The sequence below is a fragment of the Ixodes scapularis genome, unplaced genomic scaffold (genome assembly GCF_016920785.2).
Source record: "Ixodes scapularis isolate PalLabHiFi unplaced genomic scaffold, ASM1692078v2 PGA_scaffold3__209_contigs__length_174095766, whole genome shotgun sequence".
In the NCBI taxonomy this organism is placed as follows: Eukaryota; Metazoa; Arthropoda; class Arachnida; order Ixodida; family Ixodidae; genus Ixodes; species Ixodes scapularis.
In genome coordinates, this window is record NW_024609868.1 from 172,632,344 (window position 1) to 172,704,432 (window position 72,089).

At 46.1% G+C, this 72,089-nt stretch overlaps 1 protein-coding gene and 3 long non-coding RNA genes across 4 annotated transcripts; 3 read left to right on the forward strand and 1 right to left on the reverse strand.

Moving 5' to 3' along the window:
• The first annotated feature begins 8,420 nt into the window (after nucleotides 1-8,420).
• On the forward strand, nucleotides 8,421-20,424 carry LOC115315691. Its single transcript, XM_042292978.1, has 12 exons — nucleotides 8,421-8,873; nucleotides 16,700-16,956; nucleotides 17,018-17,393; nucleotides 17,958-18,131; nucleotides 18,257-18,332; nucleotides 18,445-18,555; nucleotides 18,642-18,890; nucleotides 18,948-19,119; nucleotides 19,305-19,453; nucleotides 19,521-19,755; nucleotides 20,198-20,226; nucleotides 20,381-20,424. The coding sequence occupies exons 1-12, from the start codon at nucleotides 8,565-8,567 to the stop codon at nucleotides 20,422-20,424; spliced, it is 2,181 nt and encodes a 726-aa protein (XP_042148912.1). The 5' UTR covers nucleotides 8,421-8,564.
• Nucleotides 20,425-22,091: 1,667 nt separating this feature from the next.
• LOC120843442 lies at nucleotides 22,092-22,352 on the forward strand. Its single transcript, XR_005716186.2, has 2 exons — nucleotides 22,092-22,251; nucleotides 22,319-22,352. It is a non-coding gene; the product is annotated as an uncharacterized LOC120843442 (long non-coding RNA).
• Nucleotides 22,353-23,133: 781 nt separating this feature from the next.
• Nucleotides 23,134-24,642, forward strand: LOC115331880. The gene is made up of 3 exons (XR_005716185.2): nucleotides 23,134-23,311; nucleotides 23,379-23,470; nucleotides 23,550-24,642. It is a non-coding gene; the product is annotated as an uncharacterized LOC115331880 (long non-coding RNA).
• A 1,599-nt stretch (nucleotides 24,643-26,241) lies between these two features.
• Nucleotides 26,242-32,972, reverse strand: LOC120843441. The gene is made up of 3 exons (XR_006078142.1): nucleotides 32,917-32,972; nucleotides 27,828-28,037; nucleotides 26,242-26,436 (listed from the first exon to the last, which is right to left on the reverse strand). It is a non-coding gene; the product is annotated as an uncharacterized LOC120843441 (long non-coding RNA).
• Nucleotides 32,973-72,089: the final 39,117 nt, after the last annotated feature.

Consider the following 72,089-nt stretch of genomic DNA (forward strand, 5'->3'; position numbering starts at 1 on the left):
TCAATTTCCAATCTTCATTGCCTTGTCTCTTGAACCATGGAATACTTCAAGAACGTTGCCTTCAATAAGCCTACTTCGCCATCTTGCCTGCCATAGCCATGATCCAGTGGGACCAAGCAACTCTAGTTGCCGTTCACGCCTTCATTTCCAATTTCCTCTATGTGGACCTGGATGCCAGAAGACTGGATTCCTCGGGATCCAAAGGCACTGAGAATGGCGACCCGGCACAGCCTCCTGCCATGCGCGTGTCCCCGCTCTATCTAGTGCAACTCCTGGCCTCGTGCCTACAGCAGAATACCCAGCCGTTGGCTGAGATGCACAGCCGTCCAGTACAGGTTGCAACACTCCCAGATATAAGCTCCCGCATTTCAACAATTGAGGACTCAAAAACGACCTCCACCAAGTGCTGACTGGAAGAACTAGAGAAGACGAAACAACTCACTGACCTCTGGACCGATTCAACCCTCCAAGTGATTGCCATCAGGAAGCTTCGAAGTACAGCAAAGAACTGGCACCTCGCAGCCGGGCACACGCAGGCCTCATTTACTGACTTGAAGGCAGCCCTCCTTCAGCAGTTCAGCGACGAACTCACCCTCGTCGAGTGGCAACGACGTGTCATAGAGCACCTCCAAACACCATCTGAGACGCTTCATTGATACACTTTCGCCAAATTGCGACTTCTTGCGCGATGTCCCGTTCTGCTCACTGACCAACAGCGGATCGAATACATCATCCAGGGCATCGCCGACAGGCAAGCCACCAATGCCCTCCAACTGTCGACGCCTTCATAGCGATTGTCACGCAGCTGGACAAAGCGTCGCTACATGTTCGTCGGACGCATGACCCGCTCGCATGCGATGGGAATCGCGTTCATAATGCCCGGTGCCTCAAAAGGCACTGCATCGTCTCAAAACTTCCAACCATTGTCGTCCGACCGTTTCCCACGCAGAATTTCCCATCTTCCGCGTTATGCGGGAGGGAACGCGGTTATTGTCATAACCGCGTTCATAACCGTGTTCATAACCGCGGTCATAACCGTGTTACAGTAAAACCTCGTTATAACAAAATGGGATATAACAAACAAATGGATATAACAAAGCAATCATAATTCCCCTTGCTTGAATAGTTGGAAGAAATGGACATTGGCTATAACAAACTAATGGTTATAACAAAGTAATTATGACCGCTCCTTCAACTTCTTTATAACGAGGTTTTACTGTATGACAATAACGCGGTTATTCTCATAACCGCGTTATGACAATTGTTGAGGTACAATGCTTCCGTTTATCGATCTGTCCAGGACCTACGGGACGCAGTGTGTTTTCGCTGCCGGAACAAGGGGGGGGGGGGGGGGGGGCACCTTTCTACCAAGTGTCCCGAATCCCAAGAACCCCGACCGCCGTCGCCGCCACCGGCTCTATCACCTCGCTCTGACAGAACATTCACGTGCAAAGCTGGAGACTGAACTAAGTGGTTAAAAAATTTCATGTGCCATGGTGTCACAAATTTCAGCATTTCTTTTGTTGCTTTATTTTGGCTCAGTGTCTGTTCTGCTTGTGCTTTTCTCATTGAGCCCCTCATACGAAACACTTTAAAATCCGTCCCTCTCGATTGCCGCTTCCACTCATGGGATTATCTTTGGCGGTGCTCGAGTCTCTGCAGCCAGGACAAGGCCGCTGGGTAGCTTACTGCCTCTTTCCTGAAGGGGAAAAAATTGTAGATATATGCTTCTGTCAATGCCAGTTGGCGCCGAGTTCTTTTTATGTTTTGCTCGAATAGCGCAGGTCCGCTTTGACGAAGATGCTCCTCGCTGCCGAGGATGCAGTTGTGCGTTTGGGGTTGTCGTCATGTCGATAGATTGTCGGGAAGGGGGGATGGGGACTTGTGCTGACTTTCGAGTGTGATCACTGGACGTGTGAAGGCGACGCCGAGACTGTGTTTTCGGCAATCTACCGTCTTTGCCGTTCCGTTCTCTGCGCGGATAGTTTTTCTTCACCCGCCTACCAACATCTGGGAGGAGTTGTTGTCATTGATGCTCTTTTGTTTGTTTTTAGGTGGGGGCTCAGACCAGCGAATATGCTCACTCGTGTTTTTGGTTGGCAGAAAGTTGGTGTCTGTTGACATCTGGGGGGAATTTTCACCAAGGCTTTCCAGTGGATGTCCGTCCCTGGGAGGCGAGGGCCTTCCAGGAAGGTGTACTTATTAAAGAAATGTGTATGACGGTTTTGTGATTGATCTTTCTAATGAATAACAATGCCTCGAAGTTGGTTTTTGTACTAATTTTTTTTTTCTAATGTTCAAAAAGAAGCTTGGAGCTTCTTTACATTTCAGCTTGAGCGGCATGCGTCAGGGTTATGCACAGCCTCTCTTACCGTTTTTTTTTCTTTTTTTTTTCGGATTTGTGGAGGTTGCTGTAGAAAGACGGTTTGCATTCACCAGAGTAAATGACGTGCTGTTTTCTCAGCTGTGCATGCACACACAGTTGTGTTGCAAAGCGCCGTACACTTGTTTAAGCTACATTGAGTTTACCGATACCACCACTTCTATCCAAGTGTGACTCGACAGTTGCTGACGCTTGGCTCCTCCCGAATCGAATATGTGAAAAAGAAGTTTGTCACATCGCGACTTTTGCTCGAAAGAAAAGCAGAAATTGTTATTAATTCTTAAATTGCCGGATATTGCCCGGAAAATTCAGGCGATTGATTAATTAGTTCTATCCAATTTTTACCAATTGTTTACAAATTTAAAATCGCTCACTGAGAAGCGCATTGCGCATTATGTGCATTTGGGTCCGCAAAATTAAACATACAAACTGTAGTAATTCATAGCAGGCGTAACCTCATTTTTTGGGACGCTGAAGTGCGAACGACTTACTAATTTTACAACTTCGATCACGAGGGGGTCTCACACTTTTCGCGCCAAGAGGGTGAATAAAAAGTTATTTATTTGAAATGATTCAGGAAGCCAGCCAACGCTTCTTCCTGGCAGTTTTTTGAAGAAGTGTTTGTTTACTGGTTTACAAAATTCAAAAAAGGAATCAGCTGAAAACTAATAAGAGATCAGCACTTACAGAACACTTTGGAACCAACAGAACACTCAGAGTCGCTTTCACTTAAGTGTTTACTAGACACGTGAGAGGATCTCGAATTTGGATTTCCTATCTTAAATTTAATGAGACGTTCCTTTCTGAGTCTTATTTCGTCCATATCAAAAAGAAGTATGCCCTATTCATCGTGGTAGATGTTGTAGTGGGGTAAAGCGCTGGATATTCTATCTGCAATATACAGAATATTTTACTGGGGTAGAGGACAGCACACCAACATCCCAGTGCTTCGACACCTCAGTGCACAAAGTGTTTGTTAGTACAACTAAGAGGGCCACGGTTTCAAGCTTTGGTAAAATGTCCCACTACAAACGTCACTTCAGCAAATAAACAAAACGCGGGAAAAGGCTTTGCCGCGCGTTACAGAAACAGCGCTTGAGGCGAGCTGACGAGCCGAGGGATCCAAGATCTGCGCGGCCAGTCACAGACTGTCTTACCCGTGACATCACAAACGATGATGATGATATCTAGAGAAACGCTCCCTGTAGCTCGTACACGTCACCGATAAAGGGAGAAAGACACTTCGCGGGATAAAAATATTCGGTGGCCGGCGGATTTCCACAGCAAAAGTGAACAAAATCGAGCAGTGGTCCTGATTGCATGATTGTGATGCCAACTCAGTGACAGTCAAGATTTGACCCTGCACAACCTATGCAAACCGAGATCCCACACACAAAGAAATTAAAATCCATTTACAAGTAAGTGTCTATTGGTTGCCATGGTCACCATCTGTAGATAAGGAAACTCAAGCGTGACCCAAATCAATGCGTCTCTGTGCACGCGTAGGCTGTGTGACTCCCGGAAATTGTGCCTTTTGTGACGTCGCACTGATTCCAAGGGCTTTCCAGGAGTGCATAAGAAAGTTGGATATTTTCAACACTTTCTGAAGGCACAAGAAAATGCGCTGTGACGTAGCAGGGTGCTCCTGTCTCCCGGCGAATCAGTGGAGGGCACTAGAGGCTCCGCGTTTTTTTCCCATCTGGCACAGACGCTCTCTCCATGCTTGCAAGTATGACTCCGTCCATGAACTTTCCCCGTTTCCGACGAAAGGAAGGTGATCCCTGCAGCCGAAAAGAAGGCTGCTGCAGACGCGCGGAGGAAAGATGGAGCTGCACAGAGGGCCACAGACGCTGCCGTATTTAATGACCAGAGCAAGTGCTTTCAATTGATAGAGCTCGTCCAAAACTACCCTTGGCCGTACAGAAAGCTTCGGCGCGACCACAAAGACAATCCGAAACGGAAGAACACGTGAGAGGAGATCACCCGTCTGTTGGTCATTGTGCACTGTAGGTACGGTTTTGCATCCCCTGGCATCGCGTTTTCGCATTTTGTGCTGTGCGCATGTTTTTCTTGATATGCGAATCTTGTTGTTGGAGCGTATGACCACGTGGCCAAAATGTATGTCAATCATGTATACGTAGCATGGTATTGTAATTTATCCTGAGGGTGCAGCCAGGTGTTAGATTGTTTTTGCAACAATATAGAGAAAAAATAATTCATTCAAAAATTTACAGACTACAGTAATATTTGTAGGGACCCAGATGTTTTTTTTTTCACGTCTTTGCATCGTTTTGACGGTTGTTTCAAACAAAAATGAGATGTAAGGAAGGGAAGATAATCACTGCATTGCCTTTATTCCTCTTTTTGTTCAGTCAGTTTTGTTCAGCCCACGAGAAAGTTCTGTCTCGGTTCTATGGAAAAGGCTAAACTCCATTTGTGTTTGCAAAGAATCAATTATCATTTTTAATTCTAACTTTTGATTGAGCCAAGCATTTTGTCAAATATTTCACGAAACAAAGTGATATATTACAGTACCATACCGCCCAAAGCAAATTTTTACAATTCTTATTCTATACATATTTGTTCCGATTGGACCACGAAGCATACATAGTATTGTACACATAGCAGATATTAGTGATACTGGTATTAAATCTCTGTACTTGACTCACTGCTAAGGTGACGGGCAGTGAAAGCTATGTACAGTCGGGAGCAAAAGTTTGCGGCGCACGGGGGCGCGTGCCGAAATAGATTGTCACACCGTCCGACGGCACGCTGCTGCATTAAAAAGCCGCGCTTTGCACACGCGTGCCCTTCGTGCTGGCAGTCATCTCTCTTTCACTCGTTTCTGTCCAACATACTCGTGATAACCGAAGTCGGCCCCAGGGGCGCAAGTTGCCGCTTCGCTGGCTGTCGTGCCTCGTGTCCGCTTCAGCTACCTCAGCCACCCACTGGGTGACGGAGCGCCTGGCTGCCATTCCCCATCCCCTTTCTCTCCCTCCCCACGCAGCGCGGGTCACTCATCAGACAACTTTTCGCGTCAAGCTCGGCTGCGAGCTGAGCAACAATTTTTTTTTAATTTCTTGCTACCGACGCTCTTTGGGGCGTGTCATGACATTTGCACTGAATAGTACACCCCTCTTTCCGATGTTCGATAGCAATGATCCGAGCTGGTCTAATGGCTGTTGATTTATTCAACTCATCTCGGTTTACTGCGAAAATGCCGCCTAGAGTTCCGCTGAGCGAAAGAAGCTTCATCGCTATGCTCTGCACAGAAGGGGTGCCGCAGCGTGAGATCTGTCGCCGTGCAGGTTGATCTAAACGGCAGTCGACTGCATTATTAAGGCTTTTCGGGACAAAGGGGGCAGGATTTGTGATGCCAATCGTTCTGGCCGGCCAAGAAAAACCGACGAAGAAGAAGAAAAGCTAATTGTAGCCACGGCAGTAGCCGACCCTTTCTTGAGCGCACGAGTAATTCGAGACAAACTGCAGCTGACTATCTCCTGCCACACAATACAGCGTCGCGTCGCATCAATGAAGCGGGATCGCACAACCGCGTGGCGGCACAAAAGCCGCATCTAACCGATAGGCAGCGTCGGCAGAGGCTTGAATTTGCCAAAGCCTAAAAAGAGTACTCTGTGGACGATTTTTCTCAAGTCATCTTTAAGGATGAGTCAACGTTCTGCACCCGGTGGGACCAGCAACGGCGTGTTTGGCAGCCCTTTAATTGCAGGTATGGATGAGTAGTCAGCTTGTTAACTGAAAGAAATTCTTAAAGGGGTAATTCGTCTGCAATATGAGCAACCCAAACAAACTTTACTCCTCTCGACATGCAATGATGCAAGTCTCAATTCAACACAGTTATTGTGATACCCCTTAACACCAAGGCCTCAATTTTCCACGAGTTCGGCAGGTTTACATTCTCCACCATAAGATATTGCAAATTGTAAAAGTTTGAACTAAAATTTTTACACAATCAAAAGCTAAATGTTACAGTTTAAAATAAACATAATTTTCGTAGTAATAGGAATCCCTAACTTGCTACCAGTTATGGGGCTTACATTTTTACGCCGCTTTTGCAAGACCTTTTTGCATAGATACCTGCCGGAGTACACACAAAGTGTGCTGTCGAGTGGCCGCTGTGCTGCGTTTGTCTGGGGCGCCATCAGCAAGGATGGACTTGGACCCCTTGCACGGATCGATGGGCGTTTCAACGCCTCTGCCTGCTGCGACATGATCGAAAAGGCTCTGCTGTCCGTCCTGGACAGGCCATTTCCGGATGGCGTCTACCTCTTGCAGCACGACCGCAGCCCCATACACACGGCGCGCAAGGTGGACGAACTCCTGGAAGCTTGCAGTGTGCATCAGCTGCAGTGGCCACCAAACAGGGCAGATATGAACCCCATAGAAAATGAATGGGGGCTTATGAAAAAAACGACTTTCATCGCGAAATCTTGGCAGCAACATGGCAGACGCATTATGGCAAGGGATCAGCCAAGAGTGCGAAACGCTCCGGGGACATCCCGAGACAGTGGCTGCACTGTACGAATCTATGCCATGACTTTTAGCGCAAGCAACTGCCGTCGACGGAAATTTCAGTGGACACTGATCATTTCGCACTAATGCCGACACGTTTAGTAGACCCAAACAATTTTTCTTGTTAATTTTTCTTTATTTTATGTGGAGAGAGGACTCGCAATACATTTTTCTTTGTCGCCTTCTTGTCTTGTGTTCCTGTTTATCAATTACCTAAACAAGCTTCGGTACTACATCGTTCACAAACAGCTAAGCTGTTTGTGAACGATGTAGAGTTAGCACGGGGGCACCGGTAACATGCAAACGACTCATGAAACCCTCTTCTTGTTTGTACAGGTCATGGCCAGCTTTACAGTTTCTGCTTTCGGGCCGCCAGCAGCCACGGTTGGAGCGGCGCCAACTTTTCTTCATGTACGAGCACTGGGGTTCTACAATCAGCTTGATGCTGACTTTCTACTTCGTGAAAGTGTGCCGTATCTACCGATAAGTCACCGAGAGAACTTTGGCCTGTCACCCGACCTCCCATCATCGGCAACAACCGCAACGACATCGAGACCATCACCCATGGGTATATACGCCTGGCATCACCTCGCTACTCCGAGTGAGCACGGGGGCACCGGTAACATGCAGACGACTTACAGAACCTTCTTCTTGTTTGTACAGGTTGGTTCAACCCCTTCATTGCATGCAAAACGATCTAGCGTCATTTTTGTGCTGGCGTTCCCGTGCTCAAAAGTGCTACTTGTAACCATGTACGATTGTGTTGATGTCATAAGTCTACTTCTACTAACCTCCGGTGATCTGGAAACTAACCCTGGCTCAATGAGTGAGAGTCAGCTAATGCAATGGCGGCAGTTGGTGTCGCGACCGCTTGCGCAATCTCTTGTCTCCCATGCGAAACAGCGCCGTGTTGTTTGCAGACCGGTGGCGTCGTTGCGTTTCCATAAGAGCTAAGCCTTTTTCTTTCTTTACTTTTTTCCTCAGGAAAGTTCGCTCTTCGCAAATTTTACAAAAAAAATGCACCATCTGTGGGAATTGCTGCACAAAGTCGTAGCGCAATAGGTTAAAGGTGCCCTCCGGAGCTTTCTGCGATCGTCTGTTTATGTTGTTATATTGCGTAGTAGGTGCAAGTTAATATGTATACAAAGTTTTAGAGTACAAAACCGTTTATTAAGTAAATGGCAGTAGAAATATATCGTTACTATTTTCTCTTGAAAGACAATCGCCCATTCCCTGGCCATCGCTAAAACTTGACCAATGGAAATGCTGCATCTCGCGGTGAATGCGAACGTTATTATTGCAATACTTTTTAAGCTTGTTGTAAATTAGAGTTTGAGAAAAACGTAAACTGATTGTGGTGCGGGAAACATAGTTTGCAATTATCGTTCCAAAGCCAGCGAACTATGTTTTCTCCCCGCAAGCTTGTTGCTAGGGGGTGATGCGTCGGCGCGTCGGGTCGTCTGCTTCCCGGGGCGTGTGCAAGCGTGCGTTTGCGACACACGTGTTCCTTCTTCCCGTGGATCCCGACTCCGAAGCCAGCTTTGCGATCCTTCCACGTGAATGAGTCAAACTTTTCCTTGTCATCTGTGGAATGCGACTGCGTATTGCAGTAGTTTCTTTTATCCTTTGAGTGAGCGATTTCCCTGAAATGCCGAACGTTTGTTTCGTCAAGACGTGCCGCCATCAAACTGGGAAGAACGTTCGCAAGGGCTTGCGATTCTTCTCTTTGCCGGAGAAAGAACCACGAAGGACTGCGTGGTTACGCTGCGCCGGGCGAGGGCACGACATCGAGAACCTGCCTCTCATTCCCCGTTTTTGTGCCGAACATTTCGAGCCGACTGCTTTCCGAAAGGACGACCTGCGTCGTTCCCGTCTTCGATCAGATGCTGTGCCGACGCTTCTGCTTCCCGTCGCCGATGAGACCGACGATCCTCCCCCAAAGCGCCAAAAAGTCGTGGTGAGTTTTTCGATGGCTCAAATATTTTTGGGAGTGTCACGAACATGGCATTCTGCGTTGCGCAGTGCGGCTGCTTCTGGTATCTATATTCTGAACTAAGAACTGAGGAGGCATTTGTGTAACATGGGAATCCACATGGCATTCGTCAAGTCGATCAGTGGTGCCTAATGTTCCGGACTAGCGGTTCGAGAGCTTATCGCGCGAATGGTGCGGTGCATGGGGTTTTCATTTTCGGGTTTTATATTTTTCAAAAATCGGGGGGGGGGGGGGGGGGGTAAAAATCGGGCGCTATTTTTCCGGGCGATAATCGGGAAGAAATCGGGTTTTTCCAGAAACCATTCCGAAATTCGGATTTTTTTTCGGGATTTCTTTATCAATTACAAATACGTGCAATGTGTTATTTACATGAACAAAAGTAAACAAAATATATTATATAGGCATAGGATATGTTTCTACCTTCTGATCGGCTCTGAAGTGAATCTTTGCGGAGGTCACGCAAATCGAAGAAAATTGTAACCATCAACTGATGACCAAGGAATTAAACAGATCCAGAATGGTTCATATTTTCTATCAAGTCAGGTGATTTCAACACTGCTTTTCGGGGAGAAATCGGGTTTAACCCAATTTTCATCAGAACTACCCTAGTAGCACCGAATGTTGCCACAATGTTACTGGAATGTGGTCCGCCAACGTTGTGTATACGTGGCTAATGTCCGCAAAATGTCATGTCGCTGGAACGTTATCTGAAAACATTCCCGTAACATCACAGTAAACATTTGTGCTATGTTATGCCCTCAACATTTGTGCTATGTTATGCCCTCAACATTTGTGCGATGTTATGCCCTCAACATTTGTGGTATGTTATGCCCTCAACATTAGTGGAACATAATTTATTAACATTGTTTATATATTTCCAATGACCACACAGCAAACATTTGTGGTATGTTTTGTCCTCAACATTCGTGTAACATTAACTTGGTGTCTCAAGTAGCAGCCAGGCTCTTTAAATCAACCGCGAAATTTGGTTTCTTAACCTGTTGCGCTAGGAGTTTTTGCAGCGTTGCCCACAGGCGGTGCATTTTTTTATTATAAAAATTGCAAAGAGCGAACTTACCTGAGGAAAAAGTAAAGAAAGAAAAAGGGTTAACTCCTTTGGAAATTCAGCGAAGGCACCAGTCTTCAAACAATAGGGCGCCCTATTTTTGAAGACCGTTGGCTTCGCTGCATTTCCATAGCAGTTAAGCCTTTTTCTTTCTTTATTTTTTCCTCAGTTAGTTCGCTCTTTGCAATTTTCAAAAGAAAAAAATACACCACCTGTGGGCAACGGTGCACAAAATCCTAGCGCGACAGGTTAACAAACCGAATTTTGTGGTCGATTTAAAGAGACTGGCCACTATTTGAGACACCCAATATATTGCCAATTGACCACTACTTTTCTACATGAGCTACATTATAAAAAAATCAATTTACCCACAACAAGGACAGCTAAAAACGGACAAGCACATATACATAGCCGCAGTGAGCTAGCTTCGTTTCTATCTTTCCTCGTCTCGGGCAAATTAGTCGCAGACTAGCTCTTTTTTTTTTTCAAGGAAAATGCATTTTATGACGTGGGTGTCCTATCCATGTCATTCTAACTTGTTCTAACTTTTTTAGTGGCCCTCTAAGAGGCACCTGTCACTGACCATAAAGTAGGACGCTTAGAGGAATCCAAAAGATTTGTTGAGATAGGGTTTATTTTCATAAATCTTCCAAGTTTTACATTGCTCTCAGTAGAAGCTGTAAGCTCAGCCAACTTGATTAAAATAAACTGAGAAAACATCACGAAAAAGGTTGCAGCAACAGGACCAGACATATACTGCGGAAACATTTGCAGATTCACTAAGAAACATACTCAACTTCTCAAAAAGTATAATGAGTGGTAACAACCAAGCTTAAGTTAGCAGAAGAAACATGTAGTTTGAAAGTAACTTTGAGTTAAATAAAATTGACTAGATATATAAGCAAAGGTGTGTTACAAACGGATCATTCTTGCATCCGTAGGGCAACTGCAAGAGAAAAAAAAAGTAATTACACAGACGAAAATTATAACAAAAATGTTTACATCCTATTCGTCGGCAGTATCGACGTTTACCAGGAATAGGTGTGACAGCTACTCGCTTAGTTCTATATACACAGATATTAGATTGTGAAAATAGTGGTAAATAAGTTCAATAAAAAAAACCACTAGAGTAACCTGCCACTGATGTTACCATATCTGTTGCTGCTCAAAGTTATCATAAAACAAACATATGTCATATTAATGAACAGAGAAGGAAGAGGAACAGTTACATAAAACTAGAGGGCACGCAGTCCCTTATCGCCATCTTGAGCGCAGTGTCACCCTTTCTCTACACCAAGTGTCATTATTAGCTGTAGATTACTCCCAGAAGTCAAAAACTTATTTTTGGAAACCTCAATGAGACAGGCAAATGTCCTGCTTGTCCTCTGTCAATAACATAAACGTCATAATTATTGTGATCAATAAATTACATGGGTCCCCAACCCCTAACCTAAAAAAAGCTGTGCACATGGCAGGCTTCATGTTGCTTGGTAATGACATTAACGAGATAAGCACTCACTTTTCTCAGTACTGTTTCTAAAGTGCAGTCAAAGTCAGCAAAACAAACTGACATATTAAGGAACATAATTTCCACATCAAAGGTCACTCAATGCCTGGAAAGTAGTTATAAAAGGGAAAGTCAGGGTGAAAGAAGCTGACTATAAACATAATAAGAGTAAAAAAAATGCTTTCCTCTTTCTACAAAGTCACCTCTAGGCAAAAGCTGTGCCCTCCTGCAAAAAGCATATTAAAGAGTAAAGCTATACAGGGCATTTCTTTAATTCTTTACGGAATTGAAAAAAAAAAAAAAAAGCTGATAGCTACGTGGATTCGCCTTCAGTGTATGTTTGTGGGGTTTGGAGGGCATTCTATGAGGGGATAAATGTCACAGTATGTTGGCTAACAAAATTCTGTTCATTAACTTTTTCATAAACGGTTTAATGGGCCACGTTGCAATTGCAGTTTCAAAGGCTACCCCAATTTATACAGTTTGCAAAAAAAAACAAAAAACATTAAGATATTTATTGTTGAAATTTTGCCTTTCTTCGCTTGATTAAAAACCGCGTGCTGAAAACCGCGCCTGGTTAGGATTCGTAGAATAGTGAAGGATTTGTTTCTGGTTCATCGTCACTATCTCTACAGCGTGCCTTTCATAGACGCGCCGGCGTCACTCTTCTGAGATTGTGACAGATGGACAGAAGTGGCTATGTCACTCTTCTACCAAGCATAATCAGGTGCGTGTTTTGAATCAAGCGAAGAACGGCAAAATTTTAACGACGAGTATCACAAAGCTCATTGTCTTTTCGCAAATTACCTCCATTGGGATGGGCTTTATTGATTGCTTCCTTTAAAACTGCAATTGCAACATGGCCAATTAAGCCATCTACTTTGACATTTATCTCCTCACCTAATGTACGCCGAGCCCCAGAAACATACAGTGAAGCGGCATTCACGTAGCTATCAGCTCTTATTTTTAAAAGATTTTGTAAAAAAATAAGAAAAAACATTCTGTATGCTCAAATCTTAAAAGCTTGCAAAAAAAAAAAAAAATGGGTTGTGGATATTTAGACAGCGTGATGTTGATCAGCCATTCAAATGATGCGCATACGTCTACGCTATAGATGAGATATTTAGCCAGTGCAGTACAACTGGTAGTCTGGGTCATTCAAGGAAATATCAACGTCTCCTTCGGAAGTAAATTCGGAGCCTCGTTGACTTTGGACTTCAATCAAACTTTCTGTTGCCTCGGCTTCTGCCGCCACCGGAAGAGCGCAAACATCTTCATCTGTGCTAGAGTCCACAGGATCGATCAGGGAAACGTCATCGTATTCGTTTGAAGTAACTTCGGAGCCTTGTTGACTTCTGACCTCAATCAAGCTTTCGGTTGCCTCACCTTCTGTCGTCACCGGAGGAGCGCAAACGTCTTCATAGGTGCTGGAGTCCACGGGATCTTCTTTGCGGTACCTTTCTAGTTCCCTCTGAGCGTTTTGCGCGATTCTTCTTTTCTGGCGATCGGACAACTCCGACAGCGAACGCTTAACGCGCTCCATTCTCCACAATAACAAGTAACAAAATACCACGTACCTTGTTTTGGGTTATTTGCAGGGAGAACGGCGATTGAACGATAGGGCGATGGTGACGATGGTGCGGATAGTACTTTCAAAAGCCTCGGCCTTGCGCGGGAACACTAACGGCTGCGCAAACAAAAGAAAAGTGCTACTTCTGGCTATGGCTAGAGACGAAAGGCCTAGAGGGCCTAGAGCCCCCCGCTTTCGATCATTTTATTAATGAACAAAATAAATAATTTTATTGTATATAGTACCAAATAACACGTATAATTTTTTAATTATAAAATTGATTTTAATCACTTTAGCACTTTAGTCGATAATAAAGTTTGGTTGTGTTGGTGAACATTGGTTGACGTCGCTAGATGACGCAAGCTACCACTCTTAATAGTCGTTACAAAGGGTATTTTTCTATCCATCCAGGCAGCGTACTCAAAATGGCAGCCGTGTTTTCCCGTTCTTCCCACGACCAACTCTTTGTGTGGTTCTTCCTAAGCGTTTTTCCAAGCGTTTTTCCGATGACACCGATTGAGAACAGACGAAGTGATCCGCGTACAAGCTTTTCATCATCAGAAGTTTAAAAACTCAGGTTTACGAGTGCTACATCTGTGCATACTCTTTGATAGGCGGTTCCGATGTGTGAGTTCATATCGCGGGTGACGAAACTGTAGAACGGAAGCTCTGCGAGCGCTCTACACGGCCCTCGTACTTCCCATTTCGGACTGGAGTATTGCTCGGCGACCTGGTCCCCGCCCCAGCAGCACCTCTGGGAACGGCTCGAAAGTGTGCAGCGCCGTGCGACACGGATCATCTGTGGCACAGCGGACGGCTCGTACGATGCACGCCTGGTGTGGGTGCCCTTGGTCGGCGACCCCCCACGAGAGGCGACGGGCCTCACGGATGCGCGCACTGTGCCGGATGCTCGATGGACCGCTTTCCGGGATCTCGTTGTCCTCCGCAGTGCGGACAAGCAAAAGAACTGGGCAGCCTGAGCCTCTCCGTGGGAGGACCACCCGCCACTGCTAGCTCTTCTCTCGCCAACTGGCTTTGAGCTCGTGACGACCAGTGACTTGCACCATTATTTTTCTTGTTGCTGTGTGTGCTTGTTTTGTTTTACCCTACTGAGTCCCCTTTCTCCTGTCTCCTGCACTGTAGGGGGCGGCCTGCTAGTAGGCGCATATGCATAAGGGTTATCACCTTCTTGTCTAGCCTTGCACGTCGTCGCATACACGTCAAATCCGTGTGCAAATAAATTACAATCGCAGTTACAATTACATAAACAAAAACAATGGTGACAAATATTCCTGCACAACTATACACTGCATTGACCCTTAAATAAGGTGCAGCGAAGGCTACAGCCACTAGACCGCAGCTTTGCAGCGTGAGACGGCCCTTTGGACACGAGTGAGCGAAAGGGCACGTGGTGCATGCATCCTGCTTCGTGGGCGCTTGCTCACTGGGGCCATTCGAAAGCTTTTGAGCTTGCTCGTGCTGCATGCAGGTGTAGCTCTACCAAAACTGAAGTGGCAATTGGGGAGACTGTGCATTCCGTTTACTATTTCTGATTACTGGGAGGCCATGCTCCGTCCATTTTAATTAAATATTCATTAGTTAATTCAGAAATTACTTCAGTAAAACCAAACTGCTAGATCCATTCAATGGAGCCCTTTACACAAAGGTACAATAGTTCCCAGACCATAATCTGCAGACTATACATGCCTAAAAGTTAATATTTCACTCTGCAGACTATCTGCAGGTGCAGAGGATACAATACATTTTGTGTCTTTCGTTCTAGATATTTTACAATACAATATTTACAATATGTTTTGCTTTGCTCAAGTGAGAAACAGGTCATACTGTCAGTGTGTCGTCCAGGCCTTTGATGTCTTGGGGTTGACAGGCTGTTAGCTTAAGTGCCTCCAGGCAATCTTTGTTTGTCAAGCTTAATCCTCATGAGCTCTGTGATTCACCACGACAAGCGGGCTCAAAAGGACCTCTCCCCATAATGTGGACCGTCTAAGGAAACAGATATTCAGTTTGAATTTGCCCCTGTGGACTATACACCGAGTGGGGACTGTATAAGAAAAACACTTTTTTCGAGCCAAAATTAACCCTTGTGGGCTTCACGCCGGGTGCGGACGAAGAAATATTGTAGCGGTTTATTTCCTTAGGGCATTGAGACATTACAGAGTGGAGTGGACAGAAATATCTAATTGCAAACAAACACATTAAAAACTAAATCAAAATATTGTTAACAAGACCCCGAATTCATTATCACACTGCATCTTTAAATTCGGTGCAATCAGCTATGCCAGCGATAAGTAGGGGGGATGATTCTTGCCTAGTGATGACATAGGCGGGAATGACTGACAATAGGTGGAGGTGTGACAAAGGGGGATGTCATTGTGGTGGTGGATCTTATGAAATAAATACAGGCGAGATATGTTTCTGCAGACAGAAAGGCGTGTCGTCCTCTCAAGTTGCGGGATGTTTTTGTAACATTTTATAAGTTATCACAAATGCATCTCCTTAATGTTACCTTTGAAACATAGGCTCTTTGTTTCTGGATTATATTGCCCTAACATTTCTGCAGCAACATTTCAGTAACATACGTAAAAGTAGTGTAACGTTGCATCTCACTTGTGTAACATTGTGTTGATGTTTCGAAATAATGTTTTTGCGATATGGTTTTAGTAATATTGTCGTTACATTGTTACACGTTGCATAACGTTGCACAACATTAGCCACGTTGCAGTAACGTTCCTGCAACATCTCGTGCTACTAGGGTATTCGGGGGAGAAAAATTAGGTATTATCGGGTTTTGCCCGAAAACGAAGAACCCTATCAGCATGCACCATCTGCAGGATCGAACTCATTTGTAAAAAGAAAACACGAACAAATAAGATAAAAGGACAGAGTCATAAATCGCCTCTAATGGTACCACCATCACCACCCCCCTCTGCTATTGACCCACCCAAAGTCAATACATGTTTTCCCAGCTTGTTTACAGACAGGAACCCTTTCGTATCAGCTTAGCAAAGTTCCAAGTGTCCGTGACTACTAACAAGCAGGTTTTCTTTTATATCTACTCTTGTGAGCAAACTCAGTTTTTTTTTTTCTTCTCACAATCCTGCACCCACGATTGCGTGCAAACCCGCGTTTGCAAATTTGTATGCACATAGCAAATGCACGCCATGATTTTGTTGCTTGGTGGCACTTCTGGACACTGAGAACTCATGGCAGTTGCTGTATGTTTCCCACTTGCGGCTATAAGTGCTCGTTGGTTGCATTTCCTTCAGTGGTTGGTAAATACATGTCAAGCTGCAGCTTTACGTATGTATGTAATGTGACATCAAATCGCGACATGAACATTTATTGTTGCTGAGCTAGAGACTGAAAATATAGATGGTAATGTAAGTTATAAAAACAAATATAAAGAGTGAGGCATCCCTTAGATTTGTATTACAGTGAGAGCTTTGGTTGAGTGCATGAAATTCTAAGCTATGGAAAGGCTACAAAACAATTCATGGATGTTTGCCATCAGCTAAAAAACTAGGCATCAAGGATGTTTGCCGCGGTGACGGCATTGTGTGGAGTGCTCGAGTTGCACCCTTTAATTTTAAAAATATGAAATGTGTAATAAACAGTGCCCTTTGCAGACTCAGGCCTCGGCAACTGGACTGCCTGCACCCTGCGAGGCAGAAATGACCCTCAGGGACTGTACTGCTGAAACAAACATCCCTGCAGTGGTGCCACCTGTCCCTGTCGCAGACGTGCCTGCACAGTCGCATCCACCCGAGTCTGCCTTCTCCACTTGTAGCAGTGGGGTGCCATATGAATGCACATCTCCTGTTCCCAGCAACATGCCAGACTCTGACGCAACCTACTCTCCGTCTCACAGCGAGGATTACGAGAGGTAAGTTGTGCATATAAACACATAGAATCTGTAAAGAATGCTTCACATGATCCCATTTCAGAATCGAGCATGGTGCATCAGCTCCACCACCACCACCAGAAGAAGAGCGCCAGTTTCTGGTGTTCGAGAGCTGCCTAAGGGAGCTTTTCAAGACGTGCCAAGAGTGCTCAAGACTGTGCCAAACAATGATCGAAACTACCGGCACACTGATCACAGTCTACAGCATCTGCCCTGTGGAGCACGTGCGCACATGGAAAAGCCAGCCCATCGTCAACGGCAGACCAGCAGGGAACATACTGCTGACCAGCCACCTGGTCTTCTCTGGAGTGAAGATTGCCCCTACGCTGCGGATGCTACGCCATATGAACGTGCAGGTCATCTCCGACTCGAGCTTCTACGAGCATCGGAAGGCCTTCGCTCTACCTGCAATCCACAAGGTGAGCAATATTCCGGGACACTGCAACTGCATTTTTTTCCCATATACCCAATTTTCCAATGAGGTACAAAACTGGAGCCCCAGTCACACTTCGGTTAAATGAATAAATATCTTCTTGTAGTATGCCACTTCAATGGTATAGTGCTAAGAGATAAAATTTTATACATCATGTTACATATGTGCCATGGGCTACTAAATCCACGATACTTTAATTTATTTCTGCTATGTGTAGTATCCTGGGGCAGTTCCCTGTCTGGCATTGGGTTGAGTGAGTCAGGTTCCCCGTGAGAGTCAAGAGACAGAGGGTGGTTGTCAGAATGGAAAAGGGTAGGGCAGCTTCGAGGTAACGGGCGGCCTGCTGCCTCTTTTATGAAATACACAAACATAAAAACACAAATCACAACCTAGCACAATCTAAGTCACATTCAAACTCGCTGCATTGTGCTTTCCTTTTTCTTTCACTCAGTCATTCATTCTACAACACTACACTATGCATACATAAACAGATGGGACTATTGTAGTATGCTCCATGCCTTTCTAAAGCAATATTTATCTGCATGAACAGGTCTGGCTGCAAGAGCAACAAGAACTTCTCAACGAGTTGCAGAACAAAGAGGTGGACATCTCTGCTGACGGGAGATTTGACTCCCCTGGGTTCTGTGCCAAGTACCTGACGTACACAGTCCACGTCGAGCAAATCAACAAGATTCTACACTCTGTCCAGGTCCAGCTAAAAGAGGCAAGTAGTCGAATTTACGTGAACCAGTTGCAACAATCTCATAATCTTTCTCTTGTGTTATGTCATCAGTTACTTCACTGCTATGCACTATTTTGGTAAAATATTCATTTCACACCTTTTTTTAGTCTGAACAGGCCATGGCCAGTGTCAACATGGAGAAGGAGGGCCTCCTCAAGCAGCTGCAATTCTTCAAGGAGAAAGGTATGTTCATGCTTAGTTCATGTATATCACTACTCGGCGGCCTTTCAGGCACTCTGTTCAAATTGGCATAATCACTTATTCTTTTGCTATCTTCGGAAACCTAATGGTGCAGGTATCAAGATCCGATCGTTGGTGACTGACCGTCACCCTGCCACACGAAAGCACATGAAGACGCACGAACCCGGGATTGACCACTTCTTTGACATATGGCACATCTCCAAAAGTAAGCAATCCTAACAGGCCATTCGTGTAGCCTTTATTTTCCAGCGATCACGCTGCAGGTTTCCCTGACACGACTCTGAATTTTAGGTGTGAAAAAGAAGCTGACAGCAGCAAGCAAACGGGCTGGATGCCAAGACCTGCAAATCTGGATCCAGACAGCTACAAACCATATGTACTGGTCAGCAAGGGCTGCAGGAGGCGACGAGAAGCTGCTCATCGACATCTGGCTCAGCATGCACAACCATGTCATCAACAAACACTCGGGGCACGAAGGAACCTATGGAAGGTGCCTCCATGGTGACATGCCAGAGCCAACACGACCATGGATGGATCCCAGTATGTTTTTGTTCTTCCAAATGAAGGTGGTTTTTCTAAAACTTGTATCATCCTCAGACTCGCAGGCCTACAACCAATTCAAGAGCATCACTGGCAACAAACTGCTCCTGAAGGACCTTGCACAGATGTCTCCACATGGACAGACATATGCTTTGGAGGCGTTCCACAGCGTCCTGATAGACTTCGCCCCGAAGTCCCAGGCTTTCAGCCCAGAAGGCATGCTTGCAAAGTAAGTCAACCAATTTACAATCACATTTCCTTTGTTTGGACACTTTCATCCAGTCCATTGGTTACAATGCGACAAACCTGACAGTCTCTTCCTAATGATCAGATAATGGAATTGGATTGATGCCAGAATAACCACTCTTTGTAAGTGGCACACTTTACCATCACTGAAATGTAACCATCTTGCAGGACTCGACTTGCAATCCTCCATTTCAACGAAAACTCAAACCGCTGCCAAGCCGTCACACGAGAGGGCAAGCCACGTTGGTCGGTCGTAACATCAAAAGCACGAAAGGGCCACCACACAGCACGACCAGAGATTACGGATCCCACTTACAGTGAGTATAACACTAACTGCAGTGTGAATGCCTTGTCCAGAGAGCCTAGGAATGTTATCATGCAAAGGTTTGAATTCTAGAGTATGTTGGAAAGCTCATCAAGGAGGCAATGGAGAGCAGCAAACAGTGGCGGTCCCTGGCTGCTGCATCGAGGGCCAACACCGTCGTCTTCCCGGCACCGATGACTGCAGCCTACACAAGGCCTCCAAAAGAGGAACTCGTGGCAGCACGAATGTCCAGGTTCGGCCACAGTCTCCAGTAACGGCATCAAATCCCTGGTCGGGACTTCCATGCTGCCGCAGGTAAGCACACAGGACCTTGGTCCTAATCAGGGTGCAGGATAAGCAGGTGGGGAAACGGCCCATAGAAGCCTACCGCAGCGCCGTGACCGGATTGTGTACTCGTCTGCTTGCGGGTACCCCCGATTTGCAACAGATGGCGCTGCGGCGAGAGGAAAAAAATCGGAATCGGATTTGCATGGAACTTTATGGGAGAGTGCGCAAAATAAACAGAGAGCACGACAGTCTTTATTGAAAATCCACGAGAAACCATCTCCGTCAGTTTAGCCAGTCGCCCACCTGGAGTGAGAGTTTGCGGTGCTCCACATCGATGGCGCCACAGAAAAAAAGAAAACCGAGGGGTACACAATCCGGTCGCTCATTTGGCTCTCGTTTCCCCACCTGTCTATCTTACACCCTGGTCCTAATACAGCCTTGCATGGTAAGCAACCGCTTTGTTTTGCAGGACGTACGGCGAATGCAAGCAGACAGACCCAAGAGAAAACAGCCGAGCTGCAAAATGGTTCACCATTTTCCATTAGGACACCCTGACCGACAGTAAGGAGGAAGTTAGATCTGTCTGCAATCATTTTTCACAGAAATGCAGATCTCTCCTCATGAGAATGTTCCATTTTAGGGCCTAATCAAGCTGGTCATGGCATGCCTATCTCGAAACAGGGCAAGGAACTTTAGCCGGTGGCAATGTCGGAGTCACAGAAAAGTCATCAAACAGCGAGACTCAAGGCTACAGCTCAACTTGCGGTGAGGACGACACTAACTTCAGTGTGAACGCCCATCTAGCCCAACTTGGAATGTCTAGGAATGTAATTATGCAACCGTCTGAATTGTCACTGTAGGTTGGAAAGTCTGTCAACGAGGCGGACAGCAGCAGGCAGCAAAGACGTGGTTGGATCTTTCATGCTGCCAGTGGTAAGCACACAGGAGCCTCGTCCTAATGAAAACTACCATGGTAGGCAATAACCGCTTTGTTTTGCAGAACATACGGCGAATGCAAGCAGACAGACCCAGGAGAAAACAGCCGAGCTGCAAAATGGATCATCGTTTTCCGTTAGGACACCCTGACCGACAGTAAGGAGGACATTAGATCTGTCCGCAATCATTTTTCACAGAAATACAGATCTCTCCTCATGAGAATGTTCCATTTTAGGGCCTAATCAAGCTGGTCATGGCATGCCTATCTCAAAAGAGGGCAAGTAACTTTAGCCGGTGGCAATGTCGAAGTCACAGAAAAGTCACAAAACAGCGAGATTCAAGGCTACAGCTCAACTTGCGGTGAGGACGACACTAACTTCTGTGTGAACGCCCATCTAGCCCAACTTGGAATGTCTAGGAATGTAATTATGCAACAGTCTGAATTTTCACTGTAGGTTGGAAAGTCTGTCAACGAGGCGGACAGCAGCAGGGAGCAAAGACCTGGTTGGATCTTTCATGCTGCCAGTGGTAAGCACACAGGAGCCTCGTCCTAATGAAAACTACCATGGTAGGCAATAACCGCTTTGTTTTGCAGAACGTACGGCGAATGCAAGCAGACAGACCCAAGAGAAAACAGCCGAGCTGCAAAATGGATCATCGTTTTCCGTTAGGACACCCTGACCGACAGTAAGGAGGACATTAGATCTGTCCGCAATCATTTTTCACAGAAATACAGATCTCTCCTCATGAGAATGTTCCATTTTAGGGCCTAATCAAGCTGGTCATGGCATGCCTATCTCAAAAGAGGGCAAGTAACTTTAGCCGGTGGCAATGTCGAAGTACAGAAAAGTCACAAAACAGCGAGATTCAAGGCTACAGCTCAACTTGCGGTGAGGACGACACTAACTTCAGTGTGAACGCCCATCTAGCCCAACTTGGAATGTCTAGGAATGTAATTATGCAACAGTCTGAATTTTCACTGTAGGTTGGAAAGTCTGTCAACGAGGCGGACAGCAGCAGGGAGCAAAGACCTGGTTGGATCTTTCATGCTGCCAGTGGTAAGCACACAGGAGCCTCGTCCTAATGAAAACTACCATGGTAGGCAATAACCGCTTTGTTTTGCAGAACGTACGGCGAATGCAAGCAGACAGACCCAAGAGAAAACAGCCGAGCTGCAAAATGGATCATCGTTTTCCGTTAGGACACCCTGACCGACAGTAAGGAGGACATTAGATATGTCTGCAATCATTTTTCACAGAAATACAGATCTCTCCTCATGAGAATGTTCCATTTTAGGGCCTAATCAAGCTGGTCATGGCATGCCTATCTCAAAAGAGGGCAAGGAACTTTAGCCGGTGGCAATGTCGGACTCACAGAAAAGTCACCAAACAGCGAGACTCAAGGCTACAGCTCAACTTGCGGTGAGGACGACACTAACTTCAGTGTGAACGCCCATCTAGCCCAACTTGGAATGTCTAGGAATGTAATTATGCAAGTCTGAATTTTCACTGTTGGCTGGAAAGTCTGTCAACGAGGTGGACAGCAGCAGGAAGCAAAGACCTGGTTCTATCTTTCATGCTGCCAGTGGTAAGCACACAGGAGCCTCGTCCTAATGAAAACTACCATGGTAGGCAATAACCGCTTTGTTTTGCAGAACGTACGGCGAATGCAAGCAGACAGACCCAAGAGAAAACAGCCGAGCTGCAAAATGGATCATCGTTTTCCGTTAGGACACCCTGACCGACAGTAAGGAGGACATTAGATCTGTCCGCAATCATTTTTCACAGAAATACAGATCTCTCCTCATGAGAATGTTCCATTTTAGGGCCTAATCAAGCTGGTCATGGCATGCCTATCTCAAAAGAGGGCAAGTAACTTTAGCCGGTGGCAATGTCGAAGTCACAGAAAAGTCACAAAACAGCGAGATTCAAGGCTACAGCTCAACTTGCGGTGAGGACGACACTAACTTCAGTGTGAACGCCCATCTAGCCCAACTTGGAATGTCTAGGAATGTAATTATGCAACAGTCTGAATTTTCACTGTAGGTTGGAAAGTCTGTCAACGAGGCGGACAGCAGCAGGGAGCAAAGACCTGGTTGGATCTTTCATGCTGCCAGTGGTAAGCACACAGGAGCCTCGTCCTAATGAAAACTACCATGGTAGGCAATAACCGCTTTGTTTTGCAGAACGTACGGCGAATGCAAGCAGACAGACCCAAGAGAAAACAGCCGAGCTGCAAAATGGATCATCGTTTTCCGTTAGGACACCCTGACCGACAGTAAGGAGGACATTAGATATGTCTGCAATCATTTTTCACAGAAATACAGATCTCTCCTCATGAGAATGTTCCATTTTAGGGCCTAATCAAGCTGGTCATGGCATGCCTATCTCAAAAGAGGGCAAGGAACTTTAGCCGGTGGCAATGTCGGACTCACAGAAAAGTCACCAAACAGCGAGATTCAAGGCTACAGCTCAACTTGCGGTGAGGACGACACTAACTTCAGTGTGAACGCCCATCTAGCCCAACTTGGAATGTCTAGGAATGTAATTATGCAAGTCTGAATTTTCACTGTTGGCTGGAAAGTCTGTCAACGAGGTGGACAGCAGCAGGAAGCAAAGACCTGGTTCTATCTTTCATGCTGCCAGTGGTAAGCACACAGGAGCCTCGTCCTAATGAAAACTACCATGGTAGGCAATAACCGCTTTGTTTTGCAGAACGTACGGCGAATGCAAGCAGACAGACCCAAGAGAAAACAGCCGAGCTGCAAAATAGATCATTGTTTTCCGTTAGGACACCCTGACCGACAGTAAGGAGGACATTAGATCTGTCTGCAATCATTTTTCACAGAAATGCAGATCTCCTCTATTGATAATGCTTGATTTTAGGGCCACGATCAAGCGTAATGGAGAGATGCAAGCATTGGCACCTGCCCTCTCAAGCCGGATTTTTCAAGCCCAGCATGGTGCACCTCTATTGTTGGCACATCAGTGCCAACAGTAGAGGCATTAGGAGATGAGGACAGGCCAGTGCTATAATTCTTCCCAGTCCATTAGCTGTAATTAGGGTTCTGCGTTCTCAGATAAACCTGATAAACTCCAAAAAACACTAGCCGTTAAAATTTTGCTGATTCAGAGTCATTTGAAAAACTCAATTTTTCGGTCCCCCACCAGTCTTTATATTTCCCGGAATCTTCGAACAATTTTTGCAATTCTCCTCTTATTGCAGTGTCAACTTCCGTTGCCATGTAGCCCCTTATAATAAAAATGAGGTAGGCCCTCTACGACAGTAGATGAATACGGCGCTCTCGTATGAAAATACTGCTTTACTAAATTCACAAAGTGCTGTTTTCTACCTTTCATTTGCCTCATCGAAAATGCCGAAAGACTCCGAACTTTGCGTACATAAATGGAAGCTCCAAATTGATGGTTCAAAAAAACAAAACAAAAAAAAAACACCCTCTAATTTTGCTAAAAAAAAAATTAAATTCAAGAACGCAGGATCCTAGCTATAATTTGTGCAAGCTTTCAAGATCGAGGAAATCGGTGACCGTATTGTCATATTCATTGTGGGCACACCACAATGAAGGCGGATCAAGTGCTATTTTGAATAGCATGTAGTTCTGCACCAGAGATCCCATCCCCAGTTCACAAGCTTAGCCCATCGCAGCAGTTTTAGAAAATTGAAGTATTTTCGGAACCCAACCGACACTTTTCTGAAGACTGTAACACAATGCCTTATCCATCTTTCTTTTCATGTGCTGATGAGCGGACATGCTGTGGAGACTGCACCGAGGCGGGGCAGCCCGCCCGTGTTTCCAATAAATGGGGTTTTCATCCAGGAGGTAGGCTGGTAATGCAGCAATAACATAAGTGGGGTGGTTGCATATAACACTGGAAATATTAACAGAAGTTTTTTATGGCAATTTAAAAACAGTGCTGCATTTTCCAGTCTACACCACGGTTTTCCCCCCGTCTGCAACATTTGTCTTCTGTCATTATTGACCTGCTTGCAAATAAGTGAGGCACATTCGCTAACCTTACGATTGAAATAAACTGCATTAATTTTCCAACAACTTGACTTCTCGGTACCAGAACCTGGAAGGTGTAGAAATTTGCATGACCAAAAGGAAATAATTTCATAATTGAAAACAAGTGATGCCGATGGTAGTACTAATTTTGTGATCCCCTGGATGATTTCTGCATTGTGAGGTCAATACATGGGTCGATGTAACTAGAATACTGCACTATGCCTAACTAAAAACCCGACCGAAATTGTGCCATTTCCTCAAAGTATTTGCATGATGTGAGAGTATACTTGCCAATTATAACGACAATATAAACTAACAATCGTAGTATTCACTGAAATATATAAGCAGATCCTATTTACCACCGGGAGGAAAAATCCAGGGTAACTGGGCTGTGGAGGCATAGAATATTCCATGCAGGGGATCTATTGTGCATGCTCAAAAAGCATTCCACAGCCAAGTAAAAAAAGGATTTCGCAGAAGGCTTGGACTGGAAAAGTCTATACTAGAGCACATGTTGAGAGTACAGTAATGAAATGTAGGTTGGCAATGAATTCTAAATAAAAAAAGTAATACAATTTACAGCATGCCTATAGTCGGTGACAGGTCAAGAACGAAGTGGAAGCTCCTCCCACCTCTTTCCACTTTAGTAGAGCGAATGCTGGAGAGGAGGCGACCTCCTCTCCGTCGTTCGCTGCATTGAAGTGGACTATAGTCACCCAAGCAGAACGTCATTTGTTTGTCATGTTAGCCACGTCGTCATCCAGACCCTCGGAACAATCGACCACGTCCCTCTGAAAACTGCAGCAATCGCAATTCGCCTTTCTTCGCCTCATCGCACCGGCACGCTCAGACGGCAGATGTAGGGAAGCATCTTGTAGCTTCATGCAGTCAGATTTTTCCATGTTATATGCAGTTTTTCCATTTGAAAGAACAGATCCAGAAGAAAGTAGAAGTACACTGCACAACACTGTTAGTGCGAACATGACATCGGTGCTTTTTCTATCTTTACTTTAAAATGGTATTAGTGGGTGCCAAATTTTACTGCTTAGGTTAGTGTTCCAAATGAGCACTTCTCACGCCCTAGTAGTTTTGATGACAGCCTTTGGATTCTAGGAGGAAAATGAAGCAATCCGGTCGTGCGACTCAAATCAAATTTGGGGGTTTTACGTGCCAAACCAACGACGGGCATCTGGCACGCCCCAGCGGAGGACCGAGGATTAATTTCGACCACCTGGGGATCTTTTGACGTGCAATCGAAAGCTCGATTACCAAGCTGCCTTCTCCGCAATATACCTCCATCAGATTGCAGGCACCTCGGCCGGGATTCGAACCCGCCACATGGGGATCCGTAGGCCGGCACTCTCGCCTCGGAGCCACCGAGGCGGCTTCGTCGTGTGACTGAATGTGACGTAGGTGCACTGGCTTTGGTTTGACTACGATCATGTGATCATAGTTATGGTCACGTGATATCGTAGATAATAGGTCACGTGATTTAGAGGATTCCGTTCTTGGCTACGAGCGACTTCACACACATGCAGGGAGGGTGAAGAGACAAGGGAAGGGGGTTGCGTGGTCTCTAGGTCAACGCAATTTATTCTGCATCCCTGTAGCCCGCATACACGTCAGCAGGGTACCTGCCCCTAATTGTCTTGACCACACAGGATGGCAGGGGCCGCCTATTCTTCTTTCCCAAGCGGCTCCACAGCCACAGGGCACACTGCCTGTAGGCTGCAAATCTGTAGTGCCTGGAACAATGACAGAGATTGGATGTAAGAAGCAAAGCCTATCACTCTGTTGGCAAATTCTACACTTGTTTTCATTTCTCTAGGCATGTAATCATACTCTGCTTTTCTGTTACGTCCACTCCAGCTATCACATAGCAGAATCCCTATTTGGCAGTCCATGTCGGATGGGCTAGACATGGAAGCCAAATTGAAGTGAACTGCTGTAGATTCATTGTAAATGCTCCAGAGTTTAAAAAAAAAAAAAGAAACTATAGGCCTTGGTTCTCCTAACGCACCTCCAACTCCAATCGACACAACAACCAGTTATACACCGGAATTAACAAGGAAGGAATATCTGTTGCGTGGTCATGATACATAAAATAAGTTCACAGGGTCCCAGTTCACAATTGTAGATAATATCTGTCATTGGTGTTGGTGACGAATATTGCATCGCTGTGTTTTGGGAAGGACACATGAAAATTATGTGCACTGGCCAGAGGGAATGGGAGCCATTCATCCAGAACAGTGGAAAGCTCCCCATATGATGTTGTTTAATTTGGGACAAAACAGTGCAGTTCGTAAGCCTGTAAAGCAGTGGTGTGCAAATATTGGTTTGAATCAAATAGTGCACTGTCGTTTCTAGCATCAACAGCGCAAAACGAGCCGGTTGCATCGGCTTCACTTTGCAGCGCAAAGGTTATGGCAAACATACTATTCAATTTGAACCAATATTCGCACACACCTACTGCAAAGGTTTCCTGCACACAAGTGCCAGGGAATGTGAACTCATCAGAGAACGTCCCAATTTAACATTGTCTAAAGTGCTGCTGGCACTGCCGAAGCTTGGCATTGGTACTGGTGATTAGGGATTTGAGAATAGCAGCCTGGCCATGAGTGTTCTATGAAGCTCGCACAGAACAGTTTTGGTGTAAACATACGAGCTGAAGTGCTCATGCAATACTGGAGTGGCTCCAGCAGTTGTGATTTCATGTCTCTCCGACACAATCCGTGTCAATATCCGAACATGTCATTCTGACAGCTTCCATTCGCCATGACAGCTGCTACCACCCCCATGTGTTTATTGGTCCTGAATACCTTAGGGCTCAGGGCACCGCAATCATTTGCTATTTGGTCATATACGCATCTGCAAGACACATATATCAACATTTTTTCCCGTTTTAGACTGCGATATGTCTTCCATTATGCTGTGTTGATTTAGAGGTGACACTACTATCATCAGAGTAGTGGGGATACATATGAGCACCCCCAGGCCTCCCCATTCTTGCACGAGAAACTTTGAATTTCAGTGTTTATTTCAATGAATAGTGTTGTTAGAAAAATATTTTAACGAAAAATGATGCGATACTGTTTGGTGACCTATTCCAATCTCGAATCCTTTCTGTCATACTCACCCATGTGGGCACTGCAACATCATCCGTTAAAAAAAAAGCATGGATCTCGACGACGACAGCCTGCTTCTGAATAAGCTGTCCAGACATGGCACTCCTAAAAAACTATCCCAGCATAGCGTGCAAAGAATGCCACACCAGCGGTGCAAGTGTTGCTGGCACCACAAGGAACATGTCGAGATGATCATCCACCGGCTTCAGGGTGTCTGGTATCTGCATCCAAAAATAGTGTAAATCAAGACCCAGACACCCAATAATTATCACCCCACCTTGAGATTTTGGCTTTTCAACTAGATCAGGGGATTAAGGGATCGAAGCTAGGAAGGATTGGAGGGCAGGACGCCTTGACATGTCTCTGACTGGGGTGTTTACTGCCCTATATACCTCCCATGGACCAAAAGCCGTCCCAAAGTGGCAACAAAATATGTTACGGGAGCCAAAGTGTCATGCTGTCAGATGCCGGCAAAGTTACGACAGAGAAAACGAGCAGATGCAAGTGTGGCTGTTGTGGCGTCCCCCCTTGTGACAATCAAGTGAGCACAAACTATTGTGCAGCTCTTGGCACAGCAAATTAGGCAGCTGCCATACGCACATGGACTCTTCTGGCACCGCCAAAATTCTTGACGTGGCAGATTTTTATAAAAAAAGTAAGCAAACGTAAAACAACGCATTGCAAGCGTCCCGGCTGGTGCCTTTGTTGCAATGATGTTCACATGCACGTAAGGGCAACTTCGGCAGGCTTGCAGTTACACGTGCTTCGTCGCGCGGGCGGAGACAACGGCTGTTCGACCGAAACCGAAACCATGCCACTCCGCGCTCCGTCGCCAACTGCAGGGTTCCCAAAATAGTATGCAAAATGTAACTGTCCAGCATACGACAATAAACAGTCCAGCGACTTGTGCTTGCCAGGCCGGCAGGCGAGGTACAGGTTAAACACACAGAAAAAAAGAACCTGAGCGTATCGATGCAAGACACTGCGAACCAAGGTCAAAAAAGTTCTTGGAGCGCTTCGTGCAACGACTGAACTCGAGACAAACAAGCACGCTGTGCGGGTTCAGCGTGCAGACATTGCCTTCTTTGCTTTAGCTCACTTCTCTTCACCAACTTTCTTTTGCGGCAGATTTTTCACGTACCGGGGTCCCTCTCGAAAGAAAGCCCACCAGGAAAAACCTAAGTAATCAAAACTTTGCCAAGCAGTCATTGAGTTAGAGAGGGATTTTTATAGCAGCGTATGATTTAAACAAGAGCAGGAATGTCGATGCGTTTCAGTTTAGTAAGCGCCCTATCTGCAGCGACGTGGGGACGGCAACACACGACGTCGCGCGAGCGCTTCAGCTCAAAAAGTAACTCCCGCCGCGCAAAAACGTGGTTTTGTCTCACAGCATGACGGCATGTTTGGCACCCGATACACTAACGTCTGAGAGTCCGCACACGCCCGTGTCTACCGCTAAAAAAAAAAAAAGACGCGAGACGAGATTCCTGAGACGACGAGTGCACGAAACGCGAGACGTGGGGAAAAATCATGCAAGACCAAATAGACGATTAATACAGGGTACTTTGTGTCGGGTGGCGTCTTGTGCGACCTAGCTTACGCATGCTCAATTACGGTTCTCAGTTTCGTTTCGTTTATGAAAGGCGACCAAAATTGCTTCTTTGGCGCAGGCTTGGCACGGATTAGCCATATTTCGGTGAAATGTAGCAGGATGTAGCAAAGTTAGCCCCTTGGTGCAGTTTGGCGCAATTGGCGCAGCAATCACATTCCTGCACTGTTTATAAGTGTGTCTCAGCCACGCCTGGACAGATGCCTCCGAGTCATCAATGTCCGCAAAGACATCCTCGCGTGGCTTTCTGAATACGGAGGGCATTATGCTCATTGACTGCATGTAACCGGCCACCACCATCAACATCGCCCCGTATGTGGCTACCCTCAGGTGATTTCGCGATTCACGAGAAGCTGCCAGGGAAAGGGGCGGCAGGTACGCTCTTGCAGCATGACAATGCCCATCCCTACATTCACCGTACTCCCTCAACCTAGCCCGCAGTGACCATCAGCCATTCAGCACCATGAAAAAAACCACCTATGAGGACCCTATTTCATGGACACTGGTGAACTCGAAGCGGCTGTCCAGGCGTGGGTGCGAAGCACTCCCAAAGAGTGGTCTCGGAACGGAAAGGCTGCCACACTACTAGAACCAGTGCGTTCGTCTCCAGGGGGACTACGTTGAGGAGGTCGACACACCTACCGACCCCTAAGTGGACAATATCTGCGGAAAAATAAATCGTAAATCAGTATGGTACGCCCCCCATATGGCTGCACTGCCTTGACAATTATAGTATGGGAAGGAGGAAATTTTTTTTTTTTGAGTGCATGGCCTGCAGTGGCATAGCCAGAAATTTGTTTCAGGGGGGTGTTTTACATTGCTGGTGTGTGTGTGTGTGGGGGGGGAGGGGGGATACTTTGCATCGCTGGGCGAATGGAAGGTTTCTAGTTCGCATTGCCATTGCATTGTAAACGGTGCACGAACCAGAGCAATGAGCCTTCAATGACTGCCTTTTTGTGTAGTTTCTTGACCAAAAAGCATGCAAACACCGTCTAAAGCCCCTTCTGACAATTTGGATACTGGAGTAAAGAATATGACTTTTGCCGATAGGGTTGGAATATAAGTCTCCACTTGCCTTCTAGAGGAAAGACGTAGTGGCATCCATGGACTCAACAGCAATCTGTGCCTATGTCATCGTTCTCAAGTTTTTGATTGTTTTGACCAGAGAACATTGCACTCGCTTGGGACACCCAAAAATTGAAAGGATGCATTATCGAAATGCTGAAAGAACAAACCGCCGAAATCTCTATTAGCCGAATCACCCGGTACCAGAGACCAAACAATTCCAAAATATTATGTTCAACACGAACCTACAGGGTTCTAGATTGAGAAAGTGGAAGAAACATTTGTTCTGCCAGAGGAATTCTTTGTTTGTTGAATATGATCTAATAGTTTGTGTGTATTTCCCAAAGAAAGCTAAGGATGTTGAGCTTGTCCCAGTTGCCCAAAGCGGCTGTCAGGCTCTCTTCTCGCATGCTTTGCTTCTTGTGTGGTAGATGGCGAGGTTCTAATCTGATTTCTGCCTCGATATCGTCTTCGAGCGCAGCTTGCACATTTTTCATGCTCCTAATTTTGCAGAAGACACTTCCATGATTCCAACACACTGGTGCAGCTAGCATCTGCCAATACCGTACCAAATATGGCGATCAGATATGTACGCATTCTCACCTTTCGGCGTTTTGCTGTTCGGCATTTTATTTTTCGACGTTTCAATGTTTGGCCTTTACATTCTGATTTTCGTCATTTTGATATCGGCCCCTGTTTTGATGGGCTTGAAGGTCACACGCAGAGACTAGACCAGGTAAAAAAACGAGGATGTCTGAGCTGAAGGTGCCAACTGTACTGTCGACGTTGACAGTGCACTTGAAGCAGTTGGTGTTTGTTTCTTCTCAAAAAGATTGCCCAGCATCAACTTAGCTGGCATAGCTAAGCTCATTTTTAAGATAGCAACAAGGCATTGGTGCATGCAAGATAAAGTAGGTGTATGCAGTTTTCTGAACTCTTAGCTCTGAGAAACAAAGTGACTGGAGCATCCTTCCCCAACACGGTTGCGAATTACTGCGTCAATATGATAACTTCGTGCTTATTTATTTGTTGCTTCAAAAGTGTTGTTCTGTAGCATAGTGCTGGTCCAGTCCATGAAGCTAGCAGGAAAGAATCTGGAAACAGTAATTCTTCGTTTTTCCGAACTTGGGAAAATGCAAAAGCTACGGCATCAGCAAGCCAATCGGGGCGTGTAAGAACAATGCATGTGACAACGTAATGTCTTCAAGTACTCCTCCTGTGGAATTTTGGCACGTGCTTAGCTCCGTCGCTCAGACTGGCCCACAAGGGCAGTAGCTTTCACCCTTTGTTGAGTTATGCTAAGACAGAAAAGCAAGGAAACTGCATGAGACGAATACAATCTCGGGAGTGAGTTAATCTTCGCCTCTCGTTGACAAAGTAGGACTTTCAAGCCTTTGCGGCCACCTGCTCTCTGCGAGCTTGTAGAGGGGCTTCAGGCGCTAATTCGGCTCTGTTCAGAGACACCATTTGAGCAAGCTGCAAGCCAGACTTGGGTTTCTGACACGGACTGCGTTATCTTTGTCGTTTGCGCCAAAGCCAAACGTGTGGGATATCCACTGCTTTCTTGAGAGACAGAGAAAGAGAGAGAGAGGGAACCTTTATTAGTTACACCATAGTCCGGTGCTTGATTGGGGCCACCAGTGCTCACCCGGTACAGCATGGACATGCTGTACCAGTAGGAGCAGTAGTGTATCAACGAGTTGAAGCTGGGGGGGGGGGGGGGGGGTGAGCCAGCCTGCCTAGTCAGAGGGTCGAGAAGGGTGAAAAAGAGGGAGGTAAGGGAGCATTGGGCATGGGGACAACGCCAAAGCATATGTACATCCAAGGTGTCGCCTTCTATTGCTCTCGACGAGACGAGGCCGTCTCGACTAGAGACGAGGCCATGTGACTGTCATATATTTCATAGTGCTATTGTTGCATAACATTGCATCTAAACAGAGCAAGAAAATGACATATCTAAACTGATAACCGTAAATGCAAGGAAAAATAGCTCTCCATGATCTGGCCTAACGGGAAGAAGTGTAACGCTCGAAAAGGGCGGTCTCGTCAGAACAGTTCGTTTAGAACATATAAGAATATGTGTAGTTTATAGTGGGACAGCAGTTGGAAGTGTCCGTGTTTCTGTATTGAACAAATGACTGGGTGGTAACTAGGCAGGCTGCTTCTCATTTAGTCTCTTGAAAGCCTCCCTGGAGCGCTATATTGCGCCTGGACAGTGGGGGTTATGATTAATTTCACTATCGGCAACACAAACAATTCATCGACCGCTTCCCAGGATGGTGCTAAACGTTCATCTAGCCTAACAACAAGTTATTACAAGTACGTATGTACGCTGTGAATCGGACAGTGAACGTAGTTGCCGAGGGCACGGTCCTCACCGAGACATGGTGAGTTTGCTCACGCGCAAAGCATGACATCGTACTCACTCGCTGGCACTTGCGCCCATCCCTTGCTGCCCGTAGTGCCGCATGTTGAGGTAGGCCAACCTCAACACCTCAGGGTTGAGGCACAGGGCCTCGAAGTCCGGGTGGCCCGTTACGCAGCCCTGCCGGCCCTGCTGCTTCCGTGCGACGGCCGGGTATTCGCGGCAGCAGACGCACTCGACGACGGTCTCCATCGGCGCGCAGGAACCACATAGACACCTTCGCAGAAAACACGCATCAATTACCCATTAAAGCGGGGTATAATGGAGCGCACCACGTACCAGTCCGTGTTCCCAAGCCGCCCGGTTCCATCGTCGGGTGCGTCTTCCAGCTCTTGCGGACTCGCTTCACCGCGGCGCGGCCGTTCGTCGTTGCCACAGTCGGTGCCCGCGGCGCTGCGTTCGTCGACGTCGCGCATCGGGGTCGAATCGTAGGATATGGCACCCATGTCAGCTGTCCGTTCCAGGATTTCGAGCTCTAGAGACGTTAGGTCCGAAAGGTCCATAGCGCGACCGTGGGATGCGACGAACGACGAATGCTGAGCACAAAGTCCGGGCAACTTTGGTCCGGGCCCCTTGACGACGGTCCGCGCGTTGGAGAGATTCCTTCGCGGGTCGGCGGTCGGTGACGCGCAGTGACACTGGAATCCTTCGATTGCCATTGGCTGATGCGTAAAGAGATGCCCCTCCCGTTTTTCGGGGTCATCTCAGAAAGGGGGGCGTGCCGGGGACTTTGATAGCAATTTTAATAGGGAAATCCGCCGCGCATGACTGTAATTTTACGATTTTTAGGATCCTTAGGACCCATAGATTGAGTTACCGCCATATATAGACCATCGCAGAACGCTCCGGAGGGCCCCTTTAAGAAACCGAATTTTCCGGCCGATTTAAAGAGCCTGGCATCTCCTTGTTTCACCCTGTAGGGTTCATCCGTCTACCTGCCGGAATCAGATCCAATCCATTCCTTTCTCTTTGTCGTCAGTTGCACTCGTCGCTGCCATTCTTCTGCAGTTAGCGACATGGATAGCTAGCCAGTTGAAACGGCTCAGCGTGCGCTGCCTGCAATTCGCATGTGGCGTGCGTATGTGTACGCCTAGGGTAGGGGGGTCACTGCAGCGTCGTTGCTCAGGCAGGTGCAAAGGTGGTGGCTGAAGCCAATGAAGTTTGCGGTTTTGTACGTTGGAGGCAACGACCTGGCGAACCACTGTCCACCGGACGTGATCGTCAGTGACATCCTGGTACACCGATTATTTTTGTCCTTATATTTGTGTTTGTGGCCAAAGACCCCGAAATTCGGACAGTGCAACTTGCTCACTCATTTATAGGTCCTTGTGGAGCACCTGCGGAGCATTGCGAGCACCATTTTCGTGTTCAAGGTGCTGCAAGGTGCTGGTTCGACTGGGAGGCTGAGTGCCGCAGACTCCTGCTGAACCGCGTGCTGGCGAGAAATGTGAGGTGGATGGCTGATGTCGTCCTCATCAACCCGGATGCAAGTTGTGCATTTTATCCGAAGTCCATAGAATTGGGTAGGGGCCACTGGCCTTTTTGTGGTGTCTGCAGTCTATATATATATTATTCTTGCTATGATGTGTCCTGTTTTGTGGCACATCGATGGGCCCATTCACAAGGATTGAGTTCCACACAAGAAGGTGGACACAAATATGTGCAAGAGAGTGAGCTCCTTGGACAGGAAGCATACAAAACGCCCAAAGTTCTGAATTATCAGAATGCCGAAATTATCCTATGTTAGCCGTACCCCCACTTTCCCACCATGGGCGTACCAATCGGGTGGGGGGAGGGGGGGGGGGCAAGGCATGCATTATGCCCCCCCCCTGAAACTGCTGCCAGTGGGAGGGAAAACATTGGCCAGTGGCGCCCAAGGGATACCAAGGGCACCGCCGTCCGGCGCTGAGGGGGGGGGGGGGCTGGTTTGCCCCCCTCCCTCAAAAACAAGTTGGTACGTCACTGTTTCCCACCCAAGTTTAAAGGGAAATTTTGACACGCCAGATATACACAAACTCAACTCTCCTACATCACGCCGCGGTGGTGGCGCGCCGGACGCACTTCCGGTTTGGGGCAGTGGGCAGAAGTTGCCGTGCCAGGCATGCATTCCTGTGTTCCTTTGGAAGAAACGAGACAAAAAACCTGCCTTCTCGTCAAAATGCTGAGATGGGGGCTGTACCAAGAGAGTCTGGAAAGGTTTGAAGATCAGTTTTCATGTGTTTTTGCCCCCTCCGTTCATCCGAGAACGTGGATAGTAGCCGTAAAAAGGGCAAACCAGACGCTGTCGAACTACAATTGCGCGTGCGGGCAACACTTTGTGGTCGCCAGATGTATTTGCTTCATTCCAACGTGAACGAGAGAAAACCCCCAAGTTGTCCAGACCACCCACGGGTTCAGTGCGTCTTCATATTCACACGGCCGCCTGATCGTTTGAACTTTCGTCTGCTCTTTTAAACTTGTCTGCTTTTTGTCGTCTGCTCGTTCAAATAAAAGCGGCCCGTCCCTATTGGAAAATTTCGATGATGGAAAGATGATGGAAAAGGCTCATACAAGCGTAACCGTAATATGGGACATCCTATACAAGCGAAACCTCGGCTCCAGTATAGTGGATTAAGGCGGAATGATACAGGTAGGCAGAACCATACAAGCGTGTCATATTATGGGACATCCTATACCAGCGTAGTGGATTATGGCGGAACCATGGAGGCGGACGGAACCATACATGCATAACGTAATATGGGACATCCTATACCAGCGAAAAGGCGATACCAGCATGGTGGAGCCGTATGGCTTCACCATGCTGGTTTCGCCTTGTCACTGTTGTACAGGGCGATTTAGTTTTAAGCTTTACGTATATGTTTAGAAAGGTCGTGAAAGCTAAATTAATGCGGTTTGTGCAGCCGAGTTATACGGCCAGGTGTACATAGTATAGGGACCTAATCGTAACAATCAGTCAGATAATTACATACAATTTGTCAATTAACTTTTTAATTAGTGAAAATGAAAATATGGTTTCAATTAGAAACTTGCTGAGTCATTGAAAACCACAAAATCAACTCTTTCTAGAAGGATATAATGCAGGGGTAGCATTTTACGCATTCTGTAAAAACTCTTTATTTGGACGAGTTTCTAGGTTTCAGTTTCTTATCAGAGCTCATATGTCTGCGCCCACAGTCCTGTTCCCCAGGGGCTTAGACGCGCAACACATGTGCGCCTTGCTTCCCTCCATCCTACGAGGGAGGCGAGGGGTCGGCTTCGCACTGCGGCCACCGGGCAGCAGGACCGCAGGTGCAAAGATGCGCTCTGGTAAGAAACCGAAGTCTGGAAACGCGTCCAAATTGACCATTTTTTTAGAACGCCATAAAATGCTTCTCTTGTCTTAAATCTTCACAAAGAAAGTTGATTTAGTGTGTTTTGATGACGCTTAGCAAGTTTCTAATTGGAACCATGAATCTATTTTCACTGATTAAAAATTTCAGGAACATACTATACTTAGAGAGAGGCTGAAGCGGTTTTGTATTTGAGAAAACACTTTTAAATCTTCTTCATATGACCTCCAGAATCTCAAATATCAAAATTATTTGGTAATTTTATGAATCGAGGCTGCATAGTCATTTTTAAAGCGCTGTGAAAGCACTTCCCTGGAGAGCGACGTCACAAAAGCAGCTTTCGAAATCTTTGCTCACGCATCTTCAGCACCTATCAAAGCTATGCACGCACGTGCTATTTTTTAAAAGGGCAAAAAAATGTGTCCCGACTGGTGCCAATGCGAGAGAATATACCTAGAAAACTTGCGATTGGACGCGCGGCCCTTAAGCGACAAACGCTTCGCGGCCGAAAGGTCTTCTTACGATGTCACTATTGGTAGGAGGTTTTTTTTTGTGTTTTCTCACGTTTAGTTATATCTTTGAGGAAAACGAATGGGATATTTAGGTTTGCGGGATAAAACTACGCTAGAATGAACCTCCATCTAGTTTTCTGAAAGAAGTCTGGCACATCCCTGTAATAACCCGACTGAACATTACAAATTAGTCTTTTATACTATGCTGCCCTGGCCATGCAACTCACGTGCACAGACCGCGTAAATGTAGCTTTTATGGCTTTTTAAAGTCTGTAAAAGATACAAAAAAACACTCTCTAGAATGTCCCCCAATACGATACAATTGTATGGTTCCTTTCCCGCTTGCATTGTTCAAGAAAGACTTGTGGACATCCAGCGTTTCATTGGAATGCTGGATGTCAGCGAGTCTACATTAGTGAGTGGTTTCAAACAAACATGATGTTTGCACACCAGTAAGCTCTTATCCAAGGCTCACCAGGAGCACTAAGAGCAGAGGCAAAATGTCGTGACCTGGTAAATTTGGTTGCAGGTATTTATTTTTAAAAGAACTGCAAGCAGCAAAGCTTAACTTTGCTCAAAAGAAGATAATTAAAAATTCAATACTGAACAATGGTGTCCCTTGAGCTGTCAGACCAAACTCCCACTCTTGCCATTCAGGAGTTCCTAACTTGTGCGTAGAGGATCAGCACAACCCAGATTTGTGCTGCAAGCGCACCTGCAATATAAAAGTTGAATAAACATGAGATGAAATATGACACGTTTACAATTCTCTGTAATGTGAAAATACAGTACAGATCTTGAAGAGGAAGATGGGAGGGTATGCCCCTCCTTCCCCTCCCCTCCTCCTCTTCTGCTCCCTCCCATTTAGGGGCAAATTTCCCTGAATTTAGCGGGAAAATTTCTCAACTAAATTTAGCGGGTTAAGTTTCCCACTAAATTTAGCGCGGAAACCCCTCCCAGTTTCAGCATGAATGCAAAAATATATGCAGACTAGACCTTGTCCTCAACACAAATGACCTCAACACAAATGTAGTTTTTCTGCTAAAAGTAGCGGGGAAAATGACGTCGCATGACCGTGTCATGTCATCCATAAAAAATTCAGTTTCTCAGCTAGACTTAGCGGAAATATTAACGTCACATGACCGCAACATTAATTCAATTTCCTGCCAAGTTTAGTTGGGCGGTTACGCCGACAGCGACGCCGCAAAACGCGGAAACGGGCGCTAAGAGCTGCGCTAAAAAAACTAAATGCATCAGGTGAAATAAAGTGAAAATTGGAGAAGAAAAAGAAAAGAGAATCTAAGATCAGGTTCTCAGATCCTTTCTTTTGTCCGTTCTCAAATGTTTTGATTTCAAGAAATGTTTATATCTTTATTCATACCCAGAGAACCCCTCCCAGTTTCAGCATGAATGCAATAAATCAATGCAGACTAGACCTTGTAAACTATAATGCACATGAAAATGAATGTTCGCAACATAGTCATGTATGAGCCGGTGGCTCAGATCTCTAAATACATTTGTATTGAGGAACATTCTTGAATAAAACTTCTAGGCTTCGAATTCGACAGTTTGTATTTCCATAAGGAACACTGTATGGCACTGATTTGTTTTGTGACACATCAGAAACAGCACAGCAGTGTCATCCTTGCCAACCTAACAAGAATTTGTATTTTTTTTTTTTTTGTTTTAGCATGGCATGTGCTATTCTAATGCTTATACAGCCTCCTTTAACAAAATTTCCTTTGTAGAGCTTTCTATTGGTTCTTAACTCGCACGACAGATTCGGTACGTACTCGGCATCAACAGTTTTATATATTAATGTAATAGGGAAAGACAAGATGTATGGTCTTGAGTACGGCTCAACAAGCACAGATGTTGAGAAAAGTACTGAAGAAAACTCAAATGTCAAAATAAAAATAAGCTGGAATGTGGATACAATTAAGGACATGGACATAAATACAGTAGCAGATTCAATATGAAGAATACGTGTTAGACGCACACTCAAAGAAACCTGCTGCATCTATATTCATTCAAATTATTTCGCAGAACCCAGCGCTGCAGTCTCGGGTGCGAGTTCACTGAATGAGTCCACTGAAAATGAGTGCAGACGGAAAAAGCAGTTTGATCTGCGAAAATGAGCACTACATAGGCAAGTGACATGTCATTGTTACTGTTGCAGTGCCGAATGTTTCAAACTGCCAGTCGCATCATTCTGCGAGTTCCATCCATATATTACAGGGTTTGGCTCTCTCGAATGCTTGGCGAGAAAAATGATGAACTGGAAATGTCTAGCGTAGTTCTAGAAAAACTACTTCCAGAATCCTAACTCAGCATCGTAAAGAATATAAAAAGTTTCTAGAGAGAAGGTTAGTGCAGGAGTTAAATAAACTAAATACTTAGTTTTGCGAAACCATCTTGCCGTAGTAAACGTATAAAGTTCCCCTAGGTAGAGCTAGTCATTACGGATGATTGTGCCCATTGCATACCATAAAAATTTAATTTGCGACCTACAATATTTACAGTCTCAACCAACTCTGAATAAGTGGAACACTTGGCACTAAAGATTGGTCTCACCATGACTGTCTGCAAACATCCACATAATAATTTCCATAAACCTATGCATTTCAAGAAAATATTTGGAGCGAGCTGTTCAAACTGCCATAACACTTTTTAACACTAATAGAAAGCCTGTAGTGGGCCACAACTTAAGCAGTTTTTACTTCATTATGAAGGGCAATAACAAATATGTGAACCTTAAAACTAGGCCTGCACTGAATTGCTTTCTTAAGTTGAACATGCTACGCTCGGTTCAATATATTATCTTTGCAGAGCTGACAATGTGCAAGTTCCCATTTTTTTATATTTCACATCTCCCGGCTGCTGGGTGGGCTAGGTACATAAGATTGATGACACCAACGTAACACAATGATTATTTTAAGAATTTGTTTGGGTATAGCACTAGCGAAGCCATCTGCGGGAAGTTATTTCTGTGACTCCGTCGAACCTACACCCGTGGGCTTTAAGTTCACATGTGAATCATGTCTGCAGACGCCTTTTTGTAATTGGAACTCCATCCAACCCGAGATTTGAATGTTTTTTTGTATTTTAGGCTTAGTAGTGCTTTTTCTGTTTCACTTCAAGAATAGGTAAGAATGCTTATTTCGAGTAGCATACCTAACACTTGGTGGCATGAGGACTCCCTTGTCGTGATGCTAATCGAAAGTCACAGGCAGGGAGATACTGTGATGCTCTTGTTGCTGGGATTACCTCCCCCATGGTCCTGGCCGGACCACAGAAGAAGATTGAGTCCAAGCTTGTGGCCACTAGGATCTCCAGATCTTGAGGCAACCAAGTAGCTGGAAATAAAAACAAATCACAATCAAGTACTTGGCAGAGCTACATTAGAATGGCTAGCTTATTCTTTCGTGATTAGCACATAGATCCTTTTGTTTTTATACTTTGTACGTGTACCTATTAAAAAACTGCTCCTTCACAGCCACAGTCATAGGCACACCCCAGGACGAGGGCACACAGGCCTTGAAATGATGGGTACCGAATTAAGGCGAATGATCAAATGCATTCATTTAACCCTTTCACCCCAACCTGGGAGATTTCTGTCAAATATTCACATTTAACTCTAAAGACTATAAAAAAAAACTACTACTGCAATGCAGAGCTGTATAGTGGGAGAGTTTAGCCAGTGGGTGTGGTGACAAAGGTGCCGGAGAGGAGGAAAGGGAGGAGAGCGCCGAAGGAGGGAGAGAAGGCAGCAAAAAGGAGAAGACCGCTATTTTGACGCAACGCTGTTGGCGCGGAGCACTGTTGAGGCTATGTGCCGTCTGCTACTGGCTTATTTCATTTTTGCCTTTATAAAAGTTTGCGTTTAAACATGGAGAAACTTCTTTCTTTAGGTTATTAAGCCACCGAGGAATAACACTATATTATTTTATTGCCAGAGCCTGCCAAATAAAAGCAAAGGGCAGGTGTCTGGATAGAAAGAGTTTAGTTGGCGCACCAAGAGGCTAACCAATAAAAATTGGTACCACCCTGCGCAAAATGCCTAAAAAGCGTGCATCTCTACTTGACACTAACAGCGGCACACACTATCTATTTTACTGACTAAAGGGTACTAGATCACTATTTTCAGCTAACTAGTCAAACTAGATATTCTTGCCAACTTGCTTTTTAGGAAAATTTTTAAATTTAAAAGAACTATTAAGACAACGGCTAAAAAAAAAGCAATGGCAAAACCAACAATCGAATTCACCTGCTCTCCAGTAGCACGACATCTATAGAAGGCAGACCTGCAGAATGAGCAAGCAGTCTAAAAAAGAGTATGTCCCATGTCCAATTTGTTCTCATGCTGCCAAGCAAGTGCTGGAAAGAGGTTTCACGACATTAACAAAATTTCTTGCAATCAGTTGAGAACAAGTTAGAGCAGTGAACTTGTCCTTGCCCATGGCATAACGTTTTAGTGTTTCCCATGGAAACTCAAATAAATTTGTAAATAAAAACAAAAAAGACTAACCTTCATAAAAAAATCTAACTTTCGTAAAGAAAAGTTATCTTGAACAAAATATGCGGGATACAGTTGTACAGCATCCATTTGTATGCTGAATTAATTTTGAGGCAAATCTGCGACAATGAAAAGAAAGCGCCCGAGTACAATTAAGGGAAAGACAGAAAGGATGCATACCTACAACAAAAAAATTTAGAACGACCACGGGCAGGAACCTCTGGTGAGGCTCTCGGAGTGACTCCCTGCAATGGGCCTGCGCAGACCAGAGAACAAGATCGGTCAGAGCTTGCAGCCATAAGGTGCTTCATACCATGAAGTTCCAGAAGTAGCTGCAATTGGAAGCAAAGTGCATTTCATTTCTCTGCAGAATGGAGAGTTTAATAGCTAGTATGCATTCATAAGGTGATACAGTCACGAATGCAGATTTCTCAATGCAGCATGATATCACCAAATTGTTAACCGTGCCGGGCAACACTAAAAACCGACAGCATTATTCCAAACTATCTCAGTTTAAAGTTAACCACGGCAGAAGCTGCAAGCCATGTGACCTTCTAGTTGGATGCCATGGTACGTCGAGCTTACAATCATGTGTCACACTGTTTTCGCTGCAATGGCTTGTAGTGTCAAAAGTGGTCCAGCTTAAAGAGATGCAAAGTATAGACGTTTGTGAGTGGGGCCCTGACCTAGTCTTGAGCTACATTGCGAGGAAGGACGTTTCAACCGGGATGTTTGCTGCCTGTATCCACACGACCAGCTTGTGCACAGCGATTGCTCGAGCCGAGTACATGTCCTCGACAGTGCCATTATTTGACAAGCAGTTTTATGAATGTTAAACATGACTGACTTACAGAGAGACTGCATCTCAACGACTAATGACTTGGGATACCCAACTGAATACTGATATATTAACTAAATGCAAAACAATTACCTGGCAGGCATTAAATTTTTCAACAGGGTGGGTCGACTCCGCATTAAGTTGAAGGAGTCCATGCGTCAGGCACGTAGCCAGGATTTTGTTTCAGAGGGGGCCCACTCATGACAAAATGCTGTATGAGGAGAAGGGGGGAGAGGAGGACACATGCAAAATGGAAGATTTCGGAGGGGGAGGGGGAAGGGGGGCCCCGGGCCCCATGGGCCACCCCCTGGCTACGTGCCTGCGATGCGTAATAGGACAATACAAACAAAAATATGCCTTAGAATTCTTTTTGCACCCCCAAAATGATGTGTTTTTGAAGGTAAGGTACACAATATTCTTGATTCAGAAAGTGCCTCAGCTGTACAAATGCATATGCAGTAAGGGCACTTGCCAAGCCTATTCTCCTCAGCTCTGTGCAGGTTAAGCCAAGTTAGAGTATAGAGGTACACGCTCGCTGATAGCATGAGAAAGGCAGGGAGAAGTCTCCGTTGTTCCACCACCAGCCCGTCTGCTACCTTCGATGACGTTTCAGCGCCTCATGAGCCTGGAGCAAGCACATCTGTCCAAAGTGGGGTGAAAAGCACAAGCACGTGCTGGAGGACGCCCAGCCATTCTCTTTTTGTCATCGGCTATTCTACATATTTTAGTATGACATTTTTAAGTGAGAAAAAGTATTGCAAATATGCAGTCCAACTTTGACCATAATACAGAAGTCTGATAAAGATAACAGTTGCCATTCACCATTTTCCAAATAAGTGCTCCCACCTATCGGAACATCTACACATGTGGTGCGTGAGTGGGTTCAGGACTGAGACGCTAGAAAATGAAGCGCTCACAAGGCTTGTCTGGCCCTTCCAACCATGCGGGTACATTCATCGCAAATCCCAGATTTTTAGACAAAATGATTTAGAATAAGCAAATCTTGTCTACGCCCGAGGTAGAACATTGAATTGTGATTCCCCCATATTGTGCCAACCATCCTTCAACCTGCGGTACCACCTGCAAATGAACTATGTTGTGCTGCGGCACGCGTCCATGCTGCCTGCTTGAGAAGAAAACCACTGCTCGTGTTGAAGACGACATCCCACAATGTACAGGCAACAATGTTTAACGAACTAAAACAAAATTGATATCATTCAATAGACACAGATAGGCTTACAAAGTGTCGACACCATGATTGTTGTTGTTGGTTTTACTCCTGCATACAAACATAAGTGACTTCCTCTTTCCTCCGATGTACAGTAAAACCCCCTTATCTTCGTGGCCCCTATTTCTTCTCGAATCGGTCACAGAGGACATAATCACAGCCACTGAATTCTGCAAAATCAAAGGCCGCGAAAATTAAAGGTTTGCCAACATTAAAGAGTTTACTGTTCTTCCGTGTGTCACATAATGTTAACATTTCAAGGAGGCTGAAGGTATTGGTTTAAGGAAAAATTGACCTATGAAAAAAAAATGCCCTTCTCCAGGTTAGGCACGCGAGGTTCTTTTGCACTACCTATAAGGCGGCAAGTTTGTTTCGGCAGAGCTTTTGGTAAAACGGAGTCACAAAAGTAGCTATAATTGGCATCAACTATTTTGTGCTGCATCATAAAGCTAGAGTAGATTCCACAGTGCTTCGGCACAGTGCTGTTTGTTGCGAGAGCATATGTGGTTTATTGTTGCATCCCATTTGCATGATCTAGAGAAACTAGCGCTGACACAGTTGGAGCACACCAAAAAAAACAGCCGACTGTGGAAACATTGAGAGATGCACACATGCAAACTGTGCATTTCTTAAAAACGGATTCGAGCAAAGGTAAAAACAATATGTATACTTACGGCGGCCATACTTGCCTTTCCCAAGCATGACCACTTTTCCCTCGGTAGCACCATCCAGTAAGCACCAGCAACACGCCCATGAGACGCCGCCGACTCCTGGATTGAATGACGACCCGCCTGATGTCTTGGAAGGAGATCCGGAACACTGCTTTAGGCCAGATGTTTTATCTGGTGGGGCAGGGACTAAAAGTAAAAATAAACAAATTTATCTGAAGTGCTACATTCCTATAGCATAAACTCTAGAATAGCAGTATTTTTTTTTTAGGTCAGTGATGCATTTTAATTAAACACAAATGGTTGGTTTCTAACTTTATATGATGAACCAGCAGCCCCTATTTTCCTTAAGTGTAACGGAGTGTCTAACGTTACGTCCGACGGAACCCGAAATAAAAATTAAAGTTACGCCCAACGTAACTGTCAAGCATTCGAGTTGCGTCCGACGTAACCCAAAATAAAAATTAAAGTTACCGTGTTTACTCGAAAATAGGTCGAACCCTATTTATTGGATCCACCAAAAACAAAAAAAAAACAAAAAAAAAAATTCAAATATAGGTCGATCTTTTTTTTTTTTTTTTTTTAAGAACAGGGGAAATTTTGGGCAAAAGAAAGAAAAAAAACCTTCATTTACATCACTCTCAGCTAAATCACGGGGCGATGCCAAAAACTTCATCACCGTCAGAACTTCTGGACATGTTATCATCGTCCCAAGCTTCGTCAGCTGGGTAGACATCCTCGCAAATTCGCAGCAATACTTCACTGACAACCTTGTAAAATGACGACAGGAAACGAAAGAAGGCGCGAAGCGACGGAAGACAAACTACAAAGACGCAAGCAAAGCCGCCGTGTCGCCATGAGCAACACGCGAGCCGAGCCGCCTCAAGCAACTAACAAAAATAACTTTTTTTTTTTTTTTTTTTTTGTGCGCGTTTGCGAGGATGGAGGGTAAAGTGCATGGCGCATCGCGTTCCTCTCCTTACCCGTTGCCCAGCAAGGGGAACGCTAGAGGCGCGATGTCGAAATCCGACGCCCGACCGGCCACCGCGGGCGGCGAGCCATTTCGGCAACCAAAAGCTTTTTGAAACAAGAAGCGGCGCGGCTCTACGGCAACGCCGGCTCGGTGACTCGATAGCTTCATGCCTCCGGTAGGGTCGCAAAATTTGGTCGCGAATGTAGGTGTCGAAATTCTTTAATCACAATTTCCGAGAAGACGAAAAAAAAGAAGAAAAAAAAGAAAAGGTCGACTTATTTTTGAATAAACACGGCAGTCAGCCGCGCGACGAGACACACATTATGAAAGCGATTGGTGCGAGCGACCGAGGCGATGAGCGACGTTTTCTAGAAGCCCAAGAATTGAGCGGCGCAAGCAGCGAGAGTGAGAAATCTTCGGCGCTCGGCGCCGGCACTCGTAGCTTCTCGCCGTCGCTCGTCTCATTGATCGCTATATTGCTTACATGCCGTTCAGAAAGGCGCTCTAAGTGCTTACCATTGCATTGGGATCAGCCTCGCATCCAACCGTAACCAGTCTTGACTTTTTTTTAAAGCCGCCGAGGTAGAAGTTAACATCGTACATGCATCGTTTTCAAGCATGGCTCCTCGTTCATTGCTCGATTTATATTTTCCGTAAATGACAAACCGCAATGAAGCACAATTATTCTAGTTCAAAATTGTTACGAACACTTGGCACGCATGCTTACACTGTAGCGCACCTAACGTAATTTAAAAGTAGAACGAAAACGGGACGAGATTCGCTTACCGCTTCACGGAGACAGACGTCTTCGGATCCTAGGCCTCACGGCCGAACTGGGAAGTCGCCTGCGGTCCGGCGATCGGACGAGTCGAGCCGGCCTGACACAGGTTGACCATGCCTGGTTGAACTATGAGAGGCGCTGTCGAGTTGAGAGCCAGAGACGCAGTAGAAACGGACCGTAAAACATCTGTCCCCCAAAACGCAGAACGAGCCAGCGATGCCAAAACCGCCAAAACCACTACGTCGCCATCTCCGCGACGACCGGAAGCGTGGAAGCCGGGAAGTCAGAAAAGGCGCGACAGCGGAAGCCACTGGGCGGAAGCTTTACGTTTCGGTTTCGCTTTTCTCCGACGCCGGGTTTGCGGCTGGTAGCGACGACGCGGGGGGCGACGAAAAGACGCCGAGTTGGCCGAGTACGAGTCACGGCCCACGATACGAGCAACGGGCCGTTTGCCGCTGTCGACCGGCGATGCGGTATCCGCGGCTTGGTGTCACGATCGGTTTGTTGCCGTGCACGCTGACTCAAAGCTCGAAGTTACGCAGTTCCGTTCCGGCACCAGCCGCACCACGTTTTCCGGTGCATCGCACGTGGAGGCCTTTCGACGCATTTAGTGACCGTAAAGATGGTGCCCGCTGTCTTCGGTGCTGTAGAAGAAGTTGCGAGACGGAAGAAGCATCGAAACCAAGGCGTTTAGGACTCCAGGCCGGGCCGCCGGTTCACTCTGAACGAGAGGCGACATGTGTGCGCACGCTTTGAGGAAGCCTCCGCGTTTCGCCGCGCCAGAACTCGCCGATCGCGACCGTACCCCGAGTCCGAGAGGCTCTTGCGCAGCCGGGAACGGCACCGAGGTAGGAGCGGCTCGTTCTGCGCTACCATGCAGTGCTCAACAGTGCTCAGGGCTCTCGGTGTCGTTCGTGCTTGCACCGATGTCTTTGTGACCCCTTCGGACACGCAAGTCGTACTTCGCAAAGGTTTGGACGGGGCCGCCCACACCGAGCAGCTCCGCTATATTCTGCTTAGTTATGATCACAATAAAAGCTTGCGTTTGTTCTCGGGAAAAAAATTGCGGGACCGCTCTCCGCGCCGCCGACGAGATTGGCCGCCTCCATGTTCTCAGCTGTTGACTCACTCCCGCAGCGAGCGCCTTCCGATAATCCTCCCCGTTCCAAAATGCGATCCGATCTCCGTTTACATGGGCTGAATGAATGCGCACTCGACATCTCGATCCACCTCTGTCTAGCGACTTTAATGCGATGCGCTTTGCGCATTATGCCGTTTACATGACCGCATATGGAATGCGGCAACTAAATTCAATACGACTAAGGGCCGGTTGCGCCAACGTCGCTTAGCGCAAAGCGGAGCTTAGCCGGGAACTTAAGCTTAGTTTCGGTTTCGTTCGGTTGCACCAAACTCGCTTATCGCTAAACCTAGCACTAAACTACGCTTAACTTGAGCGCCCAACATTGGGCGCTTTGCTTCTGGTTGTTTCTTAATCCTGGATTAAAAACATGGCGGTTGGTTTGTCACGGTCGACGCGGTGGACGAAATTGGTTGTGCAAAGTGTTTCAGGCTACATCAGCGTGAAAGTCTCGACAAAATGACCTTCGATTGTGACAAGGATGCAAAATATTGTCGTGTGAAGTGTTTATCGACCCCTGTTTTCAAGTTGGCTCTCCACTTTCAGGGCGTGTTAGCCCTAACCGAGAAACGTACGGAGCTGTGGGGCTCACGTCTGTATTCCCGTTGATTCTTCTGTCAACGAGCTTATTCGTATGTACTTATTTTTGCATAGCTGTAACGTATTGTTATTTACCACCTTGTTTATTTACACTTGCAGCGCGTATCCTTCGATCTGATCAGCGCGTTGAAATGTGGCAGTACATGATCTCGGCGATCAGCTGATTGTCGACACCTCTGCCGTTTGCATTAGATTGCGGCGCTTTTAAGTAATAAAACAGCGAAAATCCAATTTCTTTCGTTTTCTGAGTTTTGAGACGATCTTCAGTGAATTTTCCTTATCTCGCGAGTAGAATCTTGGCTTCAGAAAACTGTATCGTTCCATAACTGTAACTTTTTTGGTGATCGCATTTTTTTTTTATATACTTTGCTTTATATCTTTCATTCGTTTCCCGAGAACGAGATACTGTTGTTTCCGAGTTGTGCTCTGTGATGGTGTTTTCCCTTTACTTTTGTCGTTTGTTGTCATTGTGACGATGGTTGAGACTATATACCGGAACACGTTTTCAATAAAATTCAGTTGAAAGTTGCGCCTTGTTGTGTCCTCCGTAACTTTTTTGGTGATCGCGATTTTTTAGGAATATTTTGCTTTATGTCTTTCATTCGTGGTGACGACAAATCGTAATGACTACTATGTTAGATTCGTTCATTGCTGTATCGGGGCAGGCTGGGGCAGGTGATGCGAAGAGACGACCGTTCTTATCGGCACGATGTGATGTACTAGTGGGAGTTTTTTTTTTTTTTTTTTTTTCTGAACTTGACAGTGTGAAATTGAAGTCCGTTTGAGGCTGCAGCGGATGTTCAACGACGGTACAGTGCAGTTCTGTCACCTTGCTGATAGCAACGAGTACCGTCGATGCAAGGTCTCGTGACCTGACCTCTCGACGACTTCTATTCGAAGATTTCCGGGCATTTTCGCAGCTGCCGTGGCGAGTTCGTCACTGTTTTGAACTTCATCGGTCTCAGGCTTGACTTGGTTTTAGTAGTCATCTTACCTGCCTACTTATATCCATGATGTTTTGTCTTCAGCGATGTAGCGAGTAGAGTGTCCTTCTCGCGTTCGGTGAGATTTGGGGCCCCCGATGGCTCCTTCTCCTCAAAATGTGAGCACGAAAACTACTACCACTGTCAAAATATCCTGTTATCAACCGATATTAAACACACAATCAAAGATGTAAAGAGCATTCGTGTTTATTTGAAGCTTTGACTTCTGTTATTGAAAGTTAAACGAAAAAATGATTGAATTTGGAGGCCTTTAGTTTGTTACTCACCGAAGAAATACAGCGAAAAGCAGACGCCGACGACGACTACTACGGCAGTTTTTCTTTTTTTTTTTTTTTTGTTTACATCACGTGATTCCTCTCCGCCAATCGTATTCGTCGCTCTGAGCGTTCCCTAGTTTGCTCTGTTTGTCCCTAGATTCCCTACGCAAATCCAGCGTTTAGCTAGGGGCGCGTCTGTAAAGCCGGCTTAACGTTGGTGCAACCGGAATTTAAACCCGTGCTTACCTAAGCTCGGTTTAGGGCGCTAAGCCGGCTTAGAAAAGCGCCGCTTTGGGTTAAGGTAAGCGGCGTTGGTGCAACCGGCCCTAAGTCGCATTCATGTAAACGCGGCTTATGTTCTTTTTCGACATGTATGGTGTATGTAACGATACCGATGGTAAACGATGGACGTTACGTTGGAAGATGGCGGTCGTCTTTCTGCATGTATGATTTGGATATAACGGTTGTGGTGTGGTATAAGCGTTTTTTGTTGGACAGATGGCGGTCGCCTACGTCATCGGCCGCAAAATCATACCAGCACACCGAATCATATCGGCAAGCAAACTGGCTGCCAGTATAGGCAGACCCGGAGCCATAGCGGTGCCGGTATCTCCAGTTATGCAGAAAGCCGAACCAAACTAGCTGCATACATAATAACAAGAAAGTATTGTGGTGTCATACCCGAACTGTACAAGCAGCAGGTTTGTTTCTTGTACGTTTTTTCAATAGGGGTAGACCAAACTTTGACCCAGTGATTGCAATAAGAAGTAATTGCAGGCCTCAAAAGACTTAAGTAGGCTCGGTATAAACAGTAGATACAAGATGTTGATCATTGGTACCGGTGGCCATCACCGACTTGTTACGCTTGGTCTGTTCCCGCTTCCGATTTTCAGTATCGACGTCGATCATCGCCGCTACCTTCTACACTTTTGCAGCACGAGCGACGTTGCTATAGAAAATAGCTAGAAGAATCTCATCACGGTTTTGGCGTCCAATCTGCGGCGTTCATGCGAATGAATCGCCGCACGTCAAATTATTTACCGAAAGTTTAGCGGCATAACGAGCCTTGATAATTTCGCTCAGGCGATTAAAGTGATAAGACATTGCGATGAGGACATAGAATCGACAATTCCAACGCAAAAAAGAGTATGCAGACTCACACAGACGCCGACAACGTGACAATCAAATGATTTGTTGACGCGGGACGCGGTGCTTCTTGCCCGTACTCCATTGCGCATGCGTTCGGACTGTCGTCTGCTCTTTCAAAGTTGGCTGCTTTTTGTCGTCAGCTCGTTCAAATGACAGCGGCCCGTAAACCAAATATTGACCCGGTAATTGCGATAAGAACTACGTGCAGCCCTCAAAACACTTTTGAAGGTTGGTTGGGGTAAGTAGGCTAAGTCTAAACAGATACAAGAAGATGTTGATCATTGTTACCACTGGCCATCACCGACTTGTAATGCCCGATTCTACTTGCGGTTTTCAGTATAACGTCCACCATCTCAGCTACGGTCCACGCTTTTGCGGTCCGAGCGACGTCGCGACTGAAAATAGCTAGCAGAATCTCATCGTGAGAGTCAGGCTTTAGCGCCCATTTTGCGGCGTCCACGTGAAATGAATCACCACACGTCACATTATTCACGCAAAGTTTTGCCTCGTTAGTTTTGCTGAAGCTGCTCAAGTAGTCAGACATTGTTAGGAGGACGTAGAATCAACAATTCCAATGCGAAAAAGAGCACGGGGACTCTCACTGACGCCGACAACAACGCAATTCAATGGTTTGTTTATGGGCGACGGCGGGCTTCCTGCCCACCATCCACCGCGCGTGCACGGCCCCGGTGGCGTCCGCTAGGGGCGCTCCGGTTTGTTTGTAAACATGAGTTGGTGTATAGGACTACCGAGCCGAAAAGTCAAAAAGCCAAAACACGGGGAACCGCACTGTCTTGATTTATAACATAACATCTGCGAAAAATAAAAAGAAAATCTGGAACAGTGTCACAGATTACTCAAAATCAGGGCACGGCCAGCACAGTGGCGCTATTTTTCAAGCTGGTAAATGTTCTCCCACCATCGCAGCAGATCAGAAGCTTGTTGCGGGAAGAGTGGTTCCAAGGACGTATAGGCATCTCATACTTCTTAGGTGGGCAAGAACAAAAGGGCTGCAAGCTGCCTCACTTTGATGGCAAAGCCATCCACATAATTTTTGTAAAGCACTACCAGTTCTAGGCGCTGCACCCCTCCATACTGATTGGCACAAGTGGAACAGGCAACTATGCACATTCGACGATGGGAGCAACGACTGAACAGAGTTTGGTTGCTGCCGATTCGAAGTCTGTACTCATGGTTTTCGGATTCAGTGCAAGCCCAGCGAAAAATTCCCATTAAATCCAACTGGAATTTCAACTGGTTTTAAGTGAAACAAATTGGTTTTAGTGGGTTCCAACCGGAAGCACAATGGCCAATGGGTCTCACCAATTGGAATTATTTTTCCAGTTGAAACCTGCATGGGTTCCAAATGGCTCCCATTGGCTCCCATTGGCAGTGACCAATTGGTTGTCTGAAAACCCAATTGGTACCAATAAAAAAATTCCAATTAGTAAATTAAAGCTAAATCAGCACGTCCGATTCCAATGGCACAAAATCTGTGTTCAGCGTAATAAAATTAATTTAATATCCAGCTCATTTTACCATTCAAAGCGGAAGAATTGGCTTGCACATATTTTTAATGATTCGATTCTCTAATCTCTGCAGATGCCCTTGAATGTTCTTGAGGACCCCTAGGGGTCCATAGTTCGCAGTTTGTGTACCGCTGCCATGAAAAAGTTGTATAGCGTTTTTTCAGAGATTTCATTTCTTAAAAAGTCCTGAAAGTGCTACAGAAGTAAAAAATCATGTTTGTATACATGCATATACAGCAAGCTTGTGATGTAAAAGAAATGTGGCAACAGTCCGTATTGTTCGCTTCTAACTGGTCGCCCCTTTCCAGGCTACCAGAGAGGAGTGATGTCTCCTATTGCTCTGCCGACCTAATGGTATCGCAAAAACGCTACACCATTAGGCCAAGTCCTAATGGGATACGTAGTGGGGACGGTCTGTCGAAGAAGCCGTCTAGTTGTCTCCTTTATGGCACTGACACGCATGTGGTAACACAATGCTACCATAGGATGCATACGGCAGTTTCCTAATGCAGCTTTCGGTGCCATAGTAGTAGAGGTGCCGTGAAGACAGTGTTTGAAAGCGGCAAACTTTGCTTTTCAAACCCAGGCAGAGTTAATAAATTACGAACTTTGCAAATTCGGAACTCTGAGAGCTTTGGGAATTTTTATACCCTTCAACCTCAAACTTTGGGAGGTTCACAGCATCCCAACATGAGAGTGGTCTTTTTGTTCTGCAAGTGGTCAATCGCTGGCCCGTAATTTTTCGGGTACCTCAAGTGTTCACAATACAAATGGGGAATTAGCTGTTGTATGTTTGTTCTGTTTCAGATAGGATTATACATACTTGATTGAAAAGGGTCTTTACACCTTACCAACTTTGCATATTTCTAATGGGATAATTGCTCATGCTTGTTTCGTGCAGCACTTCTTCCTAAACCGAGAAAATACCCCAAAGAGGGAATACTTCGTGGCAGATGGGTATCACGTCCACCGTATTCTGGGGGACCACAAGATGAGCAAGCTCATCAAGCTCCAGGTCAGGGAGAAGCTCGGAGAACAGTGGATTGGTGCCAGACACCGCCTGGAACTGCCACAGATCCACTCGTGCAGCCACTGCAGGACAAGAGGCCACAAGTTGTGGTCGTGCCTTGACTTCACTTGCCACCGATAACCATTGGCTGCGCAGGAAGCAGTAAAGGTGGTGAATGTAGAAAATATTTTTAATTGTAACATGTTGCTAATCCAAAGCCCTATAATGTTTCTCTGCAAATATACACAAAGCTCGGTGAGTAGATGGCAGCATAGGTTGGAAACACACGCCATTGTGGAATACTGCACTCAAAAGTGATGCGTAATTATTAAGGAGGGAGGGGGGGGGGGGGAGTTCAAGTGCCCTTGTTTGCACCCCCACCAATAGACTTGTACGGTTTGTCGATTAAGAAAGTGATATTACAGTGACAACTGGTTTTATTAACTCTACAGTTTAAAAAGGACTTTCCGGGTGCAGAGAGCAGTCTGCCATAAGCTCATAGCAGACTACGACAAATCTGCCCACTACCCAAGAGCCAACACCATGGTGGCTGCAAGCAAAAGACGCCAGAGGAACACACCCAGACGAAAATTTCTAACTGGGACCAGTTGGCACCCCAACTGGTTTCAACTGGCACTAACTGGTACCAACTGGGAATCAACTGGGAATCAACTGGGACCAGCTGAGGGGTCAACTGGTTTGAACCATTCCCAGTTGGGAGTCAACTGGTTTGAACCATTCCCAGTTGGGGGTCAACTGGTTTGACTCCCAGTTGGGAGTGGAGTGAACTGGGACCAGTTAGGAAAGTAACTGGTTGGAGCGATTCCCAGTCGGACTTGAAATTCCTTTCCCGTTCCCAGTTCACACGGGGCAACAATTTTGACAAATTGGGGTTGCATTGACCTATGCTAATGAAGAAAACTAAACACACTTACGTTTTTAGATTTCTACAAATAGGGAAATTTTTAATTACTGGGTACATTTATATATTTATAAAAATAATATAAAAATGTTAATCAACTAAATATCTTTTTTTATTGGAAAATATAATTAGTGACAAAATGTGTTCACCTAAATGAACATTTAGTGCATCATTAACCCTTTACTGCACCTTGTTGCACATTTGCAACGTAGCGATAAACGACGATAAAAAATCTACAAAATGCATTCAGTGCTAGTTCCGCACGTTGTTGCATTTCCGCGACATACATCCGCGAGGCGAGCCGTCCAGTGCTGCCATCTGTACTTAGGCGGCGAAACTGCTCTCTAAAAAGCGTGACTGCCACCACGTGGGCGCTCAACAAGTGACACAGGTAAGCCTTGGCTACTGCATACCACTTTCTATAGTGTGTAATGCAAAACAAAAAATTGCCACTCAACTCCATGTCCTGCTGATTATGTAAATACTAAAAAACTTAAGATTATCGACGAAGTTTGTCTTTGGAAGCAAGAAATAGCTATGTTGCACAGATGCCACAATGTGCACGACGGTGTTTTTTCTTTGTAGAGCAGACACGATGGACCCCAAACAGTTTTACAGCCGTGGGATTCCTTCCGACAGTGAGGACAGCGAGCTCTCCAGCAGTGACCATGACTCTGATTGTAAGTTGATGTTTTTTCTGGAAATCCAACTTTTTTTGACGTAGAGAAAAAAAAATTACAAGCAGTGTAGGCTTTATTGACAGAGATTTTCAGAAGAGACCATCCTTCGTCAGGTGTCACTATACAACAATTGCAAAGGTTTGTTTTCACGCTTTTAAAGAGCACACTTACAACCGCCACGGAAGATAGTCCCCTATACAATGTAGAATTTCTCTCCAAATTATTTATTTTACCGCTCATTGTATGAGTTGTACGAAACGCTGTTATTTTCTGTACCCCAGATGTCCAACCCACTGCAAAATGTAGTGCCAGTTCAAGCGAGGCGAGTACAAGCTCTGACGAAGAGGAAGCCCCCACAAGCCAACTACCTGATCAGTCATCAACTCAATCTAAGAGAGGAATTATCTGGAAGAATGCAAGCCTGATGCGGGATCCTGAAACAGTCCAGTTCGCTGGACAAAATGAGCTTCCCCAGAAAATTTCAGAGTTGGAAACACCTTTCCAATACTTCAAGTCAGAGTGTCGAACCGATATTTTTATTGGTTCGGTTTGGGTTCGGGTTCACGGCTTTCGGTTCAGTTCCGGTTCAGTTCCGGGGCGCTAAAAATAACGGTTCAAACCGGTTCGAACCGGTTCGAACCGGTTTGAACCGCTAAATTGAGAATATATTTTCCGCGTTGTTCTGTCAATAGGCACTATTTAGGCCTTGAAACTAACTGCTGTAAACGATCTGATTTTTGCGAGGATCTATATTTGAGAATTTCGCGAATCGCCTACAATTCGCGAAAAATGGGTCCCGCGAACAATTTCGGTAAAATGTAAACACATTGAAATTTATATTGAGATTCCACCGCGTCGAGAAAATTACAACCCGCGAATTATTCCAAAACTTCAGCTTTGACCTAAATCGCGAAATATTGAGCCCACGAAAAATAAATCGTTTACAGTATATAGTTTTCTTTTTTTATCGTTTGTTCAATCCAGTTTTATCTTCAGGTACCAAAATGATAAAATTCTGTTATTTATTCCTACACAACAAGAAAAGAAAATCTACATCAACATACAAAACGTCGTGTTTATACGACTCAACATCCCTTCGTTGACCAGAGTCACATACATCGTACCTGAATCGAAATGTTTTCGTGAAGTGAAGTAGGTTGCCTAAAATACCCGTGATTGGTACAACTTTGTATCGCAGTATTAGATGTTGAATCGTGGTTTTGCCCTTGAACTAAGGAATGAATTACAGTGAATAAAATCATGAAATGAGCACCTCGTCGACATATATACCATAAAATGTGTTTTACGGATTACGTTTCACAATATATATATATGATGACGAGACGACTGAGCTTAAGGCAATATAATTTTCAAAATGTCACGAAAGTCACGGGACAACTCCTTCCAGTCTATATTTTATAGAAACACTAAGCGACAATCGCAATGCTTGTTTTTCTAACTAGCATTGTTTGCTCTCAGCACCATGATGCGGGCGACGAATCATGCGAAAAGGAGTGGCTGAAGTTGTTTACTCTAACCTATGAGCACCTTCGTACTGAGATCGAATCAGACCTAAAACAGTGTCTACCCATGTGAACATTTTCTTACATTGGATAAACTGGCATAGCCTGGATGTTGAGGTTTGCTCTTGACAAAATGCCGGTCAATTTAATTTGCAAATAAGGATCACCCTCGCTAATTGATGATTTTTGTTAAATAGAACAAAGTGGTATTTCATGCTCTACTCAATTCGGAAGCTACTTAATTGGACACTTTCTGAGAGTTTAAGTGTGCAATCGTCATAGTTCCACCATTCGTTCCAGTAAAAAAAGGCGATAATAAAAACACATAAAAAACTTTTATATATTTGAGAAGTCATATATGCGTGAGGAACACATACAGTTGGTTAAATTAGCTTCAAAATAAAAAAAAAAACATTATTTAAAGCTTTTCCAAATCACCTATAACGTGTCTATAGAGGATAAAAGCGCCGAAAAAGATTTGCAGAACATCTTTCAGATAATCTAAAGGTGCATTTACTTATATATCTTTGAGGTGAGGATCTTCTATTTATGCCGCCAAATCTTCAGACAGGAATTAAGTATATTTTTATTGTCATCGATAAATTTGACTTTATGAAGTTTACATAACCGCCTGAGACCGACACGGAAGGACGATACTCGAAAATACGCCAGCTGTTGAGTCTTCGGCAACGTGATTTTGTTAGCTGTTTTGCAGTGTAAAATACTGGGTTGCAGGGTATGCCAAAAAACACTGTGGTCACATGATATATTGGAAGGCAAATACACAAAATGTACAGAAATAAGGAGATGACACGCAATTTTTGCTAAATAATCCCTTACACAACGCTTTACTGCAAAAAGAAACGCATAGAAATGCATAAAATGATATTCCTAATTAAACATAGATTCCGCGCAGGGCCAAACGAAGATTTTTAGAATCCTAATATAAATCACTTTTGGGCATCAGCTTGCCTCAGCTCGAAACGTCGCGAGATACTACCTCGGGAGGCTAGTGTTATCTTAGGTTTTACGTGCACTTGTTTTGGGACCTTACTTCACGACTCTGTTCTTTATCAGTCATGTGCTCCAACATTTCATTAGGCTGCCGTATCTCATCGCGAGACTGCTATAAATACTACACAACTTTACACCTTGGACGTCTACTGCTGGTGTTGCGAACGTCGCACTTCACCAGAAAGCTGAAGTATTTAACATGGTTTGCACGTGACGTAATTGCACTAGATACTGGTTGTCATTGCGAGTTGTTCTTACTGAGGAAATCAAATCCGTTGGGGCGAAATGCACGCTGCAAAATTTTCGCGCTCAGTGCAAGCTATGTATTTGAGAGGCACACATTTTTCTTGTTGGTGCATCGTCGTTAGGAACGGCGCGAGTATCTGGCACGACGAAAACGTGCTTTCAGGCAAGAGTGTTTTTACAAATAAAAGTAGTATCAACTACCCATCTGTCACTACCGTTTCCAGGCCACGCGTTCTAGTCTGCGCCGAAAATGCGGGGCAGAGGAACCTTTACGACACACTATGCTTTAAAACTAGCCCCCCTCCCCACTCCTTTTTCTTTTTTAGTTGCTCCTCCAAGTTACTTTTTATTCCTCAGGGATTGCCTGCTCCGTATTGAGTGGTGTTCACTCGACAATTATATTTGTGTCACTTGTTAACAGTAATTCTTCCTTGCTTTTACTTTGCACCAAACTGTGAATGTTAAACAAAATACAGGGCGGTGGAAACTTGGAGAACTTGAGAACGATACTCCTGTGAGACTTTGAGCGGCTGCCAACGTTCGGCTATCCCCGTGAGGCCACTAGGATCTTTCTTCTCAGGTATCCCTCCAGTACACACCAATAGTTCCATGTAACGTCGGACTAATACGTCACATTTAGACCCTTTAACACTTCTATTCTCGGGACATCTTTCTGAGGCAGTTCAGCAATAACGAAAACATGTCTGGGAGCCTCAATGCTGTGCATACATGTAAAATGGGTCGTGCAGCATTTTTTCTTTACCTTAAGTTCAATAAATACTGCTAAGATGTAATCCCTGACGTTGATAACTTGCAAAAGCATCCATTAGTTTGCCCCTTCGCAAAATGGCAGACAGTCGAAAGAAAGAAATGAAACAACTTTCCCCTCCTCAACTCGCAATTAGAACTATCAGCCACGTGATCTGATTCTAATATATACACCATCAGTGTTTATCATAGTCATACGCAGGGTTGGCAAAGCAGAGAGCATGGGCTGATCTTCAGATATAGTTTTAGTTGGGCTATAATGCCCGAGCCCCCTAAAGCGACAAACAGAAACAAACGACAGCGGCTAGCCTTAAACCAGAGTATTTCGCGATTTTACAGACTTTGTAGAATAAAGAAGGCTATGCTCAAGCACGAGTATCATGCACACGATGGTAACATTTGCAGGCTTGTAAACGCTCGTACTAACTTCGCGAGCACCGAACAACTCAAAGCCGTATAAAGGTACCATCGCGAACATGCTGCATGTGTCTGAGGCTTGTCGCTGTCGTTTGTTTCTGTTTCTAGCTCTAGTGGGACTCGGGCCCATTATAATCTTTGAGTTGAACACGAGCCGTTACCCGAATTTTTGGCGATGCTGGTTGTCATGGACCAGAGCATTCGACTCGGGATCATGACAATCGGGTACATCATGGTGTCACGTGACTCTCAGTGCGAAGTTCTGATGTCATGTGACGTCACGGTATCAACAACGTTAATAGATCTAGCGACGTCCTCAATTTGAATCGACTTAACGTGGTGAGTCACGTGACGTCACGGAGTCACGTGATGCGACATTACTTGACAGCATGTCTTGACATCATGACGTCACGTGACGATGTGACACATGGCTAATCATAGTGCCAATAAGAAAGCGTCGCAAAAAACCAGGATTTATTATATATTGCAATTCTGTATATGACGACTTGATCAATACGTAGAGGAATACACGTGCCAAATTTTTATTCCCAAATAATAAATTTGTAATACTAACAAAAAAAAATACCGGGAACCATTTTGAACCGGTTACCGTTATATTTTTTTTCCGGTTCAGTTCCGGTTCAGTTCCAAGATGGCGGCGAAGATTTCGGTTCGGTTCAGTTCCGGTTCGGCTAAAAATAACGGTTCTGTTCCGGTTTTCGGTTCGGTTCGGTTCCGGTTCGACACCCTGCTTCAAGTTCATCTTTCCAAGCGCTCTTATTTCGCTTATTGCAAATGAGAGCAATTTGTACTCAGTCCAGAAGGATGCCAGTAAGCCCCTCTGCACCAGTGCCGAGGAGATTGAAGTTTTTCTAGGCACCTGCATGTGGATCCCTATAATTCAGCTGAAGAACCCTAGGTGGTACTGGAGTGAAGCTACCAGAGTAAGCCAAGTAGCTGACAACCTCACGCTGACACGCTTCGGACAGTTGAAGCACAACCTTCACTTTGTGGACAACAGCTCTCTCAGCCCAAAAGATGATCCTGATAGAGACCGGCTTGCGAAGATACGACCGCTGGTCGATGCTGTAAATGAACAGTTGTCGCTGATACCGCTTGAAGAGCACTTGTCTGTGGGTGAACAGATAATACCTTTCAAAGGTGCAAGTACACTGAGACAGTACTGTCCCCAGAAACAAAAAAAATGGGGGTACAAAGTATTTGTTCTCTCAGGAGTAAGCGGCTTCTCGTACAAGCTAGAACTGTACACGGGACAGGAGAACTCTGCCCCAAGACGTGCAGGAGAGCCTGACTGTGGAGCAAGCGGGAACATTCCTGTTCGATTGTGCAGGTTAATCCCAAGAGGAGTCCACCAGAAAGTGTACTTCGATAACTACTTCAACTGTCCAACCCATCAGGTGTACCTGGAAAAAGAAACCATGCACTGCATTGGTACAGTCCGGATCAACCGAGTAACAGGTGTCAGCATGCCATCTGACAAGGAAATGAAACAAAAAGGAAGGGGAAGCTTTGAAGAGAAGGTAGCGACCCTGGATGGCATTCAGCTGTCGTGTACAAGGTGGCAAGACAACAAAGCCGTCACCTTGCTGTCCACCTTTGTTGGAGCAGAGCCCGTCCTAACTGTGCCAAGGTGGAGCCAAAAAGAAAAGGAGACGCGCGACATACCGTGTCCGTCGGTGATAGGCGCTTATAACAAGCACATGGGAGGAGTGGATCTCTTAAACTCTCTGATCTCTCTCTACCGCACCCATCCCCGATTGAAGAAATGGTCCTTTCGTATTTTTCTTCATATTCTCGACTTGACGGCTGTAAATGCCTGGCTGCTGTACAGGAGGAATGCCGAGACTACTTCCGATCAATCAACACGAAAGCTCATGCCCTTAGCAGAGTTCAAGGTGGACCTTGCCACGTCACTCTGCAAAGCAGGAAAAAATCAACTGAAGAAAAGGGGAAGGCCCAGCAATGAGTCAGTGGAGCAAGGCATGCAGCTGAAGAAGAAAAGAGGTACTTCAGTACCGTGTCCACCTCAAGATGTCAGGATTGATCAGGTATTATCACTGGTGAATTAATCTGTGTTACAAACCTCACTGTTCATACTTCTATGCTCAAGTTGGCCACTGGGTGCTTTGGAGTCAGAAGCGACAGCGTTGCAAGTTTCCTCGATGCAAGGGCATTTGTATAAGCTACTGCTCTAAGTGTGGCACTCACCTGTGCTCAACAAGCAAGAAGAACTGCTTTATTTTGTATCACACAAGCAAATGAGGCCACATCTCTCACTGATGTCTGCAAATACAAGTTTGGCTCTGGTTCACACATTTTTAGCATTCGGCTATAAATATTCCGTTATTTGCATCTTGCTGCAAATATGCAACACACCTATCTTTTTTTTATATAATTTTTTTCAGAACTTCAAAATTTATTTTAGTGATAGTTTTGTGATCACTGTGGTATTCTACCTCTGCTGGAATAAAATTGTGAAAAAATAAAAAGTTGTGCAGTAAAGGGTTAAGATATATTAAAACATTTACTTAAACACCTACAGTATTTTTTTTCTTTTTTCTTTTAATAAATACATTTATCTTTTGGCCAATCAGAGCTAGCCGGCCGCCGTGGTATGACATAGCCGTGGCACGCGGGTGCGGATTAGTGTTACGCGCTGTCAAGAGATGGCGCTGCCTATGCTGACGCCGGAGTGTCGGAGTCGGACAGACGCGGTAGAGAAGGGTCGCCATCGCCCAAGTTGGCGTCATCTGGCGTCGTTATGAAAATTGTCAAAACTACAGCTGCGCTTCTTTGGACCTAACTGTACACACACCATGGTGGCGGCGGTGAACTCTGAGGATGGAAAGATGCAGTTCAGCGATCGGAGGGCACCCAGGAAAGACCGGACGCACGTAGACCGGACGGAAGAAAACGCCGCGGAGTGCACAATGGCGAAAATGGCGGGAGGTCCACCTCGAAAATGGTCGACTGTTGTGACAGAGATTGCAAGGTGGGAGCGCTACCGCATCCTATCAGGACTTCACCTGCGCAACGCGGGATCATGGGTGAGCACCTTTCTTCACGCAATGGGGAGAGAAGCTACGGACTTCTTCACTAACAGACGCCAGCGGCCGATCTTCCTTCATCTCACGAATACTACCTCTGAAAAAGCAATTCAACCATCGCAAGCAAGTGGCTAAACCTGGAGCATGTACGTCACCGAACCTATTATTTAGTTTCCTTCTTCAAGTTTTTGACAATAAAGCCTTGCAAACCTTCCATTTTGTGCCGTGTTTCATTGTTGCTGGAGTTGGTACCAGCGGTAACTGGGACCAACTCCAACTGGGACCAGTTGTAACTGGGACCAATTCCAGCTGAAACCAACTCCAACTGGGACCAGTTGGACAACTCCAACTGGGACCAGTTGCAACTGTGAATTGTTCCATAAACCAGTTGCAACTGGGACCATTTGGTCCCAGTTGAAAATTTTTGCCTGGGCATGTTGGCATTCTTGTGGTAAGTTACTCTCCAACGTTGTTCTATGGCTTACAGAAAATTAGAACCATAATATACGCTGAAACTAAACAATCTGCATTTTGTTTTCCCAAGTAAGTGTTATAACCTCGATTTTTTCGGGTTTGCCAGAAACAAATTTTGTTTGAGGGATATGGCGAGCAGATTCAGAGCAGAAATCGTCCTGAACAGCGGCCTTTTGGACCTTCTGGAACCAGCGGATGCGGTAATGATGAACAAAGGCTTTACAATATGCAACTTGCTGCCCCCAGGTGTGAAGCAATACATGCCTCAATTTCACCATGCTAAGGGAGGGCAAATGAGTGCAGAGGATGTAGAAGCGACGCGACAGATCTCCCGTGCACATAGAATGTGTCATTCGGCGGATTAATGAATTCCAACTCTTGAAAAACGAATATCCTATGAACATGATCGACATCGTCGATGCTGTATTTCAGACCTGTGCTTTTCTTAGCAGTTTTAAGAATCCTCTAGTAACACCTTTTGGCGGGCTAGTTGGTTCATGATTTTAGAAATAAATGAACTGCGTAAAGCACGAGGACAGAGGTAGAAACGAGTACGACACACGGAGCGCAGACTTCCAACTGTTTATTTGGCGCAGACACAACAGTATATATGACAGCAGCAATCAGTTTGCGGTTAAATAAGGTTTAAACATGACCGTCCAAAAAAGAGAATTCCTTGTCTGATAGTGAAACAGATTGCATGCTTATGCAGTCGTGACCTTTCTTTTTAATGAAGTAGGCTTCTACGAGTTTTCTTTCCGTTGCCTCATTTGCTCTTGCGAGAACACGTGTCCTTTGCAAATCAGGATGACAACCGCATTTCAAACAATGTACAGACAGATGTCCGCCTGTGTTGTTTTTTATCGACAGAAAATGTTCTAGTGCCCTCAGGTTGAAACGCGCATCCGGAATGCGCATCCGGTGTTATCTATGAAATTCCGCTTTCTTGCGGGCGAGTATACATTGGCGAGACTGGACGTTGTTTCAACCTGAGGGCACGAGAACATTTTCTGTCGATAAAAAACAACACAGGCGGACATCTGTCTGTACATTGTTTGAAATGCGGTTGTCATCCTGATTTGCAAAGGACACGTGTTCTCGCAAGAGCAAATGAGGCAACGGAAAGAAAACTCGTAGAAGCCTACTTCATTAAAAAGGCCACGACTGCATAAGCATGCAATCTGTTTCACTATCAGACAAGGAATTCTCTTTTTTGGACGGTCATGTTTAAACCTTATTTAACCGCAAACTGATTGCTGCTGTCATATATACTGTTGTGTCTGCGCCGAATAAACAGTTGGAAGTCTGCGCTCCGTGTGTCGTACTCGTTTCTACCTCTGTCCTCGTCCTTTACGCAGTTCATTTATTTCTAGAATCCTCTAGTGCAGGGGTCTCCAAACCCGGCCCGCGGGCCGAGGCCTTCTGACCGGCCCGCGGCTGGCCATGGTGCTTATAATGTGGACCGGCTCGCAGCCAGCAGGCCCGCTGCTACCAGTCCGGGCAGAAGCGCGCGTAAAAACGCGACAGCGCGACGAGTACCGAATATACCGGAAAGAGAGAAGAACACCGCATCGTATTTCTCGCCCGACACCGAAGCGAAAAAGGCATTTTCTATGCTCGGTTCTCCCGGAAGCTGACAGTACAGTGGAAGCTGCGTGTTCCCCTTACCAATTAACCGCATGTCTCTTATCACCAGATCTCGCTATGTACGCGTGAATATGCAGAGAGGGTGTGATCACTTGGTAAAAGACCGGGAGTTAACTGGTTCAGCGGGCATGCAGCTTCCAGTGCACTGTCAGCTTAGGGGTGGACAGAGCATAGAAGTTTCTTGAACGCGGCTTCAGTGGCGCAAGCGGTGCGTGGGGGGGGGGGGGGGGGGGGCATTGTTTTTGCTTTCCTCCGCTTCAGCTGAAAGCAACTGTACAAGCAAACATCAACGTGCCCGCGCCGACAGCTCTTTCCCGTTCCATTTCACTTCCCCCTTCTTGTTTCTCCTCTTCGCTTCTCCTTCTTCCCCTCTTCTCTCCGTTGTGTGATTGTGGGTTCGTGCCGTTCGTGGTTTGTGGCCTTTAACATTTCACTCTCGACTTCTTCCCTCTCTCTTTTCATCTTCGTCATAGAGAGGGAGAGTCTTTGGGAACATTCAGGCGGACAAGCGTGCTTTTGTTCGTGTGCTAGTAAGTCACTACCTCATATGAGCGTACTTTATGCCGTCCGTGTGAAGAACACCCCAAGATACGAACTTCGGGTATCGCGTTGGCGATTGACTGCCGTGTCTGTTGCCCCGGAAGGACTCTGCATTATTATTATTTGGCTACTGGCATATTGTCACGGGTGGTGACCAAAAACAATAAATAAACAAGAAGAAATAAACGTTTAATGTGGCGAATTTGTGCCAAAAAATAAAAGGGTATAATAACAGAGCGTCGCGGGCGTCGAAGTCGGCGTGACAGCAGAGTCGAACGCTGGGACGAGACTGAATGCAGATCGCCACGCGGAGCCCCTTATGTACACGTGTGGGCTTCTGGAATAATCGGCGTAGAAGGTTCGGCGTGTAGAACATTCCGACCTCGAACAAGCAACACGGTTCTCGAATTTACCAGAACATCACTTTACAGAGTCAACAAAAAATGTGCCTCCACAGCCAGGAATCGAACCCTGGCTTTCAGCGTGGAAAGCAAGCGCAATAACCATTAGGCCACGCGCACGCTGCCTACTTGGCCAGCTGCGCGCGCGGCATTACTCCCCCCTTTAAAAAAGTGCATCGTCCCGTGGACGTCCCGACGACGAAGGTTGTAGCGGCCAGTGTCGACACGTTGTTGAGCCTTAATCCGGAGTCTGGCGAGCTGACGGACTTCTGCCCTTTGGGTAACCACCTGGGCGTCGTCGCTTGCGTCGACTGCCGGTTCGTGGGGTAACATAGCGTCCAGGATTGTCGTTACCTTGCGCCCATGCACCAGTTGAAAGGGTGTCACTCCGGTTGTCTCTTGTACGGCCGTGTTATAGGCAAATGTGACGTACGGCAACACCTCGTCCCATGTCTTGTGCTCCACGTCGACGTACATGGAGATCATGTCGGCGATGGTCTTGTTGAGTCTCTCCGTTAGCCCATTGGTCTGCGGGTGGTACGCCGTGGTGCGACAATGGCTGGTGTGGCTGAGACGAAGGACTTCCTGCGTCAGCTGGGCCATGAATGATGATCCACGGTCTGAGATTAGTACTTCGGGAGCACCGTGCCGGAGGACGATGGACTCGATGAAAAACTTCGCGACTTCAACAGCCGTTCCTGATGGAAGGGCTTTTGTCTCGGCGCACCGCGTGAGATAATCGGTTGCGACGATGATCCATCGGTTTCCTTGCGTCGACGTTGGGAAAGGTCCGAGTAAATCCATACCGATTTGCTGGAATGGGGCAGATGGCGGCGCAATAGGCTGAAGAAGTCCTGCCGGTTTCGTCGGTGGCTTCTTCCGTCGTTGACACTCGTGGCAAGATCGGGTGTAGTGGTGCACTGTCTTCGCAAGCTTGGGCCAGTAGTACTTTTCGCGTATCCTGGCAAGAGTCCTGCTGTAACCAAGGTGTCCCGCCGTCGGGTCATCGTGACAGGCTTGAAAAATTTCTCCTTGAAGACTGGAAGGGACCACCAACAGCCACGCCTTGCTGTTGTCGCTGAAGTTCTCCTTGTAAAGCACACCTTGTCGGATGGAGAAGGTTGGTAGTATTGTCACGTCCATGGGCGTCCCCAGTCGTCCTTCTAAAGAAGAAGGATGGGACCCTGCGGTTCTGCGTGGACTATCGTCGACTGAACGCTGTGACGAAGAAGGATGTCTATCCGCTCCCCCGCATCGACGATACGTTAGACCGACTGCGCCACTCCCGATATTTTTCGTTGATGGACCTGAAGAGTGGTTACTGGCAGATTGAAGTCGACGAGCGTGACCGGGAGAAAACTGCCTTCGTCACTCCCGACGGACTGTACGAATTTAAAGTGATGCCGTTCGGACTTTGTACAGCACCAGCCACCTTCCAGCGCGCCATGGACACTGTGCTGGCAGGTCTGAAATGGCAGAGCTGCCTCGTCTACCTGGACGATGTCGTGGTATTCTCACGAGATTTCGACGAACACCTCAGACGACTTCGAGCCGTGCTTCAAGCCATCAAGACCGCCGGCCTGTCACTCAAGCCAACAAAGTGTCGGTTCGCCTATGGGGAACTAAAGTTCCTCGGCCACGTCGTGAACAACAAAGCCCCCGAGAAGACCCGCGCCGTAGCTGCATTTGCGCCGCCGTCTGACAAAAAAGCAGTAAGAAGATTTCTCGGACTCTGTGCCTATTACAGGCGCTTTGTTCGAGACTTCGCCAAACTACCCCGCACCTCCACCAAAATGTCAGAGGTGGTGACCAAAAACAATAAATAAACAAGAAGAAATAAACGTTTAATGTGGCAAACTTGTGCCAAAAATAAAAAGGGTACTAAAGGTAATAACAGAGCGTCGCGGGCGTCGAAGTCGGCGTGACAGCAGAGTCGAACGCTGGGGCGAGACTCAATGCAGATCGCCACGCGGAGCCCCTCATGTACACGTGTGGGCTTCTGGAATAAGAGGCGTAGAAGGTTTGGCGTGTAGAACATTCCGACCTCAAACAAGCAACACGGTTCTCGAATTTACCAGAACATGACTTTACAGAGTCAACAAAAAATGTGCCTCCGCAGCCAGGAATCGAACCCTGGCTTTCAGCGTGGAAAGCAAGCGCGATAACCTTTAGGCCACGCGTGCGCTGCCTACTTGGCCAGCTGCACGCGCGGCAATATGAACATAGCTTGTTTCTGAATTTATTCTCGCTACTTTAATTGCGACTATCATTCTTGTTTTTTGGCTTTTTGTTTGTAACGTTGCAGTTGAGCCCGTTAGCGTTTTGACATTTGCCCCATGCCTAGACCTGTACAAAATTGCTCAGTTTGCTCACTGAGAGTGTTTATAATCCTCTACGCTGCTACTGGCGAGGACGGTGTAGGAAAGCTGTCCGGAGAAACGCTCACAGAAGAAAAGCTCGCTTTTAAGCTGCAACGCCGACGCAAGCGGGGAACAGCTCTCCGGTTCTTTGATGGATACGGAAGAGAGCTCACTCGTGAATTTTGCGAATTGACTATTTATATCTTCACAATTAATACCTGCCTATGTGGTAGCCAGGAATGGATGAGTTGCAAACGCTTTTATTTTCAGCGGGTTCCGAACAACACAACAGGCTAGGAATAATTAAAATACATTGCCAAAGAAGAAGGAAGAATAAACCCCTTGACGAACCTGGAGAAAATCTCTCCCCGGACTTCATTTTTATGTAAGACTGTGTGGAGGTCACGCAAGTCTAGAAACAATGTTTAAAACAAGGTTGGAAAATAAAAAAAAAAGCTCAAAACAAGAACTGTATTGAATCCATAGCTGTAATGTAGCTAGACCAGAAAAACTATAAGCCTCATTTGTTTCATGATTGGGATACTCTGGAATTTAAGCCGTTCGTCTTTTTAAATTAAGGGTGAAATATGAAGGTGCTGATATATAGCTATTCAGCGCTGGCGTCAGTACACAGCATGCATGGGACCGTAACAGGAGAGGACATCTTCATAGAATTAAAAAAGACTGTATCGGAATACAACCTGAAGTGGGGCAAATTAAAGTCAGTGGCAATTGATGGAGGAAAGAATATGTCTGGGGTAAGAAAGGGTCTGGTTGGACAAATCACAAGAGCCGCTGAGGTTGGTGGATTGACAAAGCCAATGTTTCTGCACTGTATGATTCATCAGCAGGCACTATGTGGGAAATATGTGGACATATCGTGTGTTCTGAAACCTGTGGTTTCAGCCGTGAATTACGTCAGGTCGCATGGGCTTAATCATCGCCAGTTTCGTGAATTCCTAAAAGATGGAGAATCGGAGTTTGTAGACGTGACCCATTACACAGCAGTGCGATGGCTGAGTTGCAATAAAGTGCTGTCGCGTTTCTCCAACCTCAGCGAAGAAATAAGGAAATTTCTCGCAGACTAGAATCGGCCCGAACCGCTGCAGTCAAACAGTGAGAGGCTTTGGAAATTGACGTTCTGTGTAGACCTGACGGAGCATATGAATAAGCTGAATGTGAGGTTGCAAGCCGAGACACGTCTGATTCATGACGTATACATGGATGTTAAAGGATTCAGGATGAAATTACAGTTCTTCAAAAGACAAGTGCAAAACCAGAACTGGGAGTACTTACCCTGTTGTGCAAAGCTCCGTACAGACTAATGCAGAATTCCCCTCACTTTTCGCAATGAAAATCCTCCGAGACCATCAGAAGCAATTTTTCTAACGGTTTTCTGACCTCGATGGGAGAGTTGAGGAAATAGAGATGCTCCAGATTCCATTAAACTGCGATGTGGATGCGCTCCTGAGTCAGTCCTGCTTGGCCACCCGCTGAAACCAGTGACTCTGCGCCGCCGCTCCAGGGCCTTCCCTTGGACCCGCCATGCCCAGAGACCCCACCCCAGCCGTCAGCACATGGGAACCTTTCCCCTCCACGCCAACCGCTGGGCGACACAACTAGTACCACCCAGGGCCTTCCCCTGGCACTTACAAGTGAACCACTGGTTACCCCCCTCTACCCTGTTCCCTTACCACCCACGGCAGAAATCCCATCGGAGTGTTGGGACTTGCTGACTCACCTCAATGCTACCTCAGGCGTCCCAGCGTCACTGGACCTCGTTCTAGGACAGGCCCAAACAGTGGTAGCTATAGTGGATGGAACACCGACCCTTGCGCTCCTACAAGATGTCCTAAGACCTGACGACCTTCTCGCCCAGGCCATAAGAGAAGCAGGCATACCAAGTCATCAAACGTCGGAAGACGTACCTGGCCTTCCCAGGAATCCGTACCCAACGGACACCTTACCTCCCGACGATGCGGCATCAGATGACTTTGCCTCGGAGCCATCCTCAACGGACTCCGAGATGACCATCCCTCCCGAACACGACAGTCTGGAGGATGCGGCCATCAGGATACTACGTTGGCTAAAAGCCCACGATCCCTTCCCCCCTCCTGATGACCAAGAATAGCCGGACGAGGACGACGGTCGGCGACCAGCCTTCCTGGCTTCCGGACCCCCTCATCCACCCGTCAGACCAAGCCTACCACCACCAGCAGTCCAATGGGATCGCGTGAGTACCCTCTTCGGATATCACCCCCCGTACGATCCCTCGGCCATTACCATACGAGTCAGACGACCTTCGGTATTTAAGACCCGGAGCCCACCCACCACCCAACTACCCGTCCTCCGCGACGCCGTAACATCTATGGAAACAGCGGGCATCATCGAAAGGACGACCAGAGGGCCCTTTCTTTCCTTGATCCAGCTTGTGCCGAAGTCCGCAACACTCTCGAGGTTCGTGCTGGACTGCTCGCATCTGACACCCCACCTACCGGCCCCCCCCCCCCTTTTGCCTCCTGCCTCTTCCAAAGGTCTTGACTTTGTGCCCTTTGCCGCCGAAACCCTACTTCACGAAAGTTTGCTTGAAAGACGCATTCTATCACTTTAAGCTTCACCGCCGTACCCGCCCCATCACATGTTTCCGGCTAGACGGCGTGTACTATCACTACAAGGTGCTGCCTTTTGGAATTCGAATAGCTCCTTTCCTAATGCAACACCTTGCAACGGCACTCACCAGGGAAGCGAGGGCAAGAGGAATCTGGGCATGGTCCCACGTGGACAACCTGTTGTTTGCACACAGTGGCCCCAACCGCCTTCAACGAGTCACCGCCCAGTTTATTCAAGACCTCCTAGACTGTGGCTTCCGCATCAACCCCGAAGATTCCGAATTCCTACCCACCCAGCGAATACGTTTCCTGGGCTTCCTCCTCGACGGCGCAGCCCAAACCATCGGGCATACTCCTTCGAGATACCGGGACCTTCTCGCCACCCTGGACCTTCTCAGACTGCCCAGACCTATCAAAACTTACCAAAGACTAGCCGGCTTATGGGCCTTTTACTTTTCAATGTTTCAAGGACATTTCCATGCCATCTGACCGCTCCAACGAGCAGCGGCAACAGGACTTCCCCCACCACTTCAGTGGGTTACTCTGTTTTCCTTTACTCTAACGATGCTGCCAGCATCAGTACCTTTTATGCCACCCACAGTTAAACACTGTGTGTTTGCAGACGCCAGCTTAACCGGACTCGGAATTTGTGTAGCTCAAGGAAACATTGCGGCTGTTTCACCATCGCCTTCTGGAATCTACAAGAGAGAGTTGTGGGCCGTGCTTCTTGCCCTCATCTTGTCCCCTCCAAGAACTTTGGTTTTCTGCGACAACGCCGCCATCGTCCATGCGCTCACCTGTGGCCATGGAAGCACGTTTTCACCTTGTGAGGCCCTAGTGGCCACCCTTGTACTCATGAATAAAGCATCCTGGCTGCGCTGGCTACCCACGACTGTTAACCCCGCCGAAGGTCCCTCTCGGCTCAACCGCACACTTTTTTGTGGGTCGAGAGGGATCCGCCGCCAGGGGGCCGGGCCTACTTAAGGGCTCGCCCCTCTGGAAGGGGCACAGTCGGGAGCTTGGCACCGTAGCAGAAGGGTTTAAAAAAAAGTGTCGTTTGACTTACAGTCAAACGACACTCTAAAGGAAAACTACAAGGAAGGAAATTTGAAAAGTTCTACAAATCCTTGGGCTCTGAGCAATTTCCAAACCTGAAACAATTTGCTCGCGGGTATGTATCGGTTTTTTGCACTACATACCTTTGTGAGCAGACGTTTTCAAGGATGAAGTACGTAAAATCCAAATACAGAGCTAACTTGTCTGATGAACACTTGAAGTCCCTCCTAATTATTGGCTCATCAAGCTTGCAGCCGCAGTTCAGTGAAATAATACATTAGTCCTGCACTTCATGTCCGGGTAAATGTGTCAAATTTCTGATGCATTCCGGCTCAAATACTGCTTAGTGGTTTGTGGCATATAGTCGTGTGTTGTCATCATCACGTTCGCCGTATTTAGTCTCCTGCTTCATATCTGTAACTACGTTAAAATTCCTTTGCGTTCCCGTGTATATTGTGATATGAGCCATGTGTGATAACTATTGTATATTGTCATAAGAGTTTTACCGTTCTCATTAGTTTTTTTTTTATCTGTGCGAATATTCCAGAGTTCTTACGCGCTTTGATTTATGCCTGGTGAGTTTGCTGTGTCACACGTATCGTATGTTGCAATTACCTATATGGTGAATTTCGAAATAAGGTTATGTACTAATCCACCTTTGATTACTTCTTGTTTTTACTCTAACTTGTGCTCCTCTATTTAAATGCTCATCTGGGCTTATTTATATAGTTTTTACTTATTTAAAATATTCATTAGTTTTCCGGCCCTCTAGACTGCGACAGGTCCCCAATCCGGCCCCTTGGCCAAAAAGTTTGGAGACCCCTGCTCGAACCTAACGAGTTTCAAAACTCTGAGCTTTTAACCCAGGGCATTACAGCAGAATGTATGAATATTTAGTCAGCAAAATTATGTCAGCAATCTTTTGGGGGTGAGCGTGCATGTGGAACTTTACGACATGTAACCAGCCCGATGTTTTGGCACCAACAGATCTTTTTTTTTTACATATGATTTCAGGCGCCAACATTCTCCAAGTACCCTTGTGTTGTCTGGGACGGTGCTCTCAACAGCCCTAGGCCCTGCAGGTCGAAAACCAGCTGCTCAAGGTTGACCACCCAGTGCATGCCATACTGGTCGCACTCTGCCTGCACTTGGTGGTTGACATGTGCTACCAGCCTGCCGCTAGGGGCTTTTATTCCCTTGTTGAGCCCCTGCTGGGGCTGACGGCCACGAAGCCAGCAGGAATGGTGCTGACGACACTTTCAGCAATGAAAGAGGTATTGAAAAATAAATAAAATCGCTGCAGTTGAGTGAAGTGACAACTTGGGCAAACAGTGTCTTCTTATTTCGTGATGATATACAGTGGCAGTGTATAACCACATGAAACTGTCTTATCAGGTGGGAGATCCCTTCGTAGAGGGAAGAGTTTTTATCCAGCAGCAGAAATGGTTAGAAAGTTTTCTTTCGAAGAGCAGGGAATTTCCACCGTTAGTTGAAATAAGTGGGAATATTTTTCCTGTAAAGATGGGGAAAATTTCCTCTGTAGACAAGATATCAGTGGGAATTTTCCTTCCTCCTGAAGAGAGGAAATTTCCCCCATACGAAAGAAATAGGTGGTAACTTTCGTCCTTTCCGTAAAGTGGAAATTCCCTCCCTAAGAAAGAAATAGGTGGGAATACTCCCCCGTTCTGAGAAGAGTAAATTTCGACCATAGTCGAAAAACGGGTGGTGCTCTTCCTCCCTCCTCAAGAGCGGAAATGTCCACCTTTCCAAAGAAATAGATGGCAAATTTCCTCCCCATCGAATGGGGGCAATTTCCTCCCTCCTGTAGAGTGGCAAATTTCCTCCTTTTAGAGAGTAACATAGGGGACATCTCATTTCCTCCCTATAGGGAGGGAGTACTACTCCCTTTTTTTTTTAG

Excerpts from the sequence above, each read along its gene's own strand:
- LOC115315691 (XM_042292978.1), top strand. The coding sequence starts at position 8,565 with ATGCCGAACGTTTGTTTCGTCAAGACGTGCCGCCATCAAACTGGGAAG. Across the intron at positions 18,556-18,641 it reads CATATGGCACATCTCCAAAA|GTGTGAAAAAGAAGCTGACA; the intron begins GTAAGCAATCCT and ends TCTGAATTTTAG. Across the intron at positions 19,454-19,520 it reads GATTACGGATCCCACTTACA|GTTTGAATTCTAGAGTATGT; the intron begins GTGAGTATAACA and ends TATCATGCAAAG.